The 51461-nt window shown below is 41.0% G+C and overlaps 3 protein-coding genes across 5 annotated transcripts; 1 reads left to right on the top strand and 2 right to left on the bottom strand.

Moving 5' to 3' along the window:
* Positions 1 to 5419: 5419 nt before the first annotated feature.
* pou3f2a (POU class 3 homeobox 2a) lies at positions 5420 to 7764 on the bottom strand. Its single transcript, XM_029496590.1, has one exon. The coding sequence runs from the start codon at positions 7524 to 7526 to the stop codon at positions 6096 to 6098; it is 1431 nt and encodes a 476-aa protein (XP_029352450.1). The 5' UTR covers positions 7527 to 7764; the 3' UTR covers positions 5420 to 6095.
* A 24140-nt stretch (positions 7765 to 31904) lies between these two features.
* LOC115037419 (G-protein coupled receptor family C group 6 member A-like) lies at positions 31905 to 38575 on the bottom strand. 2 transcript variants are annotated; one of them, XM_029495950.1, is made up of 7 exons: positions 38263 to 38575; positions 37050 to 37216; positions 36515 to 36612; positions 35082 to 35921; positions 34778 to 34996; positions 34501 to 34627; positions 31905 to 34341 (listed from the first exon to the last, which is right to left on the bottom strand). In XM_029495950.1, exons 2-7 carry the CDS (start codon positions 37180 to 37182, stop codon positions 33230 to 33232), a joined length of 2529 nt encoding a protein of 842 aa, XP_029351810.1. In that variant the 5' UTR covers positions 37183 to 37216; positions 38263 to 38575; the 3' UTR covers positions 31905 to 33229. The 2 variants fall into 2 exon arrangements, with proteins under 2 accessions (XP_029351810.1, XP_029351809.1); XM_029495949.1 differs by lacking the exon at positions 38263 to 38575 and adding an exon at positions 37328 to 38203.
* On the top strand, positions 38368 to 49691 carry tmem63a (transmembrane protein 63A). Of its 2 annotated transcripts, none has more exons than XM_029495951.1 (23): positions 38368 to 38640; positions 40568 to 40748; positions 40869 to 40948; positions 41121 to 41199; positions 41465 to 41502; positions 41633 to 41775; positions 42141 to 42192; positions 42324 to 42432; positions 42585 to 42655; positions 42742 to 42822; positions 43262 to 43379; positions 43610 to 43743; positions 44089 to 44232; positions 44797 to 44950; positions 45037 to 45143; positions 45238 to 45324; positions 45913 to 45978; positions 46302 to 46464; positions 46948 to 47053; positions 47222 to 47389; positions 47630 to 47745; positions 47831 to 47881; positions 48288 to 49691. In XM_029495951.1, exons 2-23 carry the CDS (start codon positions 40593 to 40595, stop codon positions 48426 to 48428), a joined length of 2364 nt encoding a protein of 787 aa, XP_029351811.1. In that variant the 5' UTR covers positions 38368 to 38640; positions 40568 to 40592; the 3' UTR covers positions 48429 to 49691. The 2 variants fall into 2 exon arrangements, with proteins under 2 accessions (XP_029351811.1, XP_029351812.1); XM_029495952.1 differs by lacking the exon at positions 38368 to 38640 and adding an exon at positions 38689 to 39071.
* The last annotated feature ends 1770 nt before the right edge of the window (positions 49692 to 51461 follow it).

The raw sequence follows: 51461 nt of genomic DNA, 5'->3' as shown, positions 1-51461 counted from the left end.
ATTGGACCAAACTAAAATTGCTTAAATTGTTCAAAAGCGTCGGCCTGATCATTATCAAGAAGCTGCAGCAGAGAAATACCAAAAATATCTTGTAGATAATGTCTTAATTTTTTTAACTACTACATCTTCCACTAAGAACATTTGTCATCCAAATTTCTTGGATAACAAAATGAAGGGATAAGATTTTTAAAACAAGAAAACCTGGCCATTATTATCAACTCGCAAATATGAACAACTATCTGGCCTCAAAGATCCAGTACTTGTCTGGCTCTGCTTGTGAAGATGAAAGTTGTGTTGAATTTAAAACATGTAGCATTATCATGTAGCTGTATTTGTGAAATGAGAAGTGAAAATATGATGCTATAATGACTGGATAAATGGAATATAGAACTTAACAAATGGGACTACGGCTGCAATGTAATTAAAGCACTTTTATGCTGTTTAAGTAGGACCATGATGTTGAATTTAATGATTTAATGACAGTAAAAATGAGCATTTTCCTCTGTAACAGGGGATACCTGGGTCTGTATTTGTGGGAGTGTGCTACAGGTAAATTTCAGTACAATAACAGTCTGAAACAGAACAAATTGAATCTTGATTTGTGTCTTAAAAGCCCTTGCCTGGATATTCTTGCCTTCTTTAATCAATAGTCAGATTCAGCCTTATGAAAACCAACTCCTAAATCTGTTTACTTTCTACTAGTGCCAGCATATGATTTATGTTTCTATATGTCATATCTATTTATCACCTATTTATTTTATGTTTGTTATCATACAGGATGTGCTTGAATAAAAAACAATATTATATTAAAATATGTAATTTTTTTTTTATTATTATGCATTTTTCTTCTCATGTATACATGTTTTTGTTCCCTGGCTGAGAATTTCTATCAAACTGATTTATTCATTGATCTGTAGTATGAGTGCAATAATGTAGATCCTCTGCTGACACTGAAGAAATTGCATACTTTCACAGAGGCAGTCATTGCTGTGATTGCATGTTTGTCCATGTTTTGAGATGTAATTTGGTAAATGTTGAAATTTATGTCCTATATTACAGCAGTTTGGTGTCCCCCATTTGCTGTAAAAACACACAGAACACACAGAATAGAGATAAAAAAAATACACAACTGACCGCGAGTGGGATGAGATCAGCCCTCCTGCTGTCCGGCTGATGATCAATGTCTTCACTCCCTGTTGTAAAAACTCACCCATTACAGGAAAAATTGAGAAGTTCTTCCAGATCACTGTCTGTGGGCCGTCTCAGTGTTCCTCAGCAGTTAAAGGTCAAGGGTCGGGGCTCAGCCGTGTTGTGTGTGTCACTTTCCCATTGAGATTTCTGCTTATAGACTGTAGAAGCCATATAGCATAGTCTCTTGGTGTCGTGTGCTCCGAAACACTTGTGGAATATCATCAAACTGTAAATAAGAAATACAAATGAATATACGAAGATGACCTTAAAGAAAATGCTCTGTTACATAAAAAAAAAAGATCACGAATGTATCATACCTGGAGATGAAAAGCTGTATGACAATGGATTACTCATAATATTTCATTAAATATAGCTGCGGTATTTTCCTCTTGTTTTTTTTGTCCCGGTTATTTGGAGTACGGGTGAGGGTTGACATCAGAGCTACGCTGTGAAAGAAAAATCAGAAATTGCTCAGCATCAGCATTCAGAGGTGGCTATATTCTGGCATATATCTGTCTCATAATCCCTCTCCCTCTGTGCTTGCTGCCATACGACAATACTAAGCCCACCCAACAATGCAGAAGGATTAGCTCTCTGCCCTTTTCTTTGTGCTCATGCTGGAGCTTTGGAGAAACAGAGTAAAAAGGAGGGCAGGGGAAGAGAAAAGGCAAGTCGTGGGAGCACCACTGTAGAGACAGAGTCCTGGTTTGGGGCGAGAAAAGGAGCATGAAAAGGGAGAGAGGCAAACAGTCGTGGACTGATGGCTGATATGCGATGACTTTGGCTGGTTGCATTTCTGTCACCATTGTGTTGGATCCCTGTGAGATCCCATTCACACAAGACAGAGGAGACAATTGAAGGCTGACAATGACACCAGAGTATAAACCATCTCTGGTGAGTCAGAGATGGCAAACAGTGCTGGAGGTAGCAATCGTGTGTGTGTCACTGTGTAACATGTAGCTGTATGCACATTGTGTGAGGTGGGATGTTGTATGGCAGGAGGAGTGAATGTGCCTCTGTGTGTGAGTGTGTGTGTGTGTTTGTGTGTGTAAAATTATGAATAATGCAGAGGATGCCTGTAGGAGTGTGAGGGCCAGGAGGAGGGCAGATGGTCGCCTGCTGATAAGACAGAATCCAGGAACAAGGTCCTCCAGAGAGCTGGGTTTAGACCTGGTTTAACACAACTGCACACAGACACACACAAATCTGAACATCCTCTTCCCTTTACCTTTTCAAACGGCTCTCTTTTTGCCTGGCAGAGTCATGATATTGAGAGGAAACCATGAAACAACAACGTTGTGAAAAGAAACTGCAGCTTGTTATTATTGTAACATTTGTCTTCATTTGTTTAGAGATTTGATTGAGATTTGATAGATTTAAATTAAATATTTTTTTGATTTGAAATATAATGAAAGAGCCTTTAGTTATGTGGAGGGTGAAGATAAACATCAGAAATCATAGGAAGTGGTTTTAGAAAAAATATTTGAATCTTTTTAATTATTTGGATTTTGATAGCTTTGCTTTTCAATAATATTTTCTTCACATTTTATTTACATGGAGCATTCACATTAAAGAAATTCGTCTGGGGAAAAAAAAAAAAAAAAAAATCAACGGCAGCCTGAAAATTCAACACAACTTACTCAATTCCAATCTCATTCCAAATATCTGAGCTTGGTCTCTATTTCGCCTTTGATTGGAGCAAGATTACATTTTTATTTTCAGGGAAACTTTCAAGGATAATTACTTTCAAATTGCACAACTGTAAAATAGAAAATGTTATTTCCTTCAACTGCCAGAAATCAAATGCTAGTGGAGATGTTCAGAATAAAATACTGGGTCTCCAAATAGAATTAGACTGATAGCATGTCTGTTATTAATATTGACTCTGTTCAGGATGGGAAACTGTAAAATCCCAGAGAAAAATCCTATCTATGGTCCCCCTCTAACTATGGTGTGGATTTTACTGTGGGGGGGCATCAAATCCTGAGGCTGATTTGAAATCCACTAGGTGGAGACAGAGCACTGTTCCTGACTTGGCCAATGACGGAGTTCAAGCTTCTGATCAGAAAACATGAGACATGAGATGAGGACATCCAAAACGACAGAGATGTGCTGAACACGAAGAAACCTTGATTCAAACAATTCACATCCCTCCAACAGTATACTCACAAGTCTGTAACAAGGTGTTTGAATTTATACCTCCGATTATAGGCCTTTCTGTCTTCTAAAAACAAAAACAAAAAAACAACACAATTACTCATTATTATACGTGTATGCACAAATATTAGTATTTCTAGTATAATTCATATGTTTCTAAGGACATCAAAATGATACATAGGACATCTTTACAAGCATTTTATGATGTATAATAAAGGCCAGATCGTATATGAAACACTAATAACTCAGGTTTATATTGCACCACTGTCCTACACCTGCAGTTAGGCCTTATTTGCCTGTGCTACAGCATACGCAGACCTGGCGTGTGTCTCTTTGCAAACACAAAGGTTTTAATTGTTTTGATATCCTAAATTACGGCTCGTCATTATTGTCAATTAGATTTCATATTTAGCCCGATGTCAAATATTAATAATTATTAAAGGGGTTTTTGGTTTGTTTTTATTAACATTATTTTTTTTATTTTAGGCCATTGATTGGCTGTCTGAGCATCTTCACGGATTATCTCCCCAAAGCACAATATCAGTGCAGGAAGCACTTCACCGACACAGCAAAAGGACGGTTTGAAGTAACAGAGACGGATTGAAGAAATTCATAATTACAGTGTGAGCCTGTATGCCCCCCCCCCCCCAAAAAAAAAACAAAAACAAAAACAAAAACAACCAAACAAACAAAGCTTGTTGCCAGTTGTTGCTTTACCTGAAGCTCAACAAACGTGCAAAGACTGCAGTGTCGTAGAAAACAAATACGATTTAATGACAAAAAGCATATAGAAATTGTGCAATCGTAGATTTCTTTTTTTCTCCCCTCTTCGTTTGATCACAGATTTCAGGTCAATGCGATTTTGTTTTGGTTTTGTTGATTTTCTTTTTTTCTTTCCACCTCAGAAACTGAAATTCAGCTGAAGGATTAAAGTGAAAATTGTTGGAGAAAATCAAATCAAAATCAAATAGGGCGAATGAGTAAAAAAATTGCTTAAAATATTGCTATATTTAATTGTGATTGATTGATTGAGGATGAAATAATAAAAAAAAGTAGGGAGAGCATTTGGTTTCACATTGCTCTCAAGGCCTATTCAGGAAGTTTTTCAAAGGTAAAACGCCTAATGGATACCCTCTAAAATCCACAACAAGAATCTCTTTAAATGTAATATTTTCTCTCCAGCCACTTCCACCCTTCAGCTGGATTCGTGTTTCTATATTTTCTTTGAATTTCAGTCAGAGAATAAATCTCCAAAAACTGGTGGATTCCCACCACACGACCCTCCACCATGAGTTCAGGTTATTAGTCACAGGATTAAAGTGGCACAAGAACACGTGTCTGTGTTTGTGCTTTGGCACAGACTGACAGAGAAAACCGAACAAACAAACAAACAAACAAACAAACAAACAAACAAACAAACAAACAAACAAACAAACGAACGAAGCCATACAAAAACGAATGGAGATACATCCCACAAATATTCTTCTCAGTGAATGAATGAGTCATACAGTAGTAGTATAGCCATTGAGGCCAGAGCTGGTACCAGGATAAATTTCTTTTTTTTTTTTTTTTTTTTTTTTTTTTTTAAGTTTTCTCAGTTTTTTAAAACTCGTTTTTTATGTCGTTGTTTTGTCGCTGTTTTTTTTTTTTTTTTATGCGTTTTTGTAATTTTTTTTTCTTCTTCTTATGAAACGAAGGCAAAATGGGCTGGATTGCTTTGAGTGTTCCAGCCGGACAGTCTCGGTCTTTCTTCTCACAGCATTTTTGGAAAAGTACAGAAATAACATAATAAACAGCAAAACACTGTAAACAGGCGCCCAGAAAGAAAAGCATTAAAGTAAACCAACACTCAGTCTCTATAGCATTTTTATTATTATTATTACTATTACCATTATTTATTGATTTTTGATCATTATTATTACTATTATTGATGTTGTTTAGGATGGATAGTAAGGTAAGAGAATTAATCAAGCCGGAGAAAATGTTTAATTATAGTATTTATATATATTAAATGTTATATTATAATTAATTTATTTATAAATTGTAGAAGTGGCACAATCGATACAGCGTATAATAATATTAATGATGATGATAATAATAATAATAATAATAATAATAATAGGCTGGTATTGGCTTTCCTTTAAAACATTGTACAGCAGGTGTCTGCCATTTCAGCCCTCTGTTGCCACAAGCTTCTCAGAGCCCCTGTTGCTTTTGTTATGATGGAAAGATGGCGTTTATTTACCCACACTGACTGCGACTTAACATCATGCCCGCAGCTTGTTTTTAGACCCCCCCTCCCCCCTGCGGACAGCCGGAGTCCACATCACACTCTGCCTTTAATGACACATGACATGATGACACACCGGCGCCTTGGTAGAAGGTATACAAAAGCATTTCCTAACAATGTCGGGCGTGATTTTTTTGTTTTTGTTTTTTGTTGTGTATTTTTTTTCGGTCTTTCTTTTGGTTTGCACACACCAGCCGGATCCCGATGAGAGCGGCAGTTCCGCGGCATGAAAGCTCTCCGTACGGTTCTCTGCTATGCGTATTTTCAGTGCTTGAGTGCCACTGACTGTATTTCCGCACCGTGTGTGTCCGTGGGTCCAACAAACACCGAGCCTGGCTCAGGTCCAGTTCCGAGCGATCCGGCACAGAGAATCTAACAAACAGGGACGGAATCACACCTCTGTAAGCGGTCCGTGTTTTTATCCCGGGAACGGGAGGGGTGGGGGTAGGGTGGGGGGTCACTGCACGGGAGTTTGTCCACCGTGGTGAGGAGGGGTGTCCCCGTACATGTCCTCTCCTCCCGGTAGCTGTCCCCCAGCGGGTGTCATCCTCTTCTCCTTCTGCCGCCGGTTACAAAACCAAACCCTCACCACCTCCTTCTCCAGCTGCAGGCTGTCCGCCAGGGAGTTGATCTCCGCCGCTCCCGGTTTCGGACATTTCAGAAAATGGCTCTCCAGAGCCCCCTTGACGCCCACCTCGATGGAGGTCCTCTTTTTCCTTTTTCTCCCCTGTGCTGCGATTTTATCCAGGCTGGTGGGGCTCCCCGAGGTGGAGTCCGCCTCCTCCAGCCACTTGTTCAACAAGGGCTTGAGTTTACACATGTTTTTGAAGCTGAGTTGAAGCGCCTCGAACCTGCAAATGGTGGTCTGAGAAAAGACGTTCCCGTAGAGCGTCCCAAGAGCCAGTCCCACGTCCGCCTGGGTGAAGCCCAGCTTGATGCGCCGCTGTTTGAACTGCTTGGCGAACTGCTCCAACTCGTCGGAGGTCGGCGTGTCCTCGTCCGACTGGTCCTGATGGCCCCCGTGCTGGTGATGGTGTGACAGAGTCTGCTGGTGGGCCCCGGGGCCGCCTCCGTGCTCACTGAGGTGCGGGCTGTGGCTGTGGTGGTCCTCATCCCGCAGGGGGTGGTGGTGCATCCCCCCTTGCTCTCCCCCCGGCATCAGACCGAAGCCGGACTGGGAGTACACCAGGCTCTGGCCCTCAGATGTCGCCATACCGGGGATGTGCGTGGTGGCTGTGCTGGTTCGCCATGCTCTGGCGTCGTGATGCGCCTGCTGGTGCGCTAGGTGAGGGTGTCGCTGTTGCTGCTGTTGCTGTTGCTGCTGCTGCTGCTGCTGCTGTTGCTGCTGTTGTTGCTGCTGCTGCTGCAGACTGCTTGAGTTCTGCAGCTCCTCTCGGTCACTGTCGCGCAGCACGGGTTTCACGTCCTGGTCTCCGAGGGGACTGGACGGCCACGGAGCCCCGCCGTCACCGTGAGACAGCGCCGTGATCCACTGGTGCGCGTGGCTGAGGGGATGTCCGCCGCCCGGTAACGTGCCGTAGTCGTTCTGGAGCAGGGTGTGCGCGTCCCTGTACACTGCCGCCTGCTGCATGCTCCCGGACTCCGAGTGAGGCGGCGGCGCGCTGCTGGGGGTGCTGAGGACGCTGTAGTGGTTGGACGTTGCGGTCGCCATAACTATCGGAGCCAGAGTGATAGCCGGAGTTAAAAGGAGGCTGCCTTTGACAGTAACTCTTTTGCGCCACGGGGCAGCAAGGCGTCTCTCTCCAGCATCTCCCGGGCGCTGTGCCAAGGGGACGCAGAGGCGCGCACCTGTGGTCCGCCTCGCTCCGCTCTTTATTGGCCAAGAACGGCTGACAGATGTGGTTACCCCTGACAGCACCCCGCTCATTGGTCACGGGAGATTGTACAGAAACCCCAATCACTCTGCCCAACAATACGAGCGGTCCTGCAGCATGCGAGAGTGCAAAGTGAAGGGAGGAATGGTAAACACAGAAAAAGACCGAGCGAGCTCAGCTGGGCGAGAGAGAGAATACAAAGAAACAAACATTTCCCCCCGTTTTTTGTTTGAAAGTAGTTTATTAGCACCGATCTGGGTCAGTGGGTCACATTTATCTGTTCCGTGCGTCAAGAACGATGCGTAAAAGTTGGCTGGTTTACGGATGAAGCGACAGTTAGCAAAAAAAAAATATCTCAAATTTCTCAAAAGTGTTACACGTCGGTTTGGTTCAGGGTTGAATGAGAAGAGCCGGGATGTTTTGTTTTGTTTTTTTTTTTTTTGGGAGGGGGGGACCGTGAGGACAAACTTCCAGCTGCCTCTCTGCCCTCAGGACGCGTCCTTCCAGAGTCTCTGCCCCGTTGCCATGGCGAGCGCGGTGAATGGAACAACAACGCCCACGTCACAGCTGCAGCTCGCGCCTTCTTTTCGTTCCGTTCCAAAGGGCCCATTGGGGCCGCGCGCTCGGCCGCCGGGACAAATAATGGGGGAGGGGGGTAGTGAGAGGAGAGGGCAGCTCGGGGCCAACGAGAGGAGGCTTCAAGAATGGATCCTCCAGCCTGCTCTGCCCCCTCCTACACCTGCCTGTTGGCTAAACTTTGAGATGAACGCACCCACAGTGGCACGCGAGGCTCTGGGTCCCCCTCCCCAGCACCAAGGCCCCAAAGAGGAAAAGTTTTCTTTATCTTTAAACGCACAAAAAACGTTCCCCAACTCTGCCACAGCCACTCCTTAAATATTTGTCTCGCTACAACAGCACCTTGCTGGGATGCTTTAATCATGACTACAGTGCCAGCACGTTTTCCTCCTCCACCAACACACGTTCTTTACTTTGGCTGCAGCATATCAAATGCCACTCACTGGGTGACAACAATGTATGGTTTTTGATTAGCAGGACAGCCCAACAGTTGTCTCCACCACCACTGACACAATGCATCCATAATAACGCCCCCCCAGGCTGCATATTTATTGTTTTCATGTCCATTTTTAAGTACATTTTGTCTGTACTTTTGTACTTTGAATTAAGGCCTTTTATTGGTATTGCAGTTTTGTTTTGTTTTTTTGTTGTTTTTTTTTTTTTTTACGCAATTATCCCTTTTTTTCCTGAAAGAATGCACCTTCCATCACAGCTACACAATGATGATGATATAGGTGTAGACTAAGAAACTCTAGCATACCATGTAGCTATCTCTGTTGGTTTATGAAAATTAATCAAAGCACCAGTTTTGTGCTCTCTGCTGGTTGTGGTTTTAAACGAATGCAATGATTTTGAAATGAAACTAACCCTCATTCTGTTGAGCCCCTCTGAAACCCTTTTAGACCCCTGGGGGGGTCCCTGGACCTACTTTGGCAAACTACTGGTATTTAGGAGATGTGATTTTATTGGTTCAAAGTGGGACACCGGCAGTAAAACAGCTATTAAGAGGTGAAAGGAACCTCAAAGGACACAAAAAAAAAGCAAATTTCACCTTCAAACACGGGTGCCATGCAACATCGTGAGTACCAAAGGAAATACATGAAAATATGTAGCAAATTTAAAGTCTTAGTCACAAATCCAATAAGCATTGCTGCATTTAAGGACAGTGGCAGACTACAGTCACACATAGGAAGTGATAGGTTAATCAACAGATTTTATTAAGCCGAGGTTGCGTAGACATAACTGATGCACATTGAATTATAGAGATCGAGAGAACACTGTCTTATGATTAGGGTGTAATTCTGAGAATTGCCAAATGTGTCGCCAGGGGCTCTGACAAGCCGTGTGTTAAGAGAGGCAAAACATATTACCCTAATAGACTAATATGCAAACTACTGGCTGCCCAATTACAGGACTTAATAACGCATAAACGATGCGGGGCCTGTTCTTACAGGAGGAAGAGGTCGCTGTTAATTCAGTCAAAGGGCTGGGTATGCTGTCAACACAGGCAGCGGTTCCACGTACATACTGTCTGTTTCCCTGTTGCTTGTTCTGCATTCAAGACAGAGTTAATGATGGAGAATCTGAGCGTTAAATTAACTGTAATTATATGGCCCCAGTGCTGTAAAGACTCAATTTCTTTGCAAGTCTAATGGGCCTAAGTGTCCCTGTGTGCCGACAGAACTCTCCATGAGATATTTATGATTGAAAGACACACAGACAGAACAAAAACAAACACACGCATGCACACAGAAGCACCTATAGATGAAAGGAGCCCGTGTTTACTGGTATATGTTTGAGGAGATATTCTTTAAAGCAAAAGTGCAGCTCTAAAGTTGCATTCAAGGCCAACACTCTTCAAATCCGGATGTGAAAAGCCACTTTTTTTGCACTTGTGTAAATGGTGCCACCTGCTCTCCTATATTAGTTTGAGAAAGAGTGGTTCAAGTGCGAGGTGGAGCCATTTATCCGAGCGAATGTTTGCAAACGAACCTCTATTCTGTCTGCTTTCGCTTTCTCAAGACCAGTGTGTTACCAGCCTACGTTCCCTCCCCCTGTGGGAACCCTAGCGGAGGGGTAACTAGGGCAGGGGGGGCTTCTTTATGCTGCCGGACACAGGGAGATAATGGCCATTCCTCCACAGCTGGCCCACACAATCAAAGAGAGAGGGGGCTCGAAGGATTCCAGCTTTAACCAGGCCATTGTCTGGGCTAATTACATCTGAATACAAGACCCCGAGAACTCACCTCCCCCCTGACCAAAACCTGCACAGAATACCCCAAACAACCCTTCAGGGATGAGGGAGGGTGCGCAGTTATAGGCGCACACACAGAGAAATATATAAACCCTAGACTCCTTCATTGCCCCTAAACATGAGTACACAAGCGCACACACACGCACACATACACACACACTCTCGTTCATTACCCGTACACACTCACATCCCCAGTAGACTCTCATCAAAGTGCTGTGTCTCTCTCACACACACTCACATGTGGCACTCAGCATTAGATCAGATCTCAGCTTGTGCGCTCAGAAGAGATGAGGAGGTCTTAGAGGACTTAGGTTGAATAGAAAACACACTGAAGAGCCTTTCCCTAGTGCACCCCCCATAATCCAAATCTATACACTCCCACTGCCCCCAAACCTCCATTCCTTGGCTCCGTCTGTGGCCTCAGCTCGGTACAGTGCAGCAGAAACAGCAGGGTGATGTCAGGATGTCCTATTTTGTTGCTCTGTCATTTGGTTTTGCAGTCAGAAAATGCATCCAGCTTTTCCTCACAAACAGACCGATGCACTGGTTTGGGGAGTTCCTGTGTACATGAGATAGAGACAGGAAGAAGTTTGAGACAATCCTAAAGACACACAAGATTGAATGATGTGTTCAAATTTCAAATGTAAATTCCGTTAAAGGGCCGCAATTTATTAATTTTGCCTTGAAATGCTGGTTGAAGTGTGAAAGATGAAAACAGTTGTACTGTCATTTAAAAGAGTATGCAATGAAAGCAGTTGAAATGTCAGCTGAAGCTGAAGCACCAGGCATAGTCTGAGAGTGCATTGTGCATTGAGTTTAAGTGTCGGTGTGTAAAAAGCGACAACCGTTGAATGGCTGTCTGTTGTAGCATCCGCTGATATGTAGCGGCTGAAAGCTGAAGTCGAAGCGTGTACGTGAAGTGTGTGTGCTCTAAATGGTCCAGGTGTCAGGCAGTTCAATGACTGAAGAGCGACAGTGGGATAAGGTCGCACACTTTAGGTTTGAACATCCTGTGCAGGATACATGAATGCAAACCCACCAAACCATCTGCTTATGATACACTTATACAGAATTTTGCATGCGTTTGTGTGCGTGTGTGTGTGTGAGAGAGAGAGAGAGAGAGAGAGAGACAGTGCCAGGGTTAGGAGGTCTCACTGGTGCTCAGTTTAGCATTGATTTATTCTTTTTCTCCAATTTATTTCCCCTTCGCCTGCTCTACCTCTAGGAGGACAAATAGAGGAGAAATGGCAAGCCAAGTAACAATCCTACACACACACACACACACACACACACACACACACACACACACACACACACACACACACACACACACACACACACACACACACACACACACACACACACACACACACACAGTGACGAATGCTTCCACATGCTGCAGTGCACTGAAATTCATATTTCTGCTTCCTCAAATATCTCTAAAGCTCGCGCTCTAATTTTCCAGCATTACCGTGTTGGACCATTCATAGAGGTGACCATTCGGTGGAACTATAAATTCACAACACTTCCAAAGTCCCAAAGCACCATGGGTCCTATAAGACTTCCAATGTTATCCCATATAACTGTCTTCAGAGGGCCTATAAAGACACAAAGGGATGCTCCTACCCCAAGGTGAGTGACCATATTTCACCAGCAGGTATTTTTACTGTGACACGGCTGTCAAAGTGCACAGATTCATCTCATCTCTTGCCTTATAATGTCCTACACAAACTCCAGATAGGAGAAGCATGAGTGGAGTCATATCTTATGGCCTGCATGCTGTCACATCCTACTTTAATGGTTTGGCATTGAGAAAGGAGTCCATTGGTAGAACAAAGCGTGGACTCCTGTCTTAACATCTCCTGTCACTTCTGCTTTGGGGTATAATAACAAACCTCTTCCTTTCCTTCCCAATTAGAAAAAGAGTGCAGCTGAAACGGGGGAGCGAGGGACAGGAGGAGGGGCAGGTAGGTCGTTAAACCCACTTGAAAGCTCAGCGCCCTGATCGATAGTCTTGGGCCAAGCAGGGATTAAAATCTGGCAAAGTCTGTTCTAATCAATACTGATGGCTAACCCCGGGGTTAAAACAGGTGTAAATCTCCATACATGTCCATACACAAGTCTGCACTATGGCCTACAGCATAAATAAATCTACAGCTATCCATGCAAATGGACACACAATGGGTAATAGCGCATGCATAGTCAATATGAACGAGTGCTGTGTAGGTCTTCAGCAGCAACACTTCTAGTTGTATCTATGTAAATTTACGCTTAAGTGTCCAGTTAAGAAATGAAGGCAGTAAATTTTGACTCGTCAATGGAGAGGACCAGAGTGAGTAAGGCTCTCATAAATGCGTATGAAGAGGTGCAGCGTGTGTGTGTGTGTGTGTGCGTGTGTGCGTGTGTGCGTGTGTGAAAAGTGAGCAACAAACAGTAATTTATTTTTGTAAGTCTGCACGCACACAATAGACAGAGCAATAAAAGTGGTAAAAATGACTGAGAACTGACGTGCATGATTGACTGCTACACGCCCTAATGGCGGACAGACATCACTGCTCGGATTGATTGTACAAGCACAGGTCTGCGTATCAATTACCAATACTGATCAGCGTAGCTGTGGACAGACATCGGCAGGGAAAAAACAGTTGCACACCCATATTCTGCTCAGCTAATATGACTAGTCCGGAGATTAATGGCTCCTTTTAAACAGTTACCTGCTTCCTCTGAACACTGAGGACAGATTTGGAAAATGAAACGCATTACGTTTAAAGAACTGTTTGAGATTTTGGGGAACACACTAATTGACTGTTTTCTAGAGAGTTAGATAGGATCAATGTTCCTTCTCTCATATACAGTAAAGCTGCAGGATTAGGGTTTTGTTTTTTGTTTTTTTTTTTCAGATATCTGAGTTGTTTACAGACCAGTACTAAACCTGAATAAAGATGGCAAAAACTTCACACTTCTGTTCCAAACCCTTGAAACCAATTCACCACTAACAAAAACACAGTTTCTGCTTCTCACTTAGATGGCAACTCTGAATCCCACTTGATATTTTTCACATACACCACACACAAATTCACCTCAATTGGCACATCTGTCTGACTAAAGTCTGTCGTGTCTTTGGAAACAATATTGTCCTTCAAAACGTTGAAGTGACATGTCCAGTTGTTCAAAGCGATGACTCACATATGCAAACACGAGTTACTAGACTGGTCCATTACCAATGTAAGCAGAGGGCTGAAGGAAAGCGCTCCTGTGTGGATGTGCTGCGACATGCTAGTTAGGACGACAGGGAGCGGGGGGACAACAACAGGGAGTGGTCATGATGTGGTCACTGTATTGCTGCCATTACTTGTATTTTTAAAGTGGGGATATTCGAGCAAGCCCCTCCCCACACACTCCTATTTAAGCCTACTGCTACAGAACTGGACCAGTGTTGTAGCTGACTCACCAAACCTCCAGTCCCATTTGTGCCATTCAGTCCAAGGCCGAGTCATGAGTTTGAGTCTGCGACAAGTTCCGATCTGGACTCCAGCGCTGCATGATGGCCCAGACAAAGAGCTGACACACAAATAAAAAAGGTTTGAATAGGGGGTTTACTCACTGAGTGTGATAAAGGAGCCAAGCAAATGTTCTGACAAGCATGCTCCTCACCAAAACAAAAGTAGCCCAAATGTAGTCAGTCCTCAGAGTCGCCTTCCTCACTGCCCAAGTCCAACTTCAGTTTGTTCTGCAAATTAGGATTTGAGACTGAGTTCTAGGCATTAGTCAACACAAAATATCTTGATAACCATCGTGTTTAATTTGCAATATGCAATCTTTGAAAGACTAAAGTTGACGTGCAAAAAGGTGATGAGACAATTTAACAGTTTTCCTGTGCGGAGTCCTTATGTCATCGAATGTCAAATGTGCTTTTTGGATTTTTTTAGGCAGCTCTGTCTCTTTGCCAGAGACCCCAGCTGTTCCTCAGTCACACTGTGTGCTCCATCTTCCTACAGGCTAGGGGGCAGGGCAGAGGGAGGCCCACTGAATAGACCTCTTACTTTTGTTTTGCCTTTTTAAACACCCCTTTAAACGCACAGACCCCTACTACTAGAGCTTACGATACTACAAGTTAGAGGCTACGTGCAAAAGCTACCACAATAACACAACCAAAATATCACTTTTCACCACAATACGCATTAAAATTGTCTATAAATTAATTATCATGCAAGCAAAACTCTTTAACTTTTTCAAACCTTAAAGTCAAGGTCAAAATGTGAGTCCTACTGAATAGTGATGTGGTGAGACTTGACTTAATCCATGACTACATTTAAAGATCCTGAATCTGAGCCAAGGTGTATGTCCAGGGATCGAACTAAGATGGATAGGGGAGAGACCTGAGGGAGCAATAACAGCTGTTCTCAATGTGGTAGTCAAACTAATCTCTGTCTTGTTCTGTCTCTTGTTTTCTGTCTCGAACACACAAACACAAATGCAATGTCTCTCTTCCTCTAAAAGGTTTTTTTTTTTCTGTACTCCTACACCTTCCCTGAACTTACCTTTACTCACCATTGGCAGGATATTAAAAGGTAATAGAGGTAAAGCCCTCCAGTATTTCCTGTCTGTAGTTACTATGGGATACAGATGTGAACAATTTTATTTCAGTGTCTCTCAGCATACAGAATTTGTATGATTCGCAGTGAATGACCAAGCAATGTTCAAATAGCAGTGAAGTATATGCCAAGAATAAAATGCTTCTGTTGGGTACATTCAGAGATGCCCTCCTGTGTATTATCAGTCTATATGTTCAGGCAGTTGCAGGTATACTGGGACATACAACCCTTAGAGTCATTATGAGTGGCAGATGCACAAAACTGCAGGAATGAGAGGAAACGTTGCTTTTGTGAAGGAACACTGCTTTACATGGCTTTTTCCATGCATATCAAATGTGTTTCGGCAATTGGAAAGCATAATTCAGGGTGGAGGGGAAAAAAAAAAAAGAAAAAAAAAAAAACAGGAGCTACTCTTGGAGGCAACCTAGCCAATTAATTTGCAGCTCAGATCTCAAAGCCTCACTGGTGAGGTGCTAGGCTACATACCACTAGGCTAATTTGTGTAGCAGGTCTGTATTTAATATATGCATGAGGCTAATTCAGTTAGTGTCGTAGCCCTGTAGCTGTGCTGAGCGCGGCGCTAACTCCCATTAGTGATGTTTCTGCCTCCAGTGGAAATCAACAGAAGTCGGGGCCCATGCCGCTTTTTTGCATAAAGCAAACAAAATTAAATTTGCTTCACTAAATCAAAGTGTAGTGCTAAATGTGGGACTCTCTCTCTTTTGCTCTCGCCCGCTCTCACTGTCTCTCCCTCTCTGCATGTCCGTCTGTCTTTCTTGTTCTCTCTCTGAGGGATAAATTACTCCTGAATCATAAAAGAGTAAAAAAAAAAAAAAAAAAAAAAAATTATACACAGAGAGGAAAAGAGAGATTTCAGTCAAGTGGGATTCTCCCTCCCAAACAATCCCAGCATGTGCTTGCTTACTGAGATGTTGGCTTATGTGTCTCCAGCGTGTTGAGTGCTTTTCTGATTTTATCTGTCTGTCTGAGCATGTTTCCCTTCTGTCTGTTTGGTTGTTCGGTGCACATATTCTACAGCATTTGTGTGTTTCTGTCTCGCTGGAAAAATTTGCTCTTATTTGTACATAACTCGTGTTGTGTGATTGTGTATGATATGTACAAATATGAAGCAGATTGCATGTGTGCAACCAGCTTTTTTGTTGTTGTTTTTTTTGTCCTTTGTCAAATTTATGGAAGCAGAACTGTGACGGACACCTCGTCCGGAAACAAAATTCTTCCAATGCAACATTAACACCAGTCAATATTATCCTTTGACCTTGCATTGGACTCACAACAATGAGTTCAGTTGTTTTTCGGTTTTCTTTTTACTCATTTGTTGCTTTAAGTGTTAAACTTAGAGATGACTGTTGCTCAAGAATGTCATACTACCGTGCAGCCATATGAGAGTTCATTTATTTAGTGCAGTTTTATTATCAGATTCAGGTGACAGAATCAGTATGTGTAGAAAGAAGAGAGAGAAAGAGTGTGCATGTGCTGGTTGGTATGTGTGTGAGAGAGGGAAAGAGAGACCAGGAGTTAGTGCTCTTTGCAGTATACTGCAGAGCTAGTCTGTAAGAAAAAAAAAAAAAAAAAAGGCCCGCTTAGCTGTTCCTATTGAACTTGACCTGCGGGCCAGATCAATGTATGTGTGAGTCTTTGTGTGTGAGAGCCAATTCTGATGTGTGTGTGTGTAGGTGCACATCCACAAGCATCAGTGCGTGCTGCCAGATCAATGTGTCTCCGTGTGCCACGGAATGAGAGAGCACACTGATTACCCAGGGGTGGCGGGAGGGAGGGGAGGAGAAGGTGGAGGAGGAGGAGGAGGAGGAGAGGGAGGTGGGAGGGATGAGAGGATGGAGGAAGAGGATGATACAGAGGAGAGGGAGGGAGGGAGGACACGGGAGGGAGAGAGTGATGAGATTGAGCAGAGGACAGAGCTGAGACCAGGATCAGGAGAGAAGCTCGGCTCATTTTATTTTCATTTTCCCTTCATTTCACTGCGAGCTGAGCCGTGTGTCGGGGCATTCCACATGGATGGGGCGCCAAAATTTAGATCCACAGCCAGATGGCATAGATCAGTGGGGAAATAGCAATACAATCTGAATGGAATGGGATAGTTTGGGGGTCAGTGATCCATGTTTCTTTATTTCCTACTTCCTTTCTCCCCTGTCTTTTTTTCTGCAAAGCACCTGAACATTGATAAACCCAGCACTCATATGACCAGAGTGATGGGCCGCTGGTTTATGGGATAGATATAAAATCCTGGCAGCCTCAAGGCCGGGGACAGTATTTCTGTTTGCATGTATCAAGATGTTTGCTTTCTATGTCCTCTTCTGTTGCTTTTTGATGATTTCATTCTTGAGACTATGAAGGACTGTGACCCAATCCTCAGTGCTGCAGGGGCTCCTCTCATCACTATCAGTTCTGTTTGCAAACCCCTATCCGTGTCCAATTAGCACATAGCCAGTGTAAAGTGTATCTGTGTGTGTGTGTGTGTGTGTGTGTGTGTGTGTGTAGGGAGGTATGAGTGGAGGTGGGAGGTGCTTTCTTTCTTAAGGGCTACATTTCATCAGTGATGTATTTTGTATGGGTGTGTACAGCCCTTGAGAATTGTACGCTTCATCCCAAATGTATAACAATGTAATGGGTTGTATATTTCCGTATGTGTATGTATGAAAAGTTCCAGGGGCAGCTGAAAAATGTTTGGCAATTCCCAAAGTTGTGGGAGAAAACTTAATCCTAGATCTGGCGTTTAATTAATCCTACAGCGTGAACGGAAAAAATTGTTTCCCCTCATATTTTCAGCGGTGAGTACAACGGTACAAGCCAAATCAGAACACGTTGGAATATTTTTTACAGGAAATCGAACTTTTGACCTCCAAATATATCAAGATTTTTTCCTGTTGTGAAGTGGAGAAGAATGAGGAGCGTACATTTCCTCTCATTCTTAGAGTTTTTCCATTGTAGGCACTGGATTTGAAAATTTGGTTTTTAGTTTATTTTTCATGCCTTTTGTTCCCTCAGATATTTTAAGTTGGTAATCAGCCTGACTCACCTGAATCTGCCATCAGGTGAATTCAGGAGTCAACCTATTTACTTTCTGGTTTCCCTCCGTGTTGCCATTTTTAAATACAGGAAACAACAACAACAACCCCTGAAAATGTCAAGTTTTGATTAAGATTTGGATGATTAGACATTTTAATCAAAGCGCTTGCTGTCGGACCATTCTCCTCTAACGCAGTAAAGAATGAAAAAAAAAAACAAAAAGGGGGGGGTTTAAGCAGCAAAAGTTCAAAACCTTGCTCCTGCCTCACTTCTGCGCATTTGATCAATCATGGCTTGAAGAAATTGTTGTTCACATGGATGGTTGGGTAAGTCAGTATTTTTAAAACGGTTGTAATGGTTTCCCAACAAAGGCCAATGATGAGCATGTAGAGTGGAGGAGAGAACTGTCAATAAACCTCCTTACATATTGAGTTTCACAAACATATTCTAGACTGGTGTGTAGTTTTGGGGGCCACCTTAATATTGCACAATTTGCACTGTTGAACAACTTTTAATTTTTCAGGTTGCACGAATGCAAGAAAGGCAGAAATTTTTTATACTGAAACCTGTAGACCCCTTACCCTGAGGCTAATTCGGGCCTTAGGTCAGTGTTACCATGGTAACATTCAATGATACCTGCACTGCCTAATTCCAGCAAAAGCGAGAAAGCATGGATTCTCTAATACTGTTTTTCAAAAGAATGGTTTTGAGGCAACAGATTTTTGTTTATCTCTGCTCTGACCTGCCCACCCAAGATGCCTTTGTGAATGTTAAATTCTTCTAAACAGCAAATATTTTCTGCTGGGCTAAATGGAGCTCATTGGCTGGATCATGTCCTTCAATTAACAAATTATTCATTTTGATAAAATATTAATTCCTCGAAATATAATATACAAAAGTCCAACTTTAGATGGTAAAAAAACTCAAATTCTTTGTGCATTAGATGAATGTAAACATCTATGTGCAGACTGACTTCGTCAAACTCTGTGAACTGGCCTCTGTGCTGTAAATAAATGCTTTCGATTCCACACTGCTAAGCTAAAAATAAACATGATTTATTACTGACACCTGATGAAAAGGAACAAATATGTTTGAACACCGACAATGATCTGATTTAGTAAGCTGTTAAAAAGCCATAACCTACAATGCCCGTTTTGGAGCAATTGAAAATGTATTCTGAGTAAAAACACTGTCAATACCTGAACGTATTAATCACAGGAGGTGTATTATGACTGTTTCAGTGTTTGTAGTCCTCCATATGTGTGCATGAGTGTGTGTTTTTGATGTCAAATTCTCAAGACACACACCAACGTGCGTGTGCACGCTCCTCCCTCTGATCCCTGTCTGCGTAGCTCTACCTCAGGAGGAAATTGAATTGGAGAGTTGACCCTTCCACACACAAGGCAAGCACCATTGATTTTTATTGAAACTCAAGCCATCGATACTGAAATTGCTTTTGATTTGTAGTGTGTCTGCTTCCATATGTTTGTTTCCCCAGTGAGTGGCACTATCCGGATCCGATTGTAACTTCAGTCTGTTTTGACATAATCTGAGTTGTGTGCATCCCATAACTAATAAATTACATTAGGGAAACCATTTCAGTTTACACCAATTAAAATCTGATATTTACAAAATAAAATTGGCTTGGGTTCTAGTGAAAAGCTACTTTGAAAACTGTGAAAACTGAAATGGAATTTGACTTGGGATGTTATTTTGCAGCCATGTGACATTGTAATTATGACTTTTGGATAATAGGTTAGTTCATTATTTCATATTAAATATCCAAAGAAATTTGAGTTTCCACGTTCATTCTGGAAACAGCAGGTGACAAAAACAATCACACTTTGAGGTCCATTTAGCAGCTACTGGAGCTTTCAGTCTTGCCACATGAACTTCAGAGTCACATGGAATTTGTCCAATCAAGGGTTTGCAAGATTTTACAATTTCCGTGTTTAATGGATTTTGAGGGAAGGATTTTTGTTTATTTTCCCTAAAATTCAAACTAAAGTTGTGACATTTGACTGTGACTGTTATTTTTCCGATGAATATTTACTATTACAGTGGGGAAGAAAATAGTTTAACTCTGGATGAGCGACGATTTGTCTTTAATGTTGGTGTGGTAGTGTGTTTCATATTAAAATATGCTATCATTAAAGGAAAAACTTACCATAATTATGTTGATCTGTCACTGTGTTTTACATAATATTTTAAGCGTATGTTGGTTGGTGGTATTCTTTCATTTTGATTATATCAACTTCTAAAGGGTGTGTTACATCTACAGCACAAACATCATAAAACTGCTGATAGAAATTTTAATTGTCTTTACTTTTTTTTTATGCTGACGTTTATCTGTGTCTTTCTGAGACTTTCTCTGTTCTGTTGTAGCATGTGACTCTCCCCTCTAGGATCATTATAGCCCTCTGATTTGGTCACTGCTCACACTGTCACACACTTGGGTCAGTGTTAAGTATTAACATACAGCGAGAAACATCACATCCTTCTCTCGGCTGACCACTTACTGTTATCATGACTGGACAAAGAACATCCTTCTGCTTGTTCCCACCTTGATACGACAGCGAGCATAAAGTATCAGGACCTTTAGGAGAATAGGCGGATAAACAGAAAACCCAAAACAACATTACTTTTACATAAGATACTTACAGAAAAACACACATATGAGCCATGAGCTCAGGTGCCTATCAACACACTCACACACAAACTCATTCACTCACACTTGACTGATGAAATCCAGTGTGGAGATGCTGTGGTTGTGCATATTGATGGTCAGCCAAGAGCTCCCTGCTGGTCTTAACCTGATCCCAATGCGTCCCTGGATTGCTTTGCAGCTCTGAGGGCCTGCTCTGTGGTTAACCTGTAACAGCAAACACACACACACAAGCAGATCAATGACTACACACTTCCCTCCAATTCCAGCACATCCTCAGTTTTAGTATGTTCTCTGAGTCTGAATTTGTCTTTCAGCACAGAGATGCAATTCATGGTCACAAGAAAACAAAGCAGGGCAACCTGTACGATGTGTGTGCATGTGCGTACCTCCACACCAGCTGTATGTGAGCACAGTGTGTGCCACTCTGTCAGTACTGTTCCTGGCTGGGACTCACTCCTTTCCTCTCTAACACATGCTGATAGACGTTCATGTTTCCTGTGGTAACAAGCGTGAAAATGGCCTCATAAATCCAAAGTGGTTTTACAGAGGCCACATCAGCAGCCTAAAGGAGATGTAATATGTAAATAAAACAACATGCCATCAGTAATACTGGCTCACCACCAGATCATAATGACTCAGTGGGAGACTTTTAGGGAAATGCAGCAACAGTTTGATTAGGTGTGTTGTCATACTAACTGTGTATGTGTGTGTGTGTGTGTGTTTGCATGCAGGCCCCCACACAGACACGCTCCCTTGCTACATAATTTGATATTTCATCATAAGTCTCTATCCCAGCATGGTGTGGCTCTTTGCAGCCTGCCATGGTCCAACGATCTGTCAACAGCGCACAGGGAAGGCAGGGCCAATCCGCTTCCTTAGTGTCACATACAAACACTCACAGACCCCTCACACTGTTTATTAAAGGTGAAGCAGCGAGGAAAGGGGTGTGTATGTGTGTGCGCGCGTGTTTGAAAGCTTGCATACAAACCTAAAATGGACCGAGGTGTTCAGCGTGCACAGCAGCGGTGCTTTGATACACAATCACAACTGGGACTCACATATTCAGCCATTCAAACACACACACGCCCTCACGGCTTGCCTAGCTCCGACCCGTGATGGATTGGCTGCACTCCTGCCGTGACAGACGAGCGATGGATGGAGAGCTGAGAAGATGAAGGGAAGAAAAGGACAGAGGGGGGAGTGTGTGAAAGATTGCGTATGTGTATGTGTATGTGTGTGTGTGCGTGCGTGCGTGTGAGGGCGTGCTGGAGGGGAGAAAAGAGCTGAGTGCAGTGGTCTTGATGCCAGGGAGGATCTTACATGGGGCCAAGCAGATCATTTCCTCCTCGGCAGCACGTGTCATTTCCTCTAAACAAACAGCCCTTCTGTGGACAGGAGAGAGGCTGGAGGCCTGCCCTGTCAATCTCCATCCCTCCCTCCCTCACCCCACCTTCCTCCCTCTTTGTCCTCTGTCTCCTCTACATGTGTGTGTGAGTAGGTGTGTGTATATTCTGCGCCAATTTGTATGGTATCAGTACTTCCATATCAATCCTATATGAATTTTTCAATCCGCCAACATTGTGCTTTTGGCTTAAATATTAATGAGTGGATGGATTCAATGGATTGATTATTAATTGAAAGATGACTGATCAGTTTATACTGATGTTGTTGCTGTTGTTTAAAAGAGAGTTTCACATGAACATGAATATATCTGCTTACTTGTTATGAGCGGCAGTAATCTAGCCAATGTGCTCCATGTGTCTGAAGGGAGTTATCTGAGAAAATAAACCTTGATGACATCATGGTGATGTCATCAAGAGTTATCTCAAAATTATGGGAACTTAAAGATTGTGACACAAATCCTGTTGCTTTATGGAAAATGAAGCCTCCTTCTGCAAGCTGATGAAACAGAAGGAGTCCTCCTGATATTTAAAATGAAACTTCGTGAGCACAACCCCTCGGTTCATTTCAGTGGGAACTCTGCATTGATGCAACAGGTTGTCAACACAGAGTGCCTGAGGGAGGAAAAAAAGAAGAATTGGATTTTCTGGGAAAAAAGTGAAACCCTGCTTAACTTTTACTGCCAATGCAGTGTCACCCAGAAACAGACTAGGCTGGCATATCATTCCCCTGTAGATGACTTTGTCTCCTGTCTCTTAGTGTTAGACACAGTGCATTGTTTTGGAATGTGACCATGGATCATTTCATTCCCTCACCTATACCTCAAATTCAGTTTCCAGATAGAAACGCTGGCTGGGTGTCATAGCCCTCCCATCTTACTTTCCACATTTCCTGTTTTATACTGATATCAACTTTGTATTTTATTGAATTAATAATATAGAACAACCGATAATGAAAGTAATACATTTTGCAGCACCCCCACCCCCTTTTTTTTATAAATAAATATTGCATATACATTTGCGTTTGCACATATAGACTAGACCACCTGTCGTCTCTGCAGTAAATAGCCATGTTAGACATAGTGTCAGACATGATTTGCGTTTTCCAACCAGGAGTGTGTTGTGTGTGCAAACCACCAATTATGCTTGCTCCTAATTACGCACTTAAAGATGTAATTAGGCCTGTCTGTTCCATTGCTACACAAAGCGATATCACACAGTACACCAAGGCACTCATGGCAAAAGGTTCACACATGGGGAAGCAAATGTGTGTGCGCATAAACACACACATGCAGGCGGGCATGCATTTAAATTAACATATTAATCACGCACACTTAACATATATGGGAAACCACTTGGGAACAAACATAATGGGGCATTAATGGATTTATGCACTGTAGGTCAATTTCTTTCAACGGCAGAAAACTCAGAAAATGTGTGAAACTGAAGAGAAATCCACACTGCTTTGACAAAGTGCACCGATCACCAAACCTCAGTGTCATAAAGAAAAAAATGTGCATGTACCACTATCTAAGAACTAAGAAGAGCTGAAGCTCGCCTATTCATCAGTTAAAAGTAACAAATGACATTTTAGCTATAACCTCTTGATTCTGTGTGTCCATGCCTGCTGGCGTTATTGACTCTATCATGCATCACATGCCTGCTGCAGACGAGAACGAAGAGAGTGAACAAAACAGTTGAGCTGTGGTCGTTCAACCAAACCAATAACCTCTGAAGATCCGAGAGGAACTGCAGAGTCAGGTAACTTCCCAACAATGAGCATTTAACTTAATGCACACTCATTAAAGTCATGACAAAGTATGATGCGTTGCTTAGGTCACTGAACAACTTTACAAGAATCTGGATCAGTCCTTGTATGTATTGCGCTCTAGGTGTACTTCCAACAGGCACCTTAGCATCCACTTCTACAGGGTCCGTTCATTTTTCCACCCAATAAAAATGTCATCACATTAAAAATAACTCCAAAAAGTCAATAAATGTGATCAAAATAAAGATATGACACCCAGGGAAATCACGCAGAGAAGCACACAAGCACACCTAATCATTACCTCAACAAGCATGCTGGGGCTCCTAGGCAGCAAGCTACAAGGGGAATGAGGAACAAGTCATCGTCTGAACCTTGAGATATGAGTGGTGTGTGTGTGTGTGTGTGTGTATATGAGAGAGTGTATTTAGCAGCCCTCACTCTCTAGCTGGCTGCTTAAGAATCCAGTCACATCTCTTGCTAGCAGGCAGGCAGTAAGGCGCTTTCACGCTCACAGGTTTGCTTTGGTTGGGTCTAATACCCCTTTCTCTCTCTCTGTATCTCAATGTATGTGTGTGTGTGTGTGTGTGTGTGTGTGTGTGTGTGTGTGTGGGTGTGTGTGCACATCAGCACATGCTTAAATCTGACTCTTATGTGTAGCTAAGTCTGCACTTCTTTGTTTCTTTACTTTCTGGTTGTGTGTGACAGTTGTGTGTTCATGTTTCTACTGTGTGTGAGAATCTGTGTGTGTGTGTGTGTGTGTGTATGTGTGTGTTGGCTCTCGGCAGCACTGATAAACCCACTTAGACTCTCCCCTGATCTGTTCGCTCTGGGCTGACAGCCCCCTGCCTTGGCTCAAAGACACACACACACACACACATGCGTACACACATGCGTACACACACACACACACACACACACACACACACACACACACACACACAGAGCCCTCTGCTTTAGCTGCTAGCTGATCTGTGACGGCCTGCCACTCAAACACAGCTCTGTTGAGACACTGCACAAAGGAGAAGAGGAGGCTGAGAGTGGAGGGAGGAAGAGAGCAGGTGGGGGTGGCAGTGGTGAGGTGGAGCAGGGGAGAGAGAGAGAGTGTATCAGTGTCTTTCTTAAGGGTGCTTGCTAGCTCCCGCTCCCTGGCTGTCTCCTTATCTCCCTTCTCCTCACTCTCCTGCAACTGGCTGGCTTTGGCAGCTGCTCTTCACTCCCCAACTTCCCAACCCAACACCACCCCACGCCATCACCCATTCTCTCCCTCATCTCTCTCTATGCCTCATCTCTATTTCTCCCCGGTCTTTATTTTCCTACTTGACCAAATGTCAGTTCAGCTCCCTCTCTTTCTACTTCTCAAGGCAGGAAGACTTCACTAAAAATGAAATCGAAAAAGTAAAAGGAATAAGAGAAAGGCGGAGGGCACAGTGGAGAGGTACCGCAAAGCTGTTTTGCAGAGGGGGGGAAAAAAAGGTGCGTAGGAAAGAGAAAAACGTACTACACTAAAAGAGTAGCACATGAAGGAAGAGGCTGGAGTTGGAAAAGCAGGTAAACCAGCGCAGTTTTAGCTTTATCACCAGGATGGAGCTAACAGTAATAATCAATGGGCAGCTCAAGACTGGTCCTGCTGTGCAGCTAGCAATGTGGAATTGAATGAATTTCCGCAACAACTCCATACTTATACTCAATTACCATAAACTAAGAGAGATAATTTAGGGATAGGTTTACCCAAATTATGGAAAAATAAAAATAAAAATCTTGCCTAATTAGGCGTGAGGGAAGGCTTGGTTTAATTTATCCACATTTGCCAAAGTATAATGTAGGTTGCATTTGGAAAATGAAATTAAACATTCCAGAGCAACATTTTTGTCCTAAACTATTGTTCTCCAATGGAAACAGTTCATTGGGTGGTCTTTGATTTATTCAGTGGGAGCATCACAAATTCAATTCCATCACCTTCTGTGGTTTGGCCAAATATATTTCAAAGCTAAAAACAAATATATCAAAAACAGTGGCAATAGAAGGTAAAGGTCATTTATTTATTTATTTGTAATTTTAGGAAACCAGTCTTTCATGACTGTGTGCTGTTTTTTTGTTTGTTTTTTTTTTATCTAAATCTCAATTTATAAATGGGACCTATTCTATATTAATTCTGGAATAAATTGTGATCTGCAATATGAAAGATGTCATTCATAGTAATGAGCCCAGAGATAATTACCCCCAAAGTCTGCTTTCCCTTTGCTGGTTTTTAGTGTCTTTTCTTGGAGCTCAGCATTTTGTTTGCAGGCCTTTAGTTTTGCTTTCCCGGTTTGTTCTCGTTGCATCTTTTTCCTCTGCAGCTGAACATTAGCAACTAGCTTAGTACTTCAGTAACCAGCTAAAGACCAGCTAACCAGATTAACATGCTGGCCAAATGAATGCTAACATTTCACTGTCTCAGCCTGACCTGTAAATAGGCAACTGCCCACTAACACTAAACTAAATCTATAAACTCTATAGAAATGTTAAAATGTCAATGCTGTGCTTACAGCTCATTGTACGGCCCCCAAGTGGCCAAAAAAATCAATTATGGAGGTTAAAGCGAATAGAACAGGTGATGATGGAATCTTTTATACATCGTGGAACAGATTAAGGCAAATAAAAAAAGAAAGGGGTGGCAGTGGGACAGAGCAGGAAAACAAAAGGACAAATAGGACTTCAGGAACAGAGAAACGGAGACATGATGTCCAACAGGCCAAAAAGAATGACAGCAACAAAGTTGGCAATGAGTTTAAGATGGAGCAAAAGACAAAGCAAGGATTTTGTGGTGGAGGAGAAAAAGCGTGCTCAGCAATATGGATCCATAGCCCTGGGTTAGTGAAGACAGAGAGAACTCTTCATCAGCACCTCAACTGCTGCCGATATCGCTGAGTCATCATTGCCCTGATACACAGCTGCAGGATTATGGGGCAAAAAAAAGAAAAAACCTTCAACACCTTCAACATCACCACCTTCATTATCACTCCTCAGCCCCGCTGTCATCCCTACACAACACAGAAGTTACCACATGTACTGTTTAATATGAGAGGTATAAAAATATTAACATTTAATTCATGTTCTAAATGAATCAAGCTGTTGGAGTTCATCCCCCCCCTAACTATTCTTCCCAAAGCTGAGCAGGAGACGCCGGGAGCTATTGGGCATCTTTCCCAGTGCCAGCCTCGCACCTGCCCCTGGCAAAAACAGAATAACTATGCAAAACTCTCTTTCACTCTTGCCGGCTCCCTCTCCTTCCTTGTTTCCTCTTTTCCTCTTTCAGTTTTTAATTAAACAGAAGCAGAGGGCTGCGAAAACCTGCTACTAATTACACAGCCGCTGCCTCTCTCTCCATCTCCTTCCCTCTCCTCTGTTTGCTTGTTTCTCTCCCCTTACTTCTCTCCCCCTCTCTCTGAGCTGAGCTGGAGGTCCGCCAACAGCCTGTGGAATCACTTACCAGCTTCCACGACGGGGGAGAGAAGGTACACTTGCCCCCCCGTTGTCCACCCACCCCCCTCACACAGACACACAGACACACACGAATGTGAGGAGTCACATGAGCAGAGGCACATTGGTACAAAACATGTACATGCAGGGGTGCAGAAGAGCTCATTCACAAGTCAGAATGTGCAAAATGCAGACTCACAAACACGCACACACAGGTCACACTCCAGACATCCTGACACACTTGTGCTCACCCACTTAGCAGGTTTGCTTTCACATTGTAATTGTGTGTGTGTGTGTGTGTGTGTGTGTCAAGCAAGAGGGTGATCAGCTCCCTAATGAGAAAGAACACTAATCATATTTCACAGTGACACATACACAATCACAACATCTGTACTGTGGCCCGCCCTCTCGTTCCTCTCCCCCTTTTTCCTGAAATGCACAGTAGATCCCTCCCCCACTTCTCCCTCCTCACATCCTTCACTTCAATGCTCTGCACCCCCCACTCACCACCCTTTCCATCATATTCCCCACTTTCCAGTTTTCTATCGCTCCCATTTCTTCCATCCCTCTTTTCTGTCATCTTGCTTTTTTCCTTTCTGGAGAGATCAAGCAGACGAATACACAGAGAGAGAAAGCTTGAGGCTGACACCCCTCTCAGCCTACTCTCTCTGTCTCCCTTCATCAAACTATGCATCTCTTCTCTTCTGTTTCTTTTTCCCACCTTTCCATCTTAATACTGCACGCTCTTATTTAAGCTTGTGCTTTGAGCAGGGTGGCGGCGACACTGCAATTTAACAATGGGTAGTCCAATCCATCACACAGACAATGTGCACACACTGCTGCCATGCATCACCTGCAGGCAAGTGTGTGCATTTGTGGCTGTGGTGTGTTTGAGCAAGAGAGTAAATCAGTGTGAAACAAAAAGGGGGCAAAGGAGGGGACTGAAGGGGTTTGGGGAGAAAGGGAAGGAAGTCATGGCAGAGATAACACAGAGAGTGATATAAAGACAAGTGTAGAGTCACATCCGCCAAGGAAACATTCAATAATGATTCTGAGCAATGTTTGACAGAGCAGGGAGTGATAAAAGAGGAGGGGGAGCTTGACGTTAGAAGGTAGCGGGAGCAGATAGAGAGATGCAGCTTTACAAAGTGGCTGGACAGCAGGAGTGGGCGGGACACATGAGCCCCCTCTGCTGCAATCAAGCCTCTGTCACCATCTGGACGCCATTTTAAAACCATCAGCTCTGGCTCCCCATGTAAACAAGGGCACGACCCCAAACATGCTCCCCTCACTAAATGGGCTTTTGCTGGCAGCTGCAGACCCCAAAATGGCTGACTCTGTGGGGCGAGAAGTGGAGCCAGAATGGCTGACTGGCTGGATTACTGGGGAGGGTGTTCTGTTGTTCATTACTGCTGAATTTCTGACTGTGTACAAAAGATGTTACAGTTTCATTTATCCAACATGCGCTGGTAGCAGTGGGCTGAATGCTCCAACACCTCCATAACTGATGACTTTGAGGAAAAAAGGGGATGTATGGTGTCTGATTCAATTGAATTTTACATTTGTTCCAGTCTGTGGACAGATAGACAAGATAAGCAGAGAGCATATGCTGGCTCATCAGTAATTCACTAATCTTAAGGAACCAATGCTTATGGACGTTAAGTTAACAGGATTATAAGGTTGAAGCGATGCATACGTTTATACAGTCTGATATAAAAAGATGGCAGAATTCTTTCTATTGAACCAATAACTATTCCTGTCTACATTCACCTATTTCACAAACCAATGTGATTTAAAAATGAGGGAAATCTTTTTCTGCTGGTTGTTTTCTTCATTGAATTAAGTCCATACAATATCAGTAAATAAATAAACGGATAAAGCAAAAATTCCAGTTAACATCTTTAAATTGCATATTTTCAGTACAATAACATTCAATTTATGAAGACAGAAGTTAAAAGACTTAAATACTGACTGAAGAAAGTTGACTGATTAATTGTAAAATATTACTTTCAGCTCAAACTGTCAAATCGGGTAGGGGCGTACAGTTATGTCGCTCCAGCACCCCGAATTTCACAAAAATCAACACACACACACACACACAAAAAGAAAGATTCTTGCTGTGTGTACCAACAAAATGAGCCTGCCGCAGGTCTTAGATAAAGCCGATCCATTAACAGGCTCATTTTAATTGGCATTTAGATTAACACAAACAAATAAGCAAACAAGGATTATGAATGGCAGATTATTGCGAATTATGATGTGCTTACATGGATGTAAGACAGAGATAGAGAGATACAGTCTGACAGTGAAAAACAGAGGGAGCATGTCAAGAGATGTGTGTATTCCTACAGGGGATTTGGGTGTGTGTGTGTGTGTGTGTGCGTGTAAGTGAGAGAGGGCGCGAGAGCAAAAGAAAGAGAAACAGTTGAAGATCTGATGCAAAGTTCAGACACGTGCACACAGGCGTGCACACACACAGACAGACATACTGCAGGCAGCAGTGTGATAATGACATGGAAATGATATGGTAATGATATGGTAATCTGGCAACATTATTCTGCCCACCAGAGACTAGGAGGGAGAAGAACCTGCCACAAACTACACACATGCACACACTTGCACAGGCCAATGAACTGGGATAAGGTAAAAACTGTGGACTAACATGGCAAGGAAGAGTTACACCATTGTGGGGGAGGGGGTGTGTCATTGTCAAAATGTAGATCTGAGGGAAACTATCTTGTATCGATTATACACAAACATATTTTTAGAACTTAATTGTAATATTGTGCAAAGTATACTTTTTTTTTTTCAATCTGTAAAAATCTTTACCTTGCTGCACAAGTAAATGCTCGACAAAATGACATTAGTATGGGGCGCTTACTGAACTTTCTCCTGAGTTTTTCAGCCTCATAAGCAACAGTCCTGCTGTTTGTGGTGTTTCCTTCTGAGAGGTGTTTCTAATATTCCGTCCATCCCAAAAAATAATGTGTTTGAGCTCAAAAACAGAAATGCCTGTCTCGTGAAAATCTTCATGAAGGTAGGGTTTACTGTTGCACTGCTGTATTGGACTGCATTGGCTTGACTCAACTGTACGTATACGTAAATATAGAATGTATAGTTTGGAGCCTGAATAAACTTTACAGCAGATCCAACACATGAAAATAGAGAACATCATAAAGCACTGGCCTATTAATAGACCTTTTATTACATGAGCTAAAACTTTTTACACTGAATACAACACTGCCACCCTCTGACTAAACCTCTGTACTGCAATTTTCTAAGGTACACTATGCATGATATAATTATGAGAGTACAAGAGCATGAAATAAAAGGAATGTGCGTGCTGTGCAACTGTGGGCAATCCAATAACAATAAAAAAATACTACTTTATAAAATACACTCATAAAACATTAGTTAATGGTGATTTAGTATTACAAGGACATATACATCCATGTGCTATTTTGACAAAAGGGTTACCCTAAATGCTTTCTTAATTTTAATGGATGTTTGCCGTTTTATTTTTCCATTTAACTGTCTTAACCGTGCCTTAAATTTGTGGGGGGGGGGGGGGGTTGTGTGTGCGTTTGCTCCATTTGTTGGACAAGACGGGGAAAATGTGCTAAGGAACGTTGAGCAAGGATTATTTTCTATTTTTAAATGTGAAAATTCAAGCTGCTTGCAAAGGTAAACCAGAAGTCCCCGTACCATTTTCTTGTCTCCCTCCCCGGTTGTCAGTGTTTCCCCTGCTATTCCTCTTTAAGTGGCTGTGATTGACAGGTGGGCTATATCCATGCAATATCACCCAGCGCACGTTCCTATTCCCTCCTGGAGCCTTCATCCGCCGGTCAAATTAACCTTCCGTGCCAACGGGAGGGGGCCCTGCGTGGGCCAATCAGCAGGTGATTAGGCCGGGGGTGGGAGGGGTGAGGGGGTCACCGCGATGGGGCCATCGCAGGCCTGATTGGTTTCAATCAGCGGCCAGCCGCAAGGACAGCTGGGAGCTGAGCTGCACTGAGCGCTAATCAACGCGTCCCACAGTGAGGCATGAACGCTTAACACACACACACACACACAGTAGATTGATGTTGGCATATACACACTGACAACACGGACATCACTGTGTGTTCACACAGCAAGACATGGGAAGCAGAAATGAACAGTCAAGACCGCAACAGGTAAACAGAGAAAGGCTGAATGGAAAAGCAGAGGAGAGAGAGAAAGAGGAAGGGAGGGAGACACTGAAAGTCACAGTAAACTGAATGCCTAATTGGAGTGGATTTGTTAATTCGACCACTGGCACATCTGATAGGAGCCCATGACACAGGACATTGATGCTCTGTGCTACAAAACACAACAACACATCTACTGTTGATGTCTCAAATGTGGAACAGTCCAGATTTTCTCCACCATGTCTCATGGCAATAAAGCACAGCACTGACCAAACACTGCTCAGAGGAGATGAGTCACAAGGACCATATTATATAGCTCCTCTTCATGGGCTGAAAATGGAAAGGAGTGACTCCTTTGGGTGGAAGCCACCGAAGTTGGGTGTGTGTCTGTTTGGGCTTCTCCCTTATGTGATAAGCCTTTTGACTGACAAATTATGTTGTTTTTTTTTGTTTTTTTTTTAAAGGTGAAATAACCAGTTTGACTGCAACAGTGCAAATGTTGTTTGTTTTTTTATATCTATACATTTCACTTCTTAAGAACACGTGCCTTGGCTTCTTGGAAAAGAACAAAAAGTGACACAACAAGGAAGAGAACAGTTTCCATAAATAGGCACTAGCATTCTTCATGGGAAAAAAAACACATAAAGTTCTCAGGAAATTAGTCACCTTTTTCACACAAGAAGAGAATTGGGGTTACATGGGAAGAACTTGTTTGACTTCTGACTTTTTTTTTTAGAATTCTGAGATTCAAGTCAAAAGTCAAATAAATTCATCATGTGGTCTGAATCCTATGTTACTTTTTCCATCTTCAGGAGGTAGAGTAGGAGGCACAGCAGAATACTACTTTCAGAACTTCCAGATCTTTATTCTCGACTATGACATATATTACATTAATATGTACACATATGGGAAACAATCAGAGTTATTACAGCTAAGGCCTGACTCCAGTTTACTGTCTCATTCACCTATTGAATTTATGGGATTATCACACATTATAACATCATTATTATTGCCTGGCAACGTAGCTCAGTGGTAGAACGCGTGGGTTCAAACCCCAGCCGCAAGGCAAACCAGTGGTAGGTTTGTGCTGGTCCCAAGCCTGGATAAATAGGGAGGGTTCAAGCACAAAGGGCATCTGATGTTAAATAAATTAAAATGCAAGTCACAGTGCTGACTTGCTGTGGTGACCCCAAACAGGGAAAAGCCAAAAGAGGCAAAGAATAATTAATAAAGAAATAATAGCATGATTATTATCAAAGCTCAAATTTGCCATTTATACTCCCAAGTGTCTAAAGAAGTACTGAAGTACTAAGTAAGTAGACTGTATTATTTTATAGCCATCTCCACTGATACTAGTTAAGCTGGAATGAAATGTAAACTTTCATGACAATGACAAGCAATAAACATCAGATGTGAATCTCTCGAGGAAATAAATCACAAGATCAAAATCATTTGGATTAATCATCTGGGGGCCACAAACGGCTGTACAGCATTCGTGTCAGTCTGCGTTGATGTTGAGACATTTCATGGGGGAAATTTAAAATACTATAATCACCAGTTGCTAGAGATGAAAAGTCAGAGGATCACCAAAGGCTTTCATTGTCATCCACTTGGCACCATGAATCTCTGCATTAAATTATGCCTTTAAAAATGTTGTTGTGTTTTTACATTTTTACTATTATCTGACATTTTAAAAACCCTATTAATGTATCAAATGACTGGAAGCCATATTGAATACGTTATTAATATTAAACATTATATTTTGTAGTATATTTGCACACATTTTAAGAATTTCAGCCATTGTGTATCACTTTGTTATTCATGATGGCATGCTTAGATATCTCCTTAACTGCCTACTACCTCTGTTGCTCTGCAGCGTGTGCAGTGTGTTTGAGACTGATAAAACATTTATAGGTTTAATCTTGTCAGTCTTTTCACCAGAAGTTGACACTGCTGACTCCACATCTACACCAAGATTTTGGACTCCTCCAGAGCTTGATGAACGAGATTCATTGACTTCATTTAAGGAAAAATTTCTAACATTCTGGCGGAAAGCAGCTACTGTGTTTTCTTCCTGCTTAAACAGAATAATGTAACACTTAACAAAAAACTGACAGAACAGGATGCCATAGGCTGAGATAAGGATAACAACCATCTCCACTGCTGGAAGGTAGCGACCTTTGACACTTACATAAACTGGGCCAAATATAATCCAGCAGATGAAGTAAATTAGCATGGCAAAGGTGATGAACTTTGCATCATTGTAACATTGCGGCAGGTTCCGACCCTTGAAAGCAACAGCAAAGCAGATAAGTGCTAAAACACCTATATATACTAGCATGGCTCCAAATGCAGGGGAGGAATTTTCATAGCAAATGAGCAGACGTTCATCTTTTTTATTTAGTAACACCCATCTGGTCTTTGGAGACTTGAGTGAGAGCCACAGGGCACAGATCACCAGTTGACCTGCCATGCACACTGCAATAATGATGTAAGGCTTGTAAAGCTTCTCCAGGGTTCTTTTAACAGTGGGGTCAAACTCGAATGCCAAGATGATCTTAAAGGACTTGACCAGGATGCAAGAGACACACAGGGTGAAACTAAAACCAAATAGTACCTGCTGTGCCTGGCACTGCTTGGTGTTGGGCTTACCACCAAATAATATCACACTCACAAATGTGGTCAGGAGAGAGAAGAGGAGAATGATGCAGATGGGACCCACAGATGCTCGCACAACAGGGGTTTTCCAGCGTACAAGGAAAATGATCCAGACAATAATGGTAAGCAGCGCCCCAAGAGCAGTAAATGCCTGCAGCACGTGATGATAAATATCACTCCAATAGAGGAAGACGGTTTTCTTACGGAAACACCTGTCACTTCCCTTGTAGGCGTAATGGGTCGTAGCATTGCACTCAAGACACTCAGTTGAATCTGCAAACATGACAGATGCGCATTACAATCTTCAAGATGGATAAACTGGACATTGTTTCTTCTAGCTAACAGGTGACAGGCCCTGGCAAAGTTATTACTGTTTTGTTTTCTATTGCACTCTATAGGCTACCAATGTTAATACTTTTGTCTGATACACACCACTGGTGTTGGAAAAGTAGTCTGGAGGACACTTGTGGCATTCATAGCAACAAACAGGCTGCCCCTGAGCTGACTGCTTCCTGTAGCCTGGACGACACGTGCTGGAGCACCTGGAAACCACTGCTGCCTGAAAAGAGAAAGCATTCTCATCATGTACTCTTGGGTACATTTATATATATATATATATATATATATAGAGCAAATCAATATAAAATAGTTAGATGAAGTGAAACTAAATGTAGAAAACGAAAGTAACTAGAGAAAAGCAAATCCTTACTGTAACGTTGTTGACATCATTGAGTGTTTCCTGAGAGTTGAATTTCAGGCCATGGGTTTTTATATCGTAATGAGCTACAATGTAGTGCACATCCACAAAGTTTGGTGAAGTCTGTCTCCATAGGACGACGTCATATCCCAAGTTGAGGTCACCTTTGTCATCGAAAGTGTAGTTTTTCCCATCCAAGTAGAATGTTGCTTTTCTTAAGGCTTGTCGAACCTGAGTGTTTAAAAATAGAAAAATTACTTCAACACGATTTATGCTACTTTATTTCACATTTAATCTTTTGTGTTTGTGTGTGTACCTCCACTGGCTCCAATCTCTGGCTAGTTTTACAGTCTCTGTTGATGCAGAGGTCGGAAACAGCCTGAACAATAGCTCTAACTGCCAACTCAATGCTGAAGACAGCATATGGATATATGCTGCTCATTAGTACTTCAATGGCAGGATTACTAAGATTCCCATTCTGTGCCAGTCTTGCAATATCGTCAAGTTCATCGCTAAATTCTCCCTGTGGGGAACTTCTGTTTTTGGCATTCTCATTTGTATTTTCTTGCTCCTTCAGAAAGTCGTACAAGAATGTGTTGTTCTTGTGGTGATCAGGGTTTGCATCAAGCTCTTTGAGATACTGCTTCATCCTGGTTGAGTTTCCAGATTTAAGTGTTGTCCCTAAAACGTTTCCTATCTCATTCAGTTTCGGGTTTTTCAGTACATTCATTGATTCTGACCAAATGTCACTGGCCAGCCAAACTTTCTCTCTGCCTCGACCCTGTAGATGTTCAAAAAGATACATCATGTGGTGAGGTCTGGCAAAAGACACAATCACTGTGACGTTAGGATTTTCAGTAATGGTTTTCACTGCAGCACGGATGCTTTCTTGGAGTGGGTCATGACTCAGATGATCTGGAAAATAAGAGATGAAGGCAAAGCAGATGTTTTTGTTGGCTGCATGCTTCTGGAGGCGTTCAACTATGTAGTGACCATAGGTGCTATCAGTTGTCAGGACCCCGACCCAGTTCCAGTTGTGATGATGTAGAATTTCAACAATGGCTCGAGCTTGGTGATCATCTTCTGGTACCGTTCTCATAAAGCTTGGAAATCGCACTTTATCACTCAATAATCCAAAGGTGGCGCCATAACTTATCTGTGGAAACAGTACAAAACATCAACATTATAGGTAAAGTTACACGCAAGATGATTGATAAAACCAGTCGCCATACATGCATTTGATATCTTGAGAAAGGTATAGTTTGACACATGCTGCTAAAAATTTGATGAGAAAGTTGATGCCTCCCATCTCTGTACAGTAAGTAAAAATAAAGCTACAATAAATAATGGCAAAGAACTAGCCTGACTTTGTCCAAATTTAACTAGCTCAGTCTTCCAGCACCTCTAAAGCTCATCGATAAACACTTTAAATTTCAGGCTTTATTTGCTAAGAAAATGGAGTCTAAAAACTGTTCACACTCTTTTGGGTTTTGAGCTATCTATTTCCACATTCCTAGTCTAGCTGCTAGTAGTAGTATAGAAACACTGATGTTCTCATTGGTATCTTTTTTAACAACTCTTGTGAAGAAAGTGAAATTTATTTCTTCAAATGCTAAACTCTTCCCTTAATATTGCGGAGCTTAGTGTTTTAGTAAGTTTAGGTCTTGGCTTTATATTTTATAAATGCACAATCTGTCTACAACAATTTAGCAGCTTAAATCAAGAGCTTGTCTCTGAGCTCATTCATACCTGTGGGATGTATTTCAGGTGAAGTTGCCTTGTAACAGCTATGGATATCTCTGAGTAGTAATCACCAACGACAGCCACTACAGGTGGGGGGTCCCGCTCTGTGCCATCCAGGCAAATTGTATCATATTAGAAAGGAAATTATTTAGCATTTTGGTACACCCAAATCATTTCTTTTGCCATTCCCAATGATTGAATCAAACATGTATTACTGTGTATTAAATGATTTTTGTTTTATTTTAAGCCACACAGTATTCAGTATCTTAATATTTTCTTTTTTTTTCCATTCTCGCACAATCACATAAGAATTAACTTTATTACAAGTGAAACTTTGCATTCAGAGAAATAAAATTCCTCAAAATGATTTTCCATCTAACTGCCCAGTAATTCTTACTGTAAATATTGCAATTTGTATTAAATTAATACATACATTAATTACAGGTTATGCTCTATGTATTACTATAATGCTGAAAATGTTCAGTGCATTTACTGATTGATGACAGATTCTTAAAATATTATGTAAGCTAAAACTTCTTACCACTTCTACTCATGAAGTTCTGGCTGTTCTTCAGCGCAGTAGTAACATCAGAGCAGGAGTCCTGTATATAATATCCCAGGGTGAGATTCCCCAACTCATGCCTCTTATTTACCTCCTCCACTGCCTGCACCATAATCAGAGACTGGACCAGCCGAGCTACGTTGAACCTGTGGGATTCAGTTACAGATATATTTCATAAATGTTCTTTGACTCAAAATTTCAAACAATTACCGCTACATTCAGCGTGCTACACAGTAACCACATAACTGAAAACATACCTGTTGCAAACTCTGATTTCAGTGCCATTCGATGTTTGGGTGACATTAACACTTTCGTGTATGGGGAATAATCCGCCAATAATAATGTCACCCGGAGCAGTGGCAACATCCAAACCTGTCACCATAAAAATGAGGCCAGGTAAAACTAAGTAAAAAAAACAGCAACCGAGGAAGTGTTTCATCTTCCTTTGTTCTTTTTCTTTACTCAAAATGTCTTCAAATTATCTCTATTTCCAAAATCTCAGCTGTAAGATCAACTGTTTCTATCCAGTGTTTGTCCTTCAGCAGCTTCGGCAGAAGCCTGTGGTGTCAGTGAATGTGTTGACTTTAACAAACAACCTGTCCTGAACAAACGAGCTGACTTTATGCACTTGGAATGTAGAAAATTGTGTCTTGCTTCCATGTACAGTAACCTGCTATGCTTCTACGTCAACACAAGGTTACAAATACACAAAAATATGTAGACCTACATACATCCATTTATAGGTCAGACACCTGTGAAAGCAACACTAAGCAACAAAGATATTCTGGTGGCATCTTTTCGAGGCATCTTTTTGTTTCCCCACAGATAAGTTACAACTTATCACTCCCATTTATAGCTGTGTAATTTTGCATAAGATCAGTGAGTCATACTAGTAGAAACAGACTACATTAAAGTGTAAACTACCATTGCAGATGACCTACATAACAATGTTTTAATGATTCTTAAAGATTAATGTAGCCATAATAATAATAAAAACAATAATCACACACCGGAAATCCTTTAATAAAGCCTACTTTTCCAATAGTTTTTTGATTCTAGTCTTTGATTAGTGAGGACCAGGTTAAGAATATGAGCCCTGTACATACAGCCTTATTGAGTCACAATACTATTACCACTAATATTAACACTAGATAGTTATCTATTATTAACTATCTACATTTTATTGTCTTACTTATTGCACTTGTTGCAGTCCCGGTGGACTAGAGGTCCCCCAGTGTTTAAGTCCTGGCGTTGGTTCCACTTTCACTACTCAGTATTTCCTTCCTTCCTCAGTCTATTTACAGCAGAAGGAAGCTGTTTCACCTGCACGAAACTCAGAAGTTAATAAAATCCGACATTTTATTATTATCATGCAAGACTCAAGCTCGTGCTCCATTTACTCGTGCAGGCTTATTGACTAACTGGAACTTTGGGCACGAGACCGTCTGCTGGACCGTCTGCGCATACACGGAACATAAAGCGGAGGGAGCAGCATTTCTCAGTGTTCACCGAAGGAAAAAAAAACAAACAAACAAACAAAAAACAAGCTTGGTCCCCGAAAGGAATCCAGGTAAGATCGTTTTCGTGTTACGGAACTAGCCGTCTGGGAAGGTGAAAAATGCGCTTCCTTGTCCTTATTTCTGTGTAAAAACTGATTCATCCAGGTCATGCTTATTTCCGGCCAACCATTCCACTTCTCCACTTTTACACAGATGGCTTGTAAGAGGAGTAAAAGAACACCTGGGTCCAACTCCACTGTTTTGTCAGACTGATCCGTAAAGAACCGATCCCCCTCGGATAAGAGGCGAAACCTAATTTGCTTCCGATCCAATTGTTGGCCGGATACGTTCTTGTCAAGTCAATCAAGTTAAGCGGATGTTGACATAGATGTTTTTTTTTTGTTTGTTTGTTTTTTGCGGAAGGTTTTGTTGGAGTTAAAAGAAACCCAGCTCATTAGCATGAGCAAACCTTTCTACAACTTTTACAAAGAGCCGCTGTAACGTAAGTGTTATTGTAGTTAGGCAGTTTTACTGAACTTGTCTCGACGAGTTCAGCTGGAATATAACGAACAGCTGTCACAGCAGGCTGTTTACTCTGTTCGCCAGTGTATGTCACGGTTTCACTTTAATTTTGGGGGTTAACAGACAAAAGTCAAAGGCGATTTTATTTGTTACGAGCTATAACTTTTTCCTCGTGACTCTGAGCTCGATCCGGCTGTTTCAGGAAAGGTGGGGGTGAGGACTGTTAACTAGTGTTTTGCGTGTCGTGAAAGAATCGTTCGATTCTCAAGAATCACTTTACTGACTCATGGCCCACGATTGTTGGTCCCCACTGACTCATCCCCGGTACTGCAAGTTAGTTACACAGCTAACCGAAGACACCAATCAGTATATCATTACTGTGTAACTGCACTTGTAAAACACATCAAGCTAACCACTGTAATTGTGTCGAAAGCAATAGTTAATGTTTTTTAACTAAACTCCCCATTTCCCCTGGCGAACCGTCACTATTTCCTCAAATGACTCAAAAACTCGATTCGCTTTGGTGAGTGGCTCAACTCGATTCAGTAAAAAGAATCGAGTTTACCATCCCTACAGTGAACGACTTGTGACGGGTGGGTGTTTGACATGGACTCGAACACAGACAGACTGTACATCCATCCCCTGATTCTGCGTCCAGTCCTAAAAAAAATGATGAAACTGAGGCATAATGAGTGTCTGTCAGAATCCACTAGTGTGCACAAGAGCTCTCAAACTAAACGGCATCAGTCATCAACTAACTACATTTATAGGCCAAAGCTGTCAACAATAGCCAGTATATTACAGTCTGAAAATACTGTCTATTTAGTCGAGTTTAAAAAAGTCACCCAGCTCTATAATTTGAATCCAATTAATTGTAATATTAATGTAAGGAGATAACACCATTGTAATAGTGAACTGAATCAGCAGCCATGCTTGTGTTGTTTTATGACAAGTCATGACATAATCATGCACTTCCTCCTTGTGGGTAAGAAATGTAAAAAAAAAAAAAAAAAAAAGAAGAAGAAGAAGAAGAAGAAGAAGTAAAATTGTGTTCTCCTTCAGTAATGTTGGAAAGAATATGGTCTGAAAAGTGCCCAGAGATAACTTCTCTTATGGTTTGGTGCTATATGAATCAATTCAGCCAAATGGGTAAAGCAGCCTACTTTAGGGAGCTTCAATGATTAATTGATGAACCAGATATGGATAACAGAACATTTGCTAATTTATTAATAATTTATGCAATTTTCCAAGCAGAACATTTGCTGGTTCTCAAACATGAGCATTTGCCGATTAAAAAAAACAAAACAAAACAAAAGAAATCCTGTTTGTATATGAATTCAATGTCATTCGTTTTTTAGTCAGAGAAACCAAGATAATGAAAATATTTGTAGCCAAACCTAATGTCTCTTTTATGACTGTTGGGACGGATTTGCCTCTAAGAGCTTATTCCTTAAGGTACTCCACTGTCATTAACAGATAACCTGCTGGTCCTACTGCCGTGATGTCTGCCTTTTGGTGGCTGCTCTCAAATGACACCTCTCCCTCTGGCTTTCTGGACAACACTACGTGTTACAGCTCCTCACAGAGCAGCGTACTCAATTCAGTCAACTTTGGAGGCGTGCCAATTGTGCTGCTACTTGATTTCTCTGTCTTGTTGGTATGTGTATGATGTGATGAATTAACTGTATTGTTTTCAAAGGCAGAAAATACTTAACATTTTAAAGTTTCTTTCGACCTAACCATAATGAACCATAGTGATTTTTCTTTCAATGTACAGGTGTTGCTGATCATCTTCGCTATTATACGGAAGAAGTTTTGGGACTATGGGCGTCTCGCACTGGTTGCAGACAATGAAGGGTCAGTTTACAACCTGATCATTTATTTCCTGCCATGGTAGCTGAGGCTTAGTCCAAGTGTTACGGACATGGTGATCAGAATAAGTATTGTAAAACCAGGGGAGTGGTGAACTGAATTTTGTAAGTGATCTTTTGGCCAGTATATTTTATTCTTGACATTGAACTCTGTTTAGGTTCATTGAGTCAACACACCGTCGCTATGGACGCATGTCATCTCTTCTGAGTAGCAATAATGACTTGGAGTATGAACAGGTATGAAAATGGAAATCTTTGTCGCCAGTTCCAGCACCAAAATCAGTATTCATGAAGTATATAAAACTGATTGAAATGATAAGTCAAGACAGCTATTTTAACGTTGTTTATGTTGAATGCATTTTATTAATCAATTTGATCTACATTAGAAGATCTCTGATATGACATCCTCCTAAATAAATAAGGTTTTTGAGAAACCATGAAGAATATATCAATTATGTATTTTGTATGCTAGTGTAATCAAAATGTCTCTTTTTCTCTTTAGGGATTGTGTGCCTGGCTGCCTTACGTCCTCAGAATGGAGTGAGTACCTCTGCAGTTTGTTTTCTCATTAGTATGTTATTGCTTTTTAACTTGTGGCCCATCCATATGTATTTTTTATCATACTGTGCAATTAAATCAGTATGTCTTTGTGTGCATGTGGCTGTTTCAGTGAGGAAAAAATTAAAGTCAGATGTGGCATGGACGCTGTTCACTACCTGTCTTTTCAACGACATCTGATTGTCTTGCTGTTGGTCATAACTATCACCTCCCTGTCGATTATACTGCCTGTAAACCTGACTGGAAACCTACTGGGTGGGTTGGACATTACACTGACTCTGTCTCTATACTGTCTCTGATTACACTTCAACATTACACAAGTGTACAATGATAATAGCGACCAGTGTCTGTTAATAGCTAAAATTATAGCTCCCCTTGCATATTTCTAAGGCTATTTTATGTGCTGATTATGGGTCAGCGTCTATTTCATAGTGGCTCCAAATGTGAACTGCGCAATCAAAATTGAGGAGCTGCACTGTCCACTTCATAATCAGTGATTTGTCTGTGATTTTCTCTAGGTGATTTTCACTTAACTTTGGCTTTAGTTGCTTTGGTCTTTTTCTGTTCATGGCCCTCTTTTTACTCACATTTTTTAAGAAAAAACAATATATTTCTTCCAGGTAATGATCCGAAAAATTTTGGAAGGACAACTATTGGGAATCTTGATAAAGGGTAAATACTGTATGACTATATGAAATAAAAACTAATAATACAGATACATAGATAGACGTTAGTATTGCAGAGGAGCCTTGTCATTTAGTCATACTAAAATATTTCTTGTGGTTTGTCATTTCTTCTTCTAGAAGCAACCTGTTGTGGCTACACACAGTGTTTGCAGTTGTCTATCTGGTTCTGACAGTTGCAGTGCTGGCACACCACACATCACAAATGAAAGGAATACGAAGAGAGACAGTGAGTCTTTACTAAGATTTTAAGTTACTTGCCACAATCTATATTACTTGTTTATAATTTTGTTTTCAATCATAATCTGCTAAGTGCTGAGAAAGCCATAGCAGATTAGTGTGGAGTGAATCACATTAACTGGTTGTCCCTTCACTTTGTAGACCAGAAACACCTTGTTTGTTTGTTCGGTTCCCAGAACAGCCACAGAGGAAGCAATAAAGACGCATTTCTCGTGAGTGCACTGAAGTCTTCCAATAACTGTTTTCACAATGTGTACAACTGATGCATTGTACTTGCATGTTTCCATTTTTTTTGTAGAGAGGCATACCCTACCTGTCGAGTGTGTGCTGTCACATTAGGCTATAATGTAGCCAAGCTCATGTACCTTGATAAGGAAAGGTAAGAAATTTGAAATAACTTCACATCAAAACCATGTGAATCTTGCCCTCTGTGCTAGTGAGACCACGCAAGCATGTGCATGTGATCAGGCCACAAAATCAATTATGCGCATATCCTGCAGACTTTACAATTTCGCAAATACATATTAATACTGACATGAATCTAACATCTGTGCACTGCAGATTTGGTCACTTGCAGCTACAAACCCACACTGAGAATTGTCTGTGAACCCAGCAACACTACTGGGTGTCAGTCTTACTCTTATGGGTCAATGTTTAAATGGTTTTATGTGTTTGACTTATTTTTGTAAAGGAAATAGCTGCAAGAAAAAGTGTTGAATGCCTATTTAAGTATTTGTTTAAAAGAATTAGGCTCTTTTTTTTTTTTTTTTTTTAATACTAAATTAAAAAGGGTCGTAAGTGCTTGTTTTTCATTCCAGAATGCGAGCTGGAAAAAACTTGCGCTACTATGAGCGTATCCTAGATAAAACAGGACAGCGCGAGTTGATTAATCCCCGTTTGTGTGGACGTCTCTGTTGCTGCTCTAACTCTGAGAAGGTGAGGTACGGACCAGGGGATGTCTTTTATTTTTGCTTATTTTTAAAATAATTTGTATAAAAAGTACTGAATACAGTTGGGTTTTTCTATGGCTGCAGTTGTAATCTTCAGGTGAATGAAATCCCTGTATCAGTCCTATTAATTTGAAGGCACACCCAATCCAGTAGGCATGCCAAAAATTTTACATCAGGAATTTAGTGGTGCAAAGCATTCTGTTTGTGATTCTTCAGGTTGATGCAATTGACTATTACACTACTAAAGAAAAAGACCTGCTGACAGAGGTGAGGAAGCAGGTAGAGCTGGTGCCACAGCACCCCCTGGGGATCGCCTTTGTGACCTTGCAGACTGAGGCTATGGCCAAGTAGTAAGTATGTTTTTGTCAGTGCTTGTGTCTTCTATGCATATCTAATATGGAAAAAGGGGCAGTAACATTTGTACTAAATGGTAAAATACATGAAACAAGATAATGCAAGCCACTTTCACAGCATTGCAACCAGCACTACCTCTGTGAAATTGTTTGAGTAAAAGAGATGATTGTTTGGCCAACAGCGTTTCATTGTTTATTTCACGGCCTGGAAGCAGCACTTATTTTCTCCTTATTTGTCCTGAGCAGAACGTTTTTTCCTCTCAGTTTTACTGTCATCATAAGACTTTTTGCTGGATAACTGGTTGATGTGTATCACAAACAATTGACTTTTATCCACCTCAGCATTATGAAAGACTTCAATGCACTCAAATGTGGTGGCACAAAAAACTGTTGTGGGAATGGGCGCCAACCTTCATCTATGAGTGAAACTCTGAAAGTGAAGAAGTGGAGGGTCAGCTTTGCATCCCATCCCAAAAATGTGTACTGGTAAGGCCTGAGACATAAAACCGTGTATTTGAAGTACTGTGCCAATAGGATTTGGTAATAGTTCACTGTTATCATCAGTAAGTTTTATCATATTATTATAATTTTGATGACAAAAATGTCCAATTAGATTTTTAATAACCTATCATAAAATAAAATTAGTTTTTGATATTTTGGTCTGAAGTAATGTACAGCACATTGCATTATATGAAAAACAAGCAGAATTATATGTGATCTTATTTAAATCTGAAATATAATATCTTGACAATGATTTCAATCATATCAACTAATCATATTGTGTATAAGAAAGAGAAAGCAAAGACAATCTTGAAATATCTATTCTTTATAACCTGCCTACTCACCAGAGATTACTGTGAATGATGTGACAAAACAAGGCATTAATATATATTTTAAATGCTAAAGAAGTATTTTGATTTAGTTACCTAATGAAAAGGAGAAGATAGCAGTAGAGGACCAAAGCTGATATTGACATTTTCTCTGTTATGCACTGTGTCTTCATAACTGTTCTCCTGTTGATTCTGTTTTTCCCATCTCCCTCTCCTACAGGGACAATCTCTCAGTGGAGGGTTTCCCCTGGTACGCGCGCTATGTGATGCTCAACTTCTTTCTTTTCTTTCTCCTCACCTTCCTCACAACTCCCACCATCATTATCAACACCATTGACAAGTTCAACATAACTAAGCCCATCCAGCATCTCAATGTGAGACTGACCCATACAGACAAGTATTTATCAAAAGTTTGCTTTAAAAACTAGGAATCCACAGTCTGTCTTGTTCTTCATCACAGAGCCCCATTGTCAGTCAGTTCTTGCCCACCCTCCTGCTGTGGACCTTCTCTGCATTGCTACCTACTATAGTGTACTATTCTACACTAGCAGAAGCACACTGGAGCAGGTATCATACACACACACAGGCGCACAAAAACACAGAAGTAGTGCAATCATTGGTAAACAGAAAAATGTTTGAATCCATATTGTCTGTGTTTTAGGTCCAGTGAGCAACTGAGCATGATGCGGAAGCTCTACAGCTTCCTGCTCTTCATGGTGCTTATCCTCCCCTCCCTAGGACTCACCAGGTAATTTGTTTTGCCAACAGAAATAAGCAATAAGTCTTAGCATCCGAGTTAATGTTGCATATCCAAGAATAATTCACGGTTTTGCAATCAATGTATCTTAAATATAGTTAAAAAGGTGGAGTTCACACTTATAATTTGAATGCTCTATCCAAGGTCTTATTCCTCGAGCCAAAGTGTAGCTGATCACACGTTTGTCTCAAACTTGTTCAAATATGGTGTATGGTTCTTTGTTGTTGACCTTGCTAATATATCCATCTATCCAGTATGTATGGGGGGCCAGAGCAAACCAGGGGCAAGGACAATATACTCCCTGGACAGGTCTCCAGTCCATCACAGGGCAGACATACACACTCACACATAGGCCTATGACCAATTTAGAGTCGACAAAGACGAGGATTAAAATTGTATTTTTTACTCCTTTTATTTTTTGGGGTTCTTTTCAATATCTTTTGGTGCTATTTTTACTGTTAATCAACGACAAAAATAAAAAAGTAACAGTGAGTTGGTGATTTAGGATGTTAGCTAGACATCCTGATGGTTATATTTTAGTTTAACTGAATTGAAGAAGGGTCTATTTTGTTCCTTCAGTCTTGCAGTGTTTTTCCGCTGGCTGTTTGATAAAGAGTTCCTCTCAGGTGGTAAACTACGGTTTGAGTAAGTATTCTCTCTCTTGGGCTTTTTTTATTCTAACCAAAAACGTATAAGTTTACTCCATAGAAGAGCTTATTAGCTTAGGAGTCAGGTTTTGAATCTTGTTTACCTCCACTGTTAGTTCTAATTTAATTTATTGATATTTTTCTTTTTGCATCATTCTTGAATGTAGCCTGCTGTTTTTTTATATTTCAATTTTTATTTATTTTTTCTAGAATTTAGATAGATACCATATTCTTGTTTTCATTGACTTTTTCCTCACTGTTTCTACTATATTTCATGCTTTTTTAAAAATATTTTTTTCTTCTTTTCCTTCCTGACACTAGGTGTGTGTTTTTACCTGACCAGGGGGCATTTTTTGTCAACTACGTGATTGCAGCAGGCCTTGTGGGGTCTGGCATGGAGTTGCTGAGGTTGCCAGGGTTACTGCTTTACACTATTCGTATGGCATTTGCACGCTCTGCTGCAGAAAGGAAATATGTCACACAGGTTTGTAATGGTATATTAAATGGCAATGGTCTGTTGAAGCAATGCTATACCAGGGACCAAACTCTGGCTGTCTTATTGAAAATAGACAAAATACTTCCGGCGTATAATCAATTTTTAAATTTGATTTTTGACACTGTTTACCTGTATCATATGTATCACCTTGTAGGTTAATTGTATTATTAATGGCTATTGCTTGCAGAATATGCCTTCTATGGTGCATGCAAGTAGGGGTGAAGTGTCCCAGTTATTCAGGATATGTAAACAACTGTAAATTGGCCTGTAAACAGATGAAGAATCTGTAATAGGAACAGTCTTTGCTTTGACAAAAGAACGGCCCATTTACTTCCCAACCAAACAGATTAATGCTGTATTTTCTTTTCCTCTAAACTCAAGTCAATGCAATGTTATACAATGTTGTTTGTTTAAGTGCTTCATTCTCAGCCTCACTTCAATATTTACAATTTACTTGTCATGTGCTTACAGAATCAGGCCTATGAATTTGAATATGGAGCCATGTATGGCTGGACCCTTTGTGTGTTCACTGTTATCATGGCTTACAGCATTGTTTGTCCTATGATTGTGCCTTTTGGTAAGTAGTAACATTCAACACATCATCATTAGACGCACTTCTCTTGTTTACTTTACTTTTATCAGATAACGCCAATACTCCTTTAAATTTGTCTGTACAAAATGTATGTCCAGTCACTTTCATGATGATGTTTTTAATGGCTGTATTGTGTGTGTCTTCCTCTATAAGGCCTCCTGTACATACTGCTGAAGCACCTGGTGGACAAACACAACATGTATTTTGCCTATCTGCCTGCCCGCATAGATCGCCAGGTCCACCTAGGGGCTGTCAATCTAGCTGTGGCCGCACCAATTATCTGTCTCATATGGCTTTATTTTTTTTCAGTGCTCAGAACAGGTAAGAAACAAATATGGATTTAACCTGAAAAAGTTAAAAGCCACCAAGATTCACTGTAAGACATGTTAGACATTTTTTGGCCTTAAGACAGGATGTGCACCATATTAATTGATATGATTTTATATCCCCATGACCCAGAAACGGATAAGCAGTTCAAGATGAATGAATGACTGATTATAGTTTTAAGATTAGCCTCTTAGCCAAAGCTTTATCTCTATGAGTACCTGTTTGGTGTTTCAGGTTTCTGGACGCCTACATCTCTTTTCACCCTGGTGGTCCTTTGTGTGACTGTCCTCATCTGCATCAGTATCACCTGTTTTGGCCATTTCAAATACCTCAGTCCGCACAACTATGCAGTAAGCATTTGCTTATGCATGCCCATATCACACACATTTTTCCATCCATTACACTGCACTTCATATTGTTTTTGTTATTTTGCAGGTAAAAGAGGAGGATGAGGAAACAGCAAAGGACGTGGAAGAAAACACCAAGGTATTGTTTTGCACTAACAAATTCCTTAGCATGAACAGAGATCAGCTGCACCTGGATCTTAGAAGAGTTTTCTTTAAATTGCCTGTTTATTAATTTAAACTATTTGTCATCCTTTTGCCACATTAATCATTAAAGTAAGTACCAGGTCAGTGCTCTCTGAACATAATTCCTAAGTTATGATTTATTATGAAACACTCTTAATTTCTCGTATCTCAAATCCATATCTGAGGCATCCTAGTTTGCCTAGTAAATGTTCGAAATTAGCAAGCATTACCGCTTGCTTAATCGTAGTCATTCTTTTGTATCACAGTCATACTTTGGCCATGATGAACAATATTGCACATCTGGGAAATAAAAAAAAACACACAAAATGAGCATTTCTCTTTTACATATTATGCAATTACAGATCTACCTTCCCAGAGTGCTGAATCCTAAATCACCTGCCAGGGCCACGCAGGAGTCAAATCCTCAGATGTTTTATGGGTCCACAGAGGGCAGCTCAGCCTGCAGCCCCAGCAGAGAGGAGGAAAGCATGTCGGATTCCTGAATCAGTTCAGTCAAAGCAATTCCAATTCCAATTCCTTGGACTCCTGATTGTAAATCTGCTCCCCTTACCATGTCAGACCTTGAATTCACTTCTACCCTCCTGATTAGTCAGACACAGTCTGACCCATTGAGAGGAAATCTATGGCTGGTACAACAAAGGCCAATAAGACCAGGGGCCTCATTTATAACTGTGGCATACACATAAAATAGGGCCTTAAAGAGGCAGTCACCACTAACCACACAAATTTGACAGAAGACTGTGCATGCCTGTGTGGAAACTGTGACCTATGCGCAAGACTATCTTTGAGGAACTAGCCCCACAAATGATGAGATGTTCAATTGAAGCCAAAAAAAATTTTGCTTACACATGAGCAGCTTTTAACTGTAAAAGCCAACTCAAATCTTAAAATACTTTGCAACGGATATCATCATTTCTGTTTTACTATCACATACTCCAGACTGGAGCACAGAGATTTTGGCCAGACTGTAGCTATACTGCTGAGAGAATATCAGGATGCAGCACATGGCAGAATCCAACAAAGTCTGCCATCTGAATCTCCCATATATTAACAGGAAGTCAACTGATATCCATTTCATCTCAGACATATTTCCTAGGATAACCGATTAAATAATCATAATTACTTGTATAAATACAAAATAACATCAAAAGAAGTGCATGCATCTTCGATGACATGCGTTGTAAACATTGGTTTCTCAAACATTATTTTGGTTGTAACCCTGCCTCAATTCTCAATGTGCATATCAGTATTCATGAGGGATTTGCATTGACAATTTGAAGCGTTTTGGAGCACAAGACTTGTCAAAAATCACAGATTTTCAAGTTGAACGTATCTGATAAAGGGAACTTGCATGGCATGCATTTGTGCACAAAAGTTTTGGAAATAGATCCTATGCTCTGTTTTATAAATGAGTCCCTGGAGTTGTGCCATCCCAAAGTGGTTCAACGTATCGTTTGCTTTTGAAAAATTGAGTAGAGTCTGTCAAATTTGAATTTCTCTCTAAAGGATAATGGTAAATCTTAGTTATAATAATAATAATTTATTTGATATCAGGATAATAATTTATATTTAAACACCATGTGAAAAATACCAAGTTTTGCCAAGTTGTGTTTGCCAATGTTTAACTTGTGATTTAAATCAAGCCATAATGTGCGAAGAAAAAAAAAACAAAAAAAAAACAAAAAACACTGAAATTCATTTCTGGCAAATGAATTATTAAAATTGAAATTGAATCATACAATGAAGGTAATTGCACAAATTGCAGTCAAGCCAAAGCGTTGGACAAGCAGAGCTTTCTGGTTTTTTCATCCAGATTGAGCACAAGGAAATTACTTATTGCCTAATGTTTATAATTTTCTATTTATATCAAGAGAGGTCATTCTTATTCAGTACTAACAAGAACTTGTTAATACTTTTGTTATGTGACACAAGAACAATTATTTATATAAGTATTATAGGGGTTTTGTGACCAAAAACACTTTAAACCATACATTGCAATGATTAGAGCTGTCAAATTCGTTGTACTTTGAGTTATGATGTATGTTGTGTACTAGCGATGAATGTTTTGAAAAGGTGAGCATTTATTTGTGTTACTATGCTTTATAGTTACGTTTTTGCTATGCCTCTTAAATGTAAATTTTAACAAGGAACTGGTGGTTGGTAGATATGTAAAGAAGGGGGTGTTGGTATCAAAATGCTGTTTTTTACTAAGTTATCCAATAAAATGTCTTTGGCTGGCAGATGTTATGAAGAGCTAGACCTCAGTTTTAATATGAAACAACTTTATGAGCTGCTTTAAAATACAAACAGGAACAAGTGCACTGCTATGTTTGCCTCTTCCCATTGGAGGGCAGTGTTGAACTGCAGTGCAGTTACTTAACTTCTGAAATATTCATAAAGCAGTGAAAAAGGACAAATGAACAGCATTGCATTGAGGATTTGTAACTTATCGTGACATTGGTATGAGCACGTTCACTAAGCCACGATTCCAATAGCTCCACCTCCTCACCTGATCTTCTACAATCGTCTGTTTTCTTTTGCCTCCTCCTTTTTCTACCCTTTTCTCCTCTCTCACCATGGTGCCTGCCTCAACTAAGAAAGACCCTTGTTGTCACTGAACAACTTTTAGCATGCTGATTAAATACTGTAAAATATGGCAAATGAAGTGCTCAGTTAACAATACACCGAGGATATTAACTGTGATGAACAAATGGTTTTGGCTATTGCACGAGGGTCTGTGTACCCTTGTGGGGCCTAAAAAATTTTTTCTCCCCATAAGTAGTTCTTAATAGCTCAACAACAAAAAATTTTGTCTTGGTCAAGAATTCGACATTGTTTAAGATTGTTTACAAAAGATGTTTTTGTTTTCACAAATTTTTTTTTTTACTTATTTTACAATGTTATAAATTCACAAAGTGCACAAAGGTTATTGATTGTATTTTAAACCTACTGTTGAACAACGCTGAAGTATTACAAAGCCAAGTCTCAGATGTCGACTCTTTCTCAAGAATTATTTCATTGCGTGTGTGTATGTGTGTATGGGTGTGTAGACAGTACTCAGCGCTAAATGATCTCTACTGGAAGTGATAGTATTACTCACAATATAGCCTGGTTTTTGATAAAAGTGTAACAATTACATAAACATACACTGCATGACTTCTATGCATAGAGACTTAAGGGCTGATTTAAAAAGACATACCTCAACAAAATCACACGAGAAAACTGTGCAGGGTCAGGATGCGAGGGCACTAATAACTTGGAGATATTCTCATGTGGCTCTGAGGATGACCTGGGAAAGAAATGAGAGTTTCATATTAGACACTTGATATAGAGTCTGTTGGTTGAGTTTGTTTAAAATGTGTTTACTGTATGTTCACTGTTGGAGACTGCCCTTTAGCTAGCTCAGTGAAGCAGGAGTAATATAGATGGTAAGGCTGCAGGAGCCTGGGAAGTACCTCAAGAACACAGCTTTCCAAAACCACACACCAAACTTTGGGCTGATATTTGGAGCAGCC

This window comes from Echeneis naucrates, chromosome 24 (genome assembly GCF_900963305.1).
Source record: "Echeneis naucrates chromosome 24, fEcheNa1.1, whole genome shotgun sequence".
Classification (NCBI taxonomy): domain Eukaryota; kingdom Metazoa; phylum Chordata; class Actinopteri; order Carangiformes; family Echeneidae; genus Echeneis; species Echeneis naucrates.
This window is presented reverse-complemented; position numbering and strand designations above follow the sequence as displayed.

Coding starts and splice junctions, on each gene's coding strand:
- pou3f2a (XM_029496590.1), bottom strand. CDS start 7,526: ATGAGCGGGGTGCTGTCAGGGGTAACCACATCTGTCAGCCGTTCTTGG.
- LOC115037419 (XM_029495949.1), bottom strand. CDS start 37,509: ATGAAACACTTCCTCGGTTGCTGTTTTTTTTACTTAGTTTTACCTGGC. Junction 34,997..35,081: donor AGAGATTGGAGCCAGTGGAG/GTACACACACAA, acceptor TTAAACACTCAG/GTTCGACAAGCCTTAAGAAA. Junction 34,342..34,500: donor CTACTTTTCCAACACCAGTG/GTGTGTATCAGA, acceptor TCATGTTTGCAG/ATTCAACTGAGTGTCTTGAG.
- tmem63a (XM_029495951.1), top strand. CDS start 40,593: ATGTCTGCCTTTTGGTGGCTGCTCTCAAATGACACCTCTCCCTCTGGC. Junction 41,503..41,632: donor CCTTACGTCCTCAGAATGGA/GTGAGTACCTCT, acceptor TGGCTGTTTCAG/TGAGGAAAAAATTAAAGTCA. Junction 45,144..45,237: donor GCAGAAGCACACTGGAGCAG/GTATCATACACA, acceptor TCTGTGTTTTAG/GTCCAGTGAGCAACTGAGCA.